Genomic DNA, 72,089 nt, shown 5'->3' on the forward strand with positions numbered 1-72,089 from the left:
TTAATTTGTGTCAAGTGATCTTTCCATAATCAGAAACTATAAAATCATTTTGGGAAAAAAAATCTACCAGGTAACAACTCTGAGAGTACTTTCACAAATACAAATCGTATTCTTGCTGTGTTATCAAGTTGCATCCTAAATGATAAATTCAATGTCTTTCATAGATAGCAAAAAGTCTTCCTACTCAGCAATTCTAGATGAGTTTATGAGGTCTGCAACCTCTGAAAATACTAATTTCAGAAGTCTGGCGCAGAAAAAAGGACTCCTGGTCTAACCTTGGAGAAATACCACAGGCCACAACTACTGATTTTTTTAACTCTTCTGATACATCACGTTAAAGAACAGGTTATTTCCAAAAATAGAGATGACATTTTCATGCATATTTTTGGTCTCGAGAAAAATAAGCTGTAACTCAGGAGACCAGAATTAAATTAGAAATTCCAAAAGCCTGCAAATGCAACTGGTCTTGGGCATGTATATAGGAAGAAAGTAGAGCAAGAGAAACAGTCTGATCTATCTATCAAATGCTATGAGACATGTTTGTAGCAATGCATGTGCCAGAGCTGTGTATCAGTCCATGAAAGGTGTGTATCCAAGGGAAATTGGATGCTTGGTCAGCCTCTGCATTGATGAAATATAAGAACAAGGCAGAAAATTATCTAAAGCTTTAGGATGAAAAAGAGAGGATGAGAAGAAAAGAGGAGTAAAGGTCCAGTCTCCTGAACCAAACTGTCTTGAGGTTTCTGGCATAAGAATTTTATTCAAGTTACTCAACTCCTTTGGACAGCAGCACAATATTCCAGAATTGATCCTGTCACTTACTATTCTGTCCTACAGACTCAAGGAGTTGAGAATCCTTTTCTATCCTCAATTTATATGATGACTATCCACCAAAAATGGATTTCCCTACACAGTTCCCTTGTTTCATTATTCACTTCTGTGAATCCTCCCCCTGACTCTTATTGGCTATTCCTGCTATTTCAAGTGCCAGGCTGCTGCTCTTGTTTTTACAGTACAGTTGAAGACATCAAGTGCTGTTGTGCCATAAGTTGTTTGTGACTGCTATAGTCAGTCACAGGCAGAAAGTTGCCACAAGACCAAGCTTCCTTACTAGGAGGCAAACAGAGCTTTTCACAAAAGTTGCTGGTAAGAGAAAGAAGGAAACACTCATCATGATAGGCCTCAAAGCACTGGGTGTGTAGCTAGGTAGAACTTTCAGGAGACAGAGAAATGTGGCACAAGGAATAAAATGAGACAAAACTCAACAGAATAAAATTGATTGGAAGAACAGATTTGAAAACTGTAAACATAAGAACTGCAGTTAGGCAGGAAAAATAGGGCTGTGACCAACCACTATTTGCAAAGAATTGACTTTCATGAAAGAGAAAAACAATATCTTCATTTATTTCTCCTTCTAAAGCCCTTCGACCTTAAATACTGACTTGAACTTTGAATTGTAGACAGAATATTGTTACTCACTACCTGACCCAACAAGTAAACACCACTCTAACAGCTACAAGAATTAAACTAACTATACAAAACCCTACAGTTTGGTAGAGAAGTAGATCCTGGTAGCTTCTACCTAAAGTTATAAAATTACCATGTTTGAAAAACTCAAGTCTTCTCTTACAACCATAATTCTGCTTTCTTCTCCAGTTATCTCCTGCACCAAAAATGACCATCTCTTAGATTAGCTCTGAGTGAAAGCATGAACCAAATTTTGGGGGACAAGAAAAGGGCACTTAGCTGAAGTTCTCTTTGATGAATATCAAAAGGCCTGTTGCATACATTGAAGAAATCTCAGCTCCTAGAAATAATAGGTATGTAAATTCTTTACAATGAAGACTTTTGTGCAACCTAAATATAGGGCTTACAAGCAGCTAGTCATCCATTCTCCTTTTAAAAACTGTCTCTGTATTCTATTTTTTCCCATTTCTTTATTTTCTGTAGTGTTGGTGTTGCCAGTCTCTCATTGAGCCATTGAGCTAGGATGTCCCTGACTTCCCTATTCTTTTCTCAGCTTGTAATTGTGAAATGAGTTACCTATTCACTAAGCAGAGAAGATTTCGTTCTCACAAATCCCATCTTTCTTTTTTCATGTCTTACATATTTGCACACATATTTTGGTAAAAAAAAATAAGACCTTGACATGAATTAATATGATTCTTTCAATTTTTAAGAAAACCTTCAGAGCTGAATCCTGTTCTAGTTTAGTTGAGAAGTTTCTGGTTACTTTATATAAGTGAATTTGTATCTTCTTTAATAAAACAATGTTAAAATCATATATTTCTGAAGTATTCCCATATGGTTGTTTCCACTGAGTTAAACAATATTGTCTGGTTCTGACCTAACCTTTTGTCCTCTTTAAAGACAGCACATTTAAGAGAAACAAGTAGAATAAACAAGATGCATGCTAAACATATTTTGTCTAATTTCCTCTGTCTCCACAGTAGCTATGCCAAAAGCCCAGGAAGTCCTTTTGGGTCTTTGAAATACCCACTCCTCAGGTAATCTATGCCAAGGATACACAGGGCCTCTGGGCCAGTCACGATGGGGTGTCTGTGCCATTCCTTCCCAGTCAGGCTCACTTCAGCTTCCAGTACAGTCAGCTGTTGGGATCCCCCTGTTACCCCAGAAATGGAGATGGATTCTACCCGTATGTATCTTGATGGCATTAAAGTACATTGTGCGCCGGTGTCCACTAAGGCCTTATATCTTTGTGGCTCTGATGTGCCAGACCACCAAATCCACACTGTCCAATAGACCCTATTGTCCCTCTCCTCTACCTGGTTAGAGGTAGGGCACCCCTAGTCCTGGTCATGGTACTCATTGTGCTCTTCTTGTAAGTATGACCTGGAGGTCCCTTCAAGAGAATCAGACGTATCATCATTCCTGTACCGTCTGGAGTCTTGCCCACGAGAGACTGGAGCAGCATTTATCCTTGAAGAGTTCCTTGTGGCACTTGTTCCTCTTTTCAGTTCACGTACCCGGGCTGCTAAGGAAGAGGTGGGTTTCCCATCCCACTTCCTCATATCTTCTCCATGCTCATGGAGGTAAAACCATAGATTACCACGTGGAGTGTACCCTCTGTCCTTAGCTGGGGGACACTGGCTCCTGATAGCAGAGACTCTTGTTTGTCCTGGCGCAATATGGAAGATCCCTTCCTTAATTTCTTCTCTTAGCTTCTGGTGTCACTCTTCAATCTTCTCTTCCAGGCTTCGGACATGTTCGGCCAGTTTGGTTTCCACAGATGAGACATGGGCTCGTAATGGGGCAGTGACAGTGTCTTCATAAATCTTGCGTTTACTAATCAACGCACCCACCTTGTCCTCTCCCTCCCTCCATTGCAGCGTTGCTAAGTAGCGGGAATACATTTCTGGTCCGAGTCATGCAGACTTTAACCACATCTGGGATGTGCACTGTATGCCATCTGGACTTTTAGGGAATCTTTCATCCTCTGAAAAGAATATCTCCAGGACAGCTAATTCTCTTAAGCACCGGATACCTTGTTCCATTGTGTTCCACTGTCCTTGCTGTACGTGGAGGTCCTCCTTACAAAGGAGTCCCTCACACTGGACAACAGTTGCCGCCAGAGGCTGAGAGTTTCCTGCCTCCTTCCAGTCCCCTGATCAATAACTACATCTCGAGACAGGGATCGCAGCTGTCTTGCTTCACTTCCATCTAGAATTGTATCGTTAGCTGCGGCATCCCAGATTCGGAGCAGCCAGGTCAGAATGGACTCATTCGCCTGTCGTGTGAACTCTCTCCGGAGCTCACGTAGCTCACCCAGGGATAGGGACCAAGTGATTATTTCTGGCTCTGTCTCCTCCGGTGGATGTGAAGGTCCTGCCTCTTCTTCATCATTTACTATGTGAAGTGATTTAGTCTTTGATTTCCTTTTCTGGACAGGAGCGACTGCTATTGGTTTGGGTTGTTCTGCTGGCTCCTCGATGGTTTGTGCGGACACAGTGCCAGTTGATTCATTTCTTTCTCCCTCTGACTCAGCTGTGGTTTGGGTGGACATGGTGCCTGTGGATTTGCTCCTTCTCTCCTCTCCCTGACAGTGCTGTACCATGTCAAGTAGTGTCCAGTAGGCAGTGGCCAGGGCCCAGCAGGTTGCTGTGAGCTGGCCATCTCTGGAGCTGCCAGAGCATTTTTCCTTCACCAGTCTTATCATGCTAACGGGATCCTGCAGTTGTTCAGGGGTGAATTTCCAGATCATTGGAGGAGAAAACTCCAAATACTGACCAATGTCCTCCCACTTCCCGTACCACTCAGCATTATCCACTCCCAGGGTAGGTGTCCAAACAACCTCCCTAGAAGGCCCTGTTCTGACCCTAAACATGGTGTAGACAGTACAGAGCAGACAGAGCAACACTAACAATAACATTATGCTGTCCTTAACATCAGAAGAGAACTCAATATTTTCAAAAACTGTTGTAGCAGGTCTGAAGGGGAAGAAGGAGGTGAGAGGCTGGAAACAACCATTCCTCCCTGTTCCCCCAAAGGGCTGGGTGCGATTTTTAATGAGGCCCCAGAGGTAGCAACAAACCAGGACAGGCAAACAAGACTGAATACACATTTACAATGAAACTCATTGCTTCTGATGTTATGATGACATAAACATAGTATACTAATAAAGCAATTTGGATCCCTCTCCCTGGTCTTAAAGAGAGCATCAAAACAGGCAGATAGTTCCCCATCTCTGGAAATATGAACAGGCTCAGATACAACATCCACGTGAATGCATCAAACAACATGGTGATCAGGGAGTTTCTGTATCTAAATAGACAAACGCTTAAAATGAAATTGTGATTCTGACTTCTCTCTCTGCCCCACGCTGGACACCAAAAATGTGCTGATTTAAAGGTAAACCAGCAGGGGAAATGGACTCAACTCAAAAGAGAGATTATAAGTCAGAATAACAATTTAATAAAATAATACAATAAGTACGATTATACAGACAAACAATTGGTTTTAACCCACAAAACCCAAATATATAACCCAGTACCCTGGGGCATGAACAGAGTGGTGTTCGTTGGGCCCCCTGAGTCCAAAGTAAAAGGAGAGGGGAAAACCTGTTGGTGAGAGTGCTGTTGCACTCTGGTCAAGAGTGATGGTTGCAGTCCGGTCGAGAGTGGTGGTTGAGAGCGGTGGTCTGCAGTCTTCCTCTGGATCCCACGAGTGGGGTTAAAAAAGTCCCAAGACTCCAACATTATATATCCTCCAGTTCAGGTAGGAATGCTCAGTACCTCCCTCAGGGTGGGGGAATTCCTCAACGGGCGTGAGGACAAAACCACCCTTCTATCTCGCAGGTCTCTTAACACCTAGTTTATAGCCTGAGGAGTCAGGTTGCTCTGGGCAGAGGGTGCATGGAATGCTATAGAATACACAGTTTTGGGTTACATCCATCCATTGATGAACTGGTCCCAGTTGTTCTAACTAGGACAGCTTCCTCTCAAGGTCCTTCACCAAAGTTGCCCTCCTTTGGACACTCTCTAACAGCTTGGTATCTTTCTTATATTGAGATACCCAAAATTGCACAAAATATTCAAGGTCGTTGATATTGCCAATACAAGATATCAATAATGATTCTGTGGGCTGTACACATAAGACCGACCATTTTATTTTCAGTTCTAAATAAAATGTGTGCTACCATAACATATAGAATTTATGTCAATTTACAGAATGAAGATACTGTACTCTCTACTGTTAACCACAATATGTAGTTTCACTGCTACTTTTTGAAAAATCATAACCATTCCTAATATAGTAAAAACGAGTAACTTATCCAGTCTCAATTTCCCTGTACATATTGACAACTTCATCCTCTGAGACTGAAGACATCCATTCAAATCCTTCTGGTACCACAGCTCCTAAGTTCTCTTAGGTAAAATAATTTAATTTTACCTACGAGATCTGTATTTTTAAGAAAAAACCTTAAAAAGCAAGATACAAATGTTGTGTCTGGGTTTTAAAAAATAAAAAGCAACACTTGTACCCTCCCATGTGATTGTAATTCTCTCCTCTGACCATCTAGGTAAGGATGTAGCTGTGTCCTCTGCACGTCAGCACACCAATCAACAGCAACTTCCAGGAACTGCAGTAATGCAAGTCTGTCCCAGAACAATGGGGGAGAAAGAAAATGAACATTGTACATCCTCTCTGAGTGCTGTGAAATACGAACATGCTATTACAAGTTCTCTACAGTATGTTATTTTTTCAAAGTTTGTTACAACTCAGTAATGAGGCAAGACTCTTAATCTCATCTTCAAAATCCCCAAAGATCATTTTGTTTTGTTTTCCCTTTAGTCTACCACAGCTTGTTTTGTTGGGATTCTATTGTTGTTGTTTTGTAGGTTATTTCAATCCTGTATGCGACTGTGTACATTGTCTCTTTTCCCCTCTCAAGATCATATTAGTATTTATTTTTATCAGCAAATAGTATCAGTTCCTTGTACTACAGAGTGAGCAAGCTAATACTTCAGTAAATTGTTGCTGCCTCCTGTTACATCTGTTCTTCTCTGTTCACTAATTGCCTGTCACAACCACTGAGCCATGGTGCCAGCCATGCTGCCACTTCCTCTTTGGTCAGCTTGTCGGCTCCTATTAATCTGAGCCCTGTTGCTTTTTCCACAGCCAATGTTTTTGCACTCTGAATATAATGAAAATCTATTACCTTGGTGTTATATGAAAGTGACAAAATTATAATTCAAAAGAGAAAAAAGTTAATGACTTTTTGTGTGAAAGTTGACAGTTTCCTACTGTAGCAGCAAATTATTTTCTTTGATACTGTTTCACTTTCAGGATTATATATAAAGGTTTACATATCTTTCCATCTGATGCAATATTATTAATATTATTATTTATTATTAATTCTTATTATTGCATTATATGGAAAGAAACTTCCAGAATGAAACTTTGTGAACATGAAAAAGCTAAATCTGAGCATAAGAAATAGTAAAATATAACAATTTTAAAATCAGGAGAATACTACTGATTTTTATACTGAATTTTGTCAGCTTTTTTCCCTTGGGAGGGAAAGCAGTTGGTTTGAAACTGATGTATTTTTACTAGACTTGATAATTTTTGCAAAACATTTGTATTCTCCAGTAGCCCGGAGTATAGAAATGAAAGATCACATCATAAAGGATACAGAATAACAGAACTGTAGAATCAAAGTCATTAAAATCAGAAGAGACTATTAAGATCATTGAGTCCAATCATCCAAATCAACCTCTAAACCATGTTTCATGCCACATCTAAATGTCTTTTAAATACCTCCAGGGATGGTGACTCAGTTGTTTCCCTGGGCCACCTCTTCTAATGCTTGAAAACTCTTTTCTGAAGAAACATCACTGCCCTAGTTCTGCAGGCCACACTATTTTTGATATAAGTCAGAATGCCACTGGCCTTCTTGGTTGCCTGGGCACAATGCTGGCTCATATTGAGCTGCTGTAGACCAGCACCCTCTGGTCCTTTTCCATCAGGCAGTTCTTCCCACAGCCTGCAGGGCTGCATGGGGTTATTGTGACACAAGTGCATTTTACCTTGTTGAACCTCATGCAGTTGGCCTCAGCCTATTGATCCAGCCTGTCCAGATCCATCTGCAGAGCCTTCCCACTCTCTAGCAGATCAATACTCCCGCCCAACTTGGTGTTATCTACAAACTGACTGAGAATGCTCTCAATCCCCTTGTCCAGATCATCGATAAAGATGTTATTAAACAGGACTGGCCCCAGTACTGAGCCCTGGGGAACGCCACTTGTGAGCAGCTGCCAGATGTATGTAAATCCAGGATTCCACCATCACTCTCATCCAGCCAATTTTTTACCCAGTGAACAGTGCACCTGTCCAATCCATGAGCATCCAGTTTCTCCAGGAGAATGCTGTCAGAAACAGTGTTAAAGGCTTTACCAAAGTCCAGGCAGACAACATCCACAGCCTTTCCCTCATCCACTAAGCGGGTCACCCTGTCACAGAAGGGGATCAGGTTGGACAAGCAGGACCTGCCTTTCATAAACCACTGTTGGCTGGGCCTGAGCCACTGGCTGATCTGTATGTGTTGGGTGATGGTACTCAAGATTATCTGCTCCATGACCTTCCCTGGCACTGAGTAAAGGCTGACAGGCCTGTAGTTCCCCTATCCTCCTTCCTGCCCTTCTTCTGTACAGACATCACGTTGGCAAGCCTTGAGTCAACTGGGACCTCCCCAGCTGGTCAGGACTGCTGGTAAATGATGGAAAGTGGCTCGGTGAGCAGCTCAGCCAGCTCCCTCAGCACCCTTGGGTGGATACCATCTGGCCCCATAGACTTGTGTGCGCAATTCACATACATACGCTCGCACATAAATATTATCTGTATATATATGCATATGTATACAGATATTTCCATGTAAATCAATTACAGTGATAGTAAGTGCCATACCAGATTTATCTTCAAAATCCATTATTGGTCTTGGTTTCTAGGCTACAGTAAGCTGAGAACACAAAGTTCTGGAAAAAGAGTTCAATAAGGCTCCTCTACACAGTTTTGTAAGCTCCCCTTCTTACTGTCTAGAAGAATATTTAATTGCACAAGGCAACACTGAGGATTTGTAGACAGGTATTTTAGGTTCTACAAGGTCTTATGAGCAGCAGAGAATCTACTTAGTTCATTAATGCCTTGTCCTGGGACTCTGAAAGTAAGAATTACCATGTATGCTCTCTGTTCTGTTGCAGAACTCTGTTTTTTCTTTTGCATATAAGAAGTCATGGCTCAGTGACACCCCTATTGTTTCACATACTGTATGAACACAGGAAAAAAAATGTTGTCTCCACTCAGTAATATTTACAGTCTAGTTTGACACATATGGCTAGATAATTATGTTCTATTTAGCTGGAAGGGTAGACACAAGGGAAAGATATGACTATCATGACAAAAAAATTATCTCAGTTCAAAAAGATCCTTGACTGCTGTCAAGTGTTTCATGGACACCATGGAGACTTTTCAAAGAAGGTTTTGTATTTTGCTATTGAAAAACTTAAAGCAGACAAACCCAAAAATATTAAAAAATTTTAAACTGTTAATGTTTATAGGAAGGTCCTTAAAAATATTTATGAAAAGTTATGAATTTCACCACAGTCAACCAATTAGACACGTGAGTTAACAGGTCAACAGTATTGGACAGCTTGTAGATAGTACTGAGAAAGGCTAGGGAGAGTCTTGAAAGAAGAGGAAATTAATTCTGAAAAAAAAGTAGGATACCTAAGAAGAAAATATGAGGGAGAATAGATTCCGGACAAGTTAATACAAGTGGATATAGAGAGCTACTTTACAGGGATCGAACAGATGAACAAAATTAGCACAGGGAAATATTTTACCAAGTATCCATGGTACTGTCTGTATGCATTTTCTTCCCCTCCAAACTCAAAGACAAATATGAGATATTTACCTGTGTTTTACACAAGACTGTGCTCACCGGAATAACTTCTGATTCTCAACAGAGTTCAACAAGATAAGTCATGCATATGGACCATTACCTTTGAGCAGCTCAAATGTAGCAGAGCAGCAGTGTATTCCCCCAGAATTGTTTGTCATGCAGTAAGTTTTTAACAAAATGTAGATATTATATGTCCCTCAAGGAAATGAGAGCTCAAGTTGACACATAAATTACAAGACTTGTAGATAGCGTGACGTTCTCACAGATAATTAAGAGTGGCTATAACAGATCTTCCTTTTATAGGATAAAATGAACTTTCAATTTTTTAAAGTATGCACAAGGGAAAAATAATAGAAATATCATTTCAGAATAATCAAAATAATTTTGCTACATGAATTTCTAAGTGTGACTTCATATGGGAATCAAAGTCCTAAAGCTTTGGGGCTAAGTGTATGCTCCCAGATAATAAAAAACTGAAGGACGCTTTTCCCAGGTGGGGAATTTTGGCTGTCTATGCTATCCAGAACTACCCATCCTTGCTGTGGTCTTGATGAATTAATGTGCTTCCAAAGAGTTCCTGGGTGCAGTTCAGGGGTTAGGGTGGATAAGAGACTTTTAACAGACCTGTTGGAGCTGAATATTATATTTACAGGCAGGTTTAAGTCTGTTTTGCCCTCGGTGCTGGAGAACAGCACAGAGCATCTTTAGTTTATTAGCAAGCATTTATTCTCAGAGGTCTAAAAGAGCAATGACAAGGCAAAGCCATCTTTCTATTCACCCCATTTCCCTGAGCTGTGCCCATGAACAGGAGGTGCTGGTACAACAGTTTTGGGATTCTTGGCTCTGGGGCAAATCCCATGGAGCCTATGAGAAGCCCTGGCCACACAATAATCTGCCTGACATTCAGGATGCTTTCTATCAAGACCTGGGGAGTTAGCCTGGATCATGGAGCTTCTTCTTTTAGGAATGAAATGATTTTATGATCTCTCTTTATTTGTTCAAAAATGAGAAACAAATATGTAAAAATTCTGCAGTTAGGAACCAAATACAAATAAGGTATTTTGTAGACTGGTGAACAGCTGACCAGTCATCATTCCGTTACTGACAAGGTTAGCATGGATTTTGATACGCTGCAACACTGAAGAAATAAAAAAGGAAGAAAAAGAAAGAAAGAGGAAACAAATCCAAACCCCACAGCATTTATACAACCCAAATACATCAAAAGTCAAAGACATCTGAAATATTTACATCTGTAAAATTATTTAGCTTCTGTTTGAACATCTTATACAAGGGGCAGGCTTATACTTTAAAAGGCAGGCTGAAAACAAGAGCATTTTTCAGAGACCTAGGAAGAAGTAAAGCTCATTATATAAGTAAATGAATTCTCAGGAAGAGAAGACTATGTGAATGAAAACATGATGATGTAGTAAAGAACAAGTTGCATGACATGACACTTCATTTCTGGAGGACCTGGGAGATCAATAACTTAGTCTGTGTAATATTATCCACATCTATTTAGAAAGTATGACCTGAAGAATGAGTCGATGTACATCACATTTTCTTTCAAGTAACTGGGATGTAATGGAAAATCTGTAGACAAGATCTTTGATTTTTTTCTCCAATAAAAAATGTGATATTATGATGAAATTTATCTGAAACATAACTTCAATGAAGTTATAGTTGTGCATGTCTGTGCATTTACTTATTTAAATTGGCATGTATATTCTTTTAAATCTTTCCTTCATTCTGCTTTGTAAGTTTAAAAAGAATTGCCTTATACAGGGACTACTTGATTATTTCGGTTACTGTGTTCCTGTGCATTTTGAAAAGTAGAATTCCCAAATATTGTCTTTCCTATTTCACTGGTTAAGCACTTAGATTGCCAGAGGGCTAGACTGAAATCGTTCAGGGCATGATGAGACTCTGGATTTCCGTGAGCTTTATCAGCCAGTCAGAATTCAGAGAATGCAGCCAATATATTAGAATGAAATGTCAATTACAACGGTCTTCAATGTTACAAGTTTCTGAGGATGACTGAGAAGTAAATGTATGATGGTTGGAGAAATTACTTTCTTTGTAGTTTAGCTGTAACACAAGCAGCCAGCAAAGGGAGAAATCTTATTTTCTGTTCAATTTATTTAAGGGTCTGCACATCTGTCCAAAGCTCAGACAACAAGATACGCTTCCTTAACCAGGCCAGGGTACCCAGCCAGTTCCTACAGTAACATCCCTTGCTACTGTTTTCAATAGGATGTCTTTCTGTGTAAGAATTACTTCTTCTAGTAAAAAGAGAACAATGTCTCTAAGAGTAATTTCTTTTGCACGAATGTCCTCCACAATATTTATTCTCCCATTGAATTAACATTATCTTGATAGAAATTGGATCTTTATTTTAATGAGATTTCTGCAAAGACAAGGTGTTAATCTGGAATGACCTTACTATGACATCTCTTAATTGTTGATGGCAGCAAATGAAATGTGAATGGACACAGAACAAATTGCTTCATTAACAATATAGTCTATACCTAAGGAACTGTAAGCCACATTTCCAATTCACAGATCATTTCATCTCATCATTTAACTCCCACAATGAGATTGCGTTGTTCATGTTAGCTAATAGTATACTTACTTGTCATATTATAAGGATATGCTGTTTAGCAGTTTATAGTAGATATTACTAATCATGTAAAATATTGTCTTCACTTCCAAATACAGAAAGATCAGCATATTTTAAAAATATGATGTGTCTAATCATATTTTAAAAATATGAAGTGACTTGAGAACACATCAGAAGGCCACATCAGCAACTGGATTTCCACTGAAAGATCCCTGTATTAGCCCGATAGCCTATTCAGAAGTCTACTTTTTTGGCAGTAGGGTATCACAGGTCTCATTGAAAAGTGAAAGTAAAAATAAAAGTATTGATGAGCAATGCAGTTATCAGATATAAACTGGTCTAAACATTGGAAAATAAGTAGCATTCAGTTTCAGAGTCTGATACTTCAATTGTTGTTGAAGTGTGAAAATTACAATGGTAAAGTTCTTCCTGGGAGATTTAGCAATTTTGGCAATTAAAGGAATTTATGAGCGTGTGGCACTGTGTAGCTTCATACAATTAATTTCCTTTTAAAGTAATTATTAAATGGCTTACCACAACCACAAAGGTAAGCACACAGAAAATAGGGAATGACAGAATCAAGCTCCATTTGCAGCTTCAGTTCAGCATCTTTGCACTTATAATAAGTTCTTAACTAAAATTATGTAGACAATGGTGACAAATCCAGAAAGTCTACTTAACTTTCATTTCAACTTCAAATCATATTTCCTTTTATTACTACTTTCTTTTCCATGCAGCATCCAGGCTGTGCACTGCATAAAGGAGATATGAAAACATAATGAGAATAATTAATAGATCATCAGCGTGATAGAAATACAAGGGCTGAAATCTCAGCTCTGGGGTAAAATATCTCTTAAAATAAAAGAAGATAATGGAAAAGGATGTTTAAAGAAAGAAAAACTACTTTTAAATAAGCAAATAATTCTGAATTTGAAAGTCAATAGGTTTCATTTTAAGTCTTTTAAATGATCAGTCTGGACCAAGAGCTTCTGATGGAAAGCACAGCTGATGAAGGTAAGTTATTCTTTGTGTGGATGAACTACCAGGAAATATGAGGTAGAGAAAAGGAAAGTCCAAGTATCTATGAAGTTGCTCAGTCATCCCATCTAAAACAGATACATGATGTCTTACAGTGAAGAATTCAGAATTACCAGCAAATCACAAGAATAATCTGCAACATCTACCTACTGCCCAGCCCTATTGCCCCAGTACCAAAGTCTGGTTTCAGCTGCTGTACTTCAGCCATGGATCAAGGTCTATGAGACTTGTGAGCTTACTCTGTACCTGAACATGCAGAAAATTCAACAGCAGGCTTCTTGATAGCACATTTCATCATCATGTACCACTTAGCTGTATATGAACCTGTGGCTTTTCAGAGTCTAATAATTTATTCCAAACTAAGCATAGAAGAAAAGCACTCTGATGAATGTAGTGCTCCTGCTCCTAAGCCCACAGGCATTAGAACACTTCAAAGAAGTAAATTATAATATTATTTTTTAAAAAAATATATTTTTCTTCTCTTAAATTTTTTTGCATTTGAAATGACTAAGCCATTTTTACTGAAGCATTAAAATAAAATAGCTACTCAAAATGTGAAAAAACTTATGCTAAAATTATTGGTATTTGGGGAAGTTATAATAGGCTTATAATGAAAATATTATACACCAAACTTTACCCACAATAATAGGTGTTATTTCTGCTCTCCAAGCTCAAGATAGGAAGCATCTTAGTATCTGAATAACCATTATGAGATCATTATTTTTTTAAGACAGTACGATGTAGCATGTAGAATAATTGAGTGTGCTCTCAGATTGGTGGTTTAGCCTGACTGTCACTCACTGTTCTCTTTGTACTCAGAGCTTCCTTTGAGATAAAACTAGGTATGGCTGAGGGATAGTTTGCTCTAGTTTGCAGGACTGCAGCTTGTTGTAATAAGGTAATTTAAATTTTGCATTGTTTCACACCCTCTAGAACAATTCCAGGTACCTTTCTAGCCTCAAACATGTCTATGTGCCCTCATACTGCATTTTGAGACATGAGGCATATGCTGTTACCTACTCTCCACAAAAACCTTATAAGCAAACTCTGACATCTCCATCTTTATGCATTTCAAAACAAAATGTTGTTAAAAACCTGATGGGCCATAGGGTCACAGAGCAGAGCTGGACCAGGTGATACATAACATTGATGTGTCCAGCCCTCTGGAGAGGAGGTTGCGCTGGGAGGTGACTCATCTTGCACCGTCTGGCCTGGGAGCTAACAAAATCGATCTCTGAAAAGAGATTTTAGTAGCACCATCATAGCCAGAACCAAGCCTGCATTGATTTAGAGAATGCACTGATGGCAAAAATACTAGTTTTTCATTTGGCCAGGCCTGTGTGCATTGATTCAGAAAATAAACATTTTAAAGTGTCTTTCATCCTTTAAAACAATGTTGTTAGTGAGATCAAAGGCAATATGACTAATAAAGTTTAGCAGGAAAAATGCAGATGAGTAATTACACAGAAATCTATACACCTCCATGCAATCTCATTTGAAAACACTGGAGAATTTTTTGCAATGGACATCCCTCTTTGTCTCTCTACTGGGGATAATAAACCTTGGAGATTAAATGAAGGAAAGAGGGAAATGAGCCATTTAGTTCTATTAACTATTCTAACCTGACATGTGTGGAATTATATGATAATTACTACTGAAAGGTAGAATATACCATTTGGATAGGGCAAAAATGGTCAGGCAATATCAAACTACTGTTCATTTCAAACTAGACTGTAATCTCTTAGCACTGCCAGTTTTAAGAATCTTACCAAGTCACTGAGGAAGCTGAATCAACAAAAATGAATTTGTGATTGATTAGGATTAAGTCATGATATTCCATTTTTTCAAAGACAGAGATATTGAGGTTATTTAAAGGTTATTAAATATATTCTTCTGTGTATATTTAAACATCACCTTAATCACATCAACGCTATTCAAGAACAGATGTTTTTACTATTGCTCAAGAAGATTTTGAAGTACAAGCTCTGTATTTAATGATCATTTAACATTGTGAAGGTGAAAACCCAAAAAGTTAAATCCAAAATGCCACTATTTGCATTTGATTATGTGTCCCATTTGTTACTGTTTACTGGTACTCAGTCTGCTAGTAAACACTGTAAACTCTAGATTTGTCATATAAATTCAAGCAACCAAAAATTTTAAACTTTAAAATTTTAAACTTGAGACATCATGCAAAATGCCTCAAGCAACTTGAATTAAAGAGGGTCTTCACACTGCAGAATGTCAGATTTTGGCCCTGTCTAAGTAGACAGCAGGTTGGTAAAGATGGTTTCAGATAATATCCCTACCTCTGTGCAAGTTATAAAATTCCTATGAAATATCACAGTGATCCTCAGGTACAATAAGGAATTAATAAAAATAAAAGTCAGAATTGAGTATGTAGAGGAGAAAATATCTCATAAATGAAAAATGACCCAGAACTTGTAGGCCTTGAGTCATTTCTCTAACAGCTGCAAAAATGTCAACAGCAGTAAAACGTAAAAAGCCAGCCCTGATTTAATTAATAGTACTCTGCTACACTGCAGAGGGAATTGTGCTAGCATACAGTCAAAGGACAGACACTGCCTTTAAAATTCAAATATGTGAACTGGAACTTTTCCTCAGCTTCAGCTTACTTGCTGCTACATACCCAAGTGAAGCTGGCCGGCTGGAGATCATTAATCCATGGTCTCTACGAATCTTTCATTTTCTCAGTGAATGGAGCACAGCATGCTGGAGCACATTCTACTCACAGCAAGAGTATCACAGAATCCAGTGACTCTGGAGGAATGATTGTTGATTATGCTAATTCTGCACTTACAGTATCAATTGAAAAACATCCGCACACCACTGCAGGTTGAGAGCTACTGTATGTGTGTCCTTGAGCTTTTTGTTTTCCAATAACTGATGCCTTCGGTTAATAATTTAGTCTGTCTTTAAAGCCACTTCTGAAAAATGGAAAGCAAATATATTGTCTGTGAAAGGAAAAAAAAATAGCACTGTGATTAAGATACCAAATGAGGACTCAGCAAATCTGGGTTAGATATTTAGATATTTATTTACAGAAGCCCTGACGGATCTGGGCAAACCAGTAGAAGAAGTATAAGAAAAGCACCTAACAGAGGCACGAGGAAAGTATCTTGTCTATTCAAGAGCAAACTGTCTGAGCAGAGAGGTTGTTGCAGGCATGGCACTCATATACCAGGCTGCCTATGACCTGATCACTTCCCACACATGCCATTTCTCAGTATCTTTGTATTCATGCTTATGAATGAATAAAGCATGCATTTCTTCTCTCTGAAGGATTTGCATTTCAAGGCTTGTTTGTGCTAAAACCCACTTATACAGGCCCTCAAATTATGCAACACTCAGTGTCAGGATGTTCAGAAACACCATAGACAAATAATGTCTGTGGAAATGTCCACAATAACAAAACTGGAAAATAAAAAGAGTAAACAGGAAGATGCAGTTGTATTATTTATCTAGAAAAGTTCAGTTACCTTTTAAATCATGAACTTGATACCTTGAACGTTACACAGAAGTAGTACTGAGAATCCACAAAATGTTAGCAAACCCAGTGAATAATATGTTTTATGTCTATTTAACTCTAGAAGAAAGTTGTCATAGGCTTAAAATAAAACTGAAGTATAGAATTAGGTGCTACATCAAGGACCACTTTCTACATCTAAAGCTTTCCCAGGCTCTTACTGTAAGAGGAAAAATTGATAGTGATTTCTCAGCTGGCAGATGAATTATATATTTTGCATCTGATTACAGTGTCAATAACTGGGACTGCACGTATGCCTGCTGTGATATTCTAGGAAAATGTTTTCACTGTAAGAGGTTCTGATTGAAGCTTCAACTATCACTGGGTATGGACATCTGCCTTATTCACCTCTAAGGAGACACATTATTGGCATGAAACTTCTTCAGTTTATTATCTTCTGGTGTTACTACTCAGGTACTTATTTCTTAGACTTTTGTCTTACTTTGCCAGAACTAGGGTTACCCTTTATATTACTAGATACAAAAGAATCTCTACAACTTTTAAAAGTTGATCTTTCTTGGGAGTTGATTTCTTCTGGAGCTGCTGTCTGCACCAAGTACATGATTAGCATAATACATAGGACACTCTGAAGTCAAAGAGCTCTGTTGAGGTGGAGGAGACCTTTCATGTCTTTCCACTTTTAAGAAAGAAAGAATTCAGCTATGTGACCACTGAATTTGTTTTTATGTTTCTGTTGCAGCTCACTTCCGCTGTTTGTGTTTTGACCACCTTTGTCCAACTCATGGAAAAATGGCTTCCACTTTTGTTTCATCTGAAAACTTGCTGAGGGTGCTCTCTACCCTATTGTCCAGGTCAATAAAGAAGATATTAAAGAATATTGGCACCAGTATCAACCTCTGTGGTACACTACTCCTGCCTGGCATCCAGACGGACTCCATTCCACTTTTTGAGCCCAAAAATTCAGCCGATTTGTACATCACTTTACTACCCATTTTTCTAGCCCATGCTTCATAAACTTGTCTATGAGGAGCTTATAGCAGACAGTCTCAAAAACTTTGTTAAAGTCAAGACAAGATTCGCTGTTCTCTCTCATCCGCTGAGCCACTCATCGCATCATGGAAGGCTATGAGTTTGGTGAGACATGTGTTCCTTTTCCTATTCAGCAGCTGTCCTGCATTTACCCAAATCTTTCTGGTTTTAGCCAATGATGTACCACCTGCATACTCTGGCCCTGAGACCAGTCTGTGGTTTGGCTTCATCCGTACCATCAAGCTCTCTTAGTCTTCAAAACAGGTGACCACAAAAGTAGGTGTGTATTCCAAGTGAGCCATTAGGATAACTCTAAAAATATGACTGAGAATTACTCTTGATGGCATTAGTAACACAAAGCAAAAGTGTAACGGAGAATATTCTAACAATGAATAACATATGAAAGGCTTCCAGTGCCTGGAAATATTTCCTGGTGTCATTTAATCTGTGCTTTAAGCATAGCTTTTGTAATTCAAGATGACAGAATATGTACCTCAGTGTACTACAATATAACACCAAGGTGACTTTCATGGGACTATATTGAGTTACAACATATGCAGATACAAGTCTACTAAACTTTTTTTTAAAAAATGAGGTGGTGTATTTATATATATACCTCTGACTACAGTTCCTGGTTGGGACACATTCTCTATTCTACAAGGTTTAATTCATGTCCCTTTTAACCTTTGGTAGGATGTTAATCGACATTCCACACCTATCCTAAGGCTGAGGTAAGGTTTCTTACCCTAGATTACACAATGTCATACTAACCACATAGTGTATTTGCTGCTGGTTTTAATTTTCCAGGCCTGTCCTGCTCTGAGGTTTGTATCAAGCTGTGTAAGATGACCAGCAGAAGACAAATAAGACACCTTCTTGCCCTTTCTACTATCAAGTGTTGAAATAAGACAGGTGCTTGCCTTCCCATTTGTGTTTGGACCTACCTATATTGGCAACGAACTCTTGGTAAAACATCACATAGCACTGATTCAATATTTGAACAGGTTTATATGAACCTGTGGCATTCAATACTGTGGTACAAGTACAAAAGAAAAAAAGGTCCTCTTGCTTTAAAAATCTTTCAAATGAAAACTGGAACAGTCAAGCTAATTGTTTCAGCATGTCTTACATGATGCCATCGAAAATTGAATGTTGCAGAGAGTGAGTGCATGTGCCGAGCTGGGCCTGGCATACCTTCAGACATTACATTTGCCCATAAGTCACCCACAGATCTACTTTAATTTCAGCTGCATCTCAGCTGAATCTCCTCAGCTTTGTGAACAAAAATGAGACTAATTCTCCCTGCATCCCCTGTGACAGTCTCACAGTACATCCAGAATGCATCCAGGCTGCATCAGCCAGTAACAGTGTGTGTTTTAGTATGAAATACAGACATGGCTCTCTACCCATGGAAGGCAAACTGGTACACTGCTGATGACTGTTTTTCTCCTGCACTGATGTGTATTCTGATAGGTGCTTACATTTTCTTAAAGACACTTGCTTATTTATGTAAACAGTGCATTATGATTCCCTGTAATCTTATTTTCAAATAGAATTCAGTGTATTTTACACATATTATGCTATATATTTAACATCTTAATATTGTAAATTTTTACAATAAGCTAATCCTGAAATTCTAGGACTTTATTCAAAATATGATGAGTTGTATTAGCTACGTGTTAAGGTTGGTTAGGTTAGAATTGGTAAAAAAAAAGCATTAGGAAGTTTGATTCTGTACAGTCCTTTACTCATAACCTACAGAACATTTTATTATTTTACTTCACACACCTATTATTTTCAATGTCTTTCAAGATAGCACATTAAAGGTCATTCCTGGATATAAAGTTATGACTGAGGAAAGAAGAGAGAGGAGTTATATTTTTTTCAACTGATGAGCAGACCAGGCTTAGGAAAAAAAAGATCAAGAATGATATCTTTGTCACTACTGCATATACGCAGGATGATTCAAACTATCCTGGAGTCAAGTGTCGCATTATAAGATAAATGCTTCCTAGATGCAATTCTGTGGCTTGGCAGTGACAGCACTCCTTCCTCACTTGCTGCTGTGTTATACAATCCTATTCCTTTCATTAAAGTTGTAGAAATAAAAATGGAAGATCATTTGTCCTTTAGTTATTGCATAGATATACATAGAACATACACTTAGATCTAAGTACTGCAGGGGTTTTATTTATGAGGATAGGTGCGGAGGAGAGAAAGTTCTTGCTTTTCAAATTTAGTGAGAACTAACAAAGCAAATCCTGCTCTCAGGAAAAGCCAAGGACTGTTCTTTCCATACTGTCCTGAGAAAATTGGTAGAGTAGGTGAAGGTAACACCCTCTCCATGGAGTAGCCATTTGAAAACATTATCTGTTTTAAAGCACTCTGTAGACAGATATTCCCATTAACTGTAACCATCTGTTTGTGAAGAGATCCAAAAGATATAATTATTCCTTCAACCTCTCCTGACGCTGAATATTTTCTCTTTTTCCCTCAGTCAAACAAATGTGTTACAGTTAAGCCATGGAAGCACTTCTCGACTCTTTATTATTGTTGCAAGCCCCAGCCATATCTCTGAGTGAAACCCATTTAGCCATCACTACCATATACTATTTCCACGAAAAAAGAGATATGGAGTGGACATGCCAACAGTGCAGATGAGTGCAGATGCAGGCAGAGCTAATGCTGTGGAATGTGTTTCTGCAGGTAAGTTCAGCATGATAAGAAAGCTTACCACCGTTTTCCACTTGCAGACTATTAATTATGTCTGCATTATAACAAATCACAACAAATGATAAATGTCTTGCCTGGTTACATGAATTAACTATGCACGGATGTGCTGTCATTGGGTAGATGGAACTGCAATGTTAAGATAAAGTCAGTGGTGACTCAATCCTGCCTTCTTTGTTACAAAAGTACTGGTTTTCTAAAACGTCCTTCTTAAAGGATCAGAATATCACATAACATCTCTAGAAATTAAAAATGTGAGAAAAGCTCTTTTAGAGCAAAATAACAGTGTGTAGTCTTGGAGGTACAATCCAAGATTATTATAGTTATTTCAAGTTATAAAATTACCTACAAACCTCAGCACTTCAGTGCTTTTTTTCACTTGAACTTTACAATCTAGCACCTTCAGTTAAAGAAAGAAATTTCATCAGCAGTGGTATGCTCTGCATGAAACACAAAATAAGAGGTATACTAGAAGCAATAAGTCTGTCCTCTAAAATTAGCATAGACAATAGTCTATGGGAGTCTCTTCTAGACCTACAGTCATAGCAGTTACATGTAGAATCTAAGCAATGTTTGATAGTTCTACCCTCTGCCAGTGTCATTGTAGTCTGGGGCCAATTGGAAAAGAAAGACACACAAAAAGTCTTCAGAAAAATTTGCAGATCCTTATATGACACCAACTATCATTCTCAAAGGGAGTTCTGCACTCAGAGTAGTGAAGCTATGTAAAATAATTAGCAAAGAGAGGGTGTTTTTTTTGGTTTTCCACTACAATATTCAGAACCCATTTTTTCTTTTGGGAGTTGGGAGTGTGTGTATAAAAGTTTCCAAAATATCCTGTCTGAAAGTAGTCTTCTGAAGTTTACTGTTTTCTATTTAAAAACGTTTCACACGCTTTTAATAAGCAGCACGTAATAGATATTCGTTGTCCTAATTAGTTGCACTCACATTTTATATAGGTGCACAAGAACTCCAGCTCCAGGAAAGGTTCTTCCTCACTAATGGATTAAAATGCTCTGCTATTGTATGACAGGGACACTGATATGCTTTCCTGTCCCAGCCCATCTACTGTGATTCCTTTGCTAGATGAAAGGATTTACCTTGGGTTATGTCTATTTACTCTGACAGGATACTAGGTGTGCTTGTGACAAAGCAGGAGAAGACTCCATTAACATTAGGAGACTCCATATAAACAAGCCTGAGTGACTCTAACTTTTCAGATAAAGAGTTAATATTCACCTAAGATATTCTGCCATGGGTATTAGTGTGTTTTTATGCAATCTGATGTTATCAGAAGGCAAAGGTATCTCTGTACCAATCAATGGAAACAGTACACATATTAATATTTCACTTTACTATTTTGTCTCCTAAATAATATCAAATATATTTCAGTTTCATTCTATCTGTCATGTTAAAAAATGCTGTCATGGATAAAAATTATTTGGCACTGTGAATCTTAATTTACTAGCATCAGCTCTGCAAGATATTTCTGTCAATGGACTGATTGAAATGACAGCAGGGCATTCACAGTTCTGCTTTATTTTTATATATAATTACTGTGTTTCTTTAAATCGTAAAATAAGAGCACTTCATTAATGAAACTCCTAATTCTCACATGCCTTTTTAAGAAGCACTTGCAACCATTCAGACAACACAGTTTACTAGAGAAATCCCATTAGAGAAAGACATGGGATGGGGTCAGTCATAGCATCTGACTGCTTCCAGTGCAGTAGTGGTAACTTTATCCTCACAACTCCTAATAATGCAGCAATTACCAGCTGCTCTGCAGGCTGCTATTGTGAAGACCTGTTAGCCACAGTCCTTGGGAATCACCTTGATGAAACTTCATGACTTTACTTTTTAAACTAACATTTGACTGGAAACTTTGGCAGGCATCTTTATAAAAACTAATTACATGTTCAGCCTTCATATGACCTGGCAGATTCAGAAAACCAATCTAAGAGCTCTAGATTTATTCTTTAGTGTGTTTTTAACCATCCTACATCCACAGTTAACCCTCTTAGAATGTTTACAAGCATTACAGTAGTTCATGGTCTCCACCCTTGCTGTGTTCTCCATAGACATCCAGCTTTACATCTGGACAAATAATCAGCTTGGGCAAATCATATAGCTCAGAGAAAGCCAACAGATTTGATTTTGATTTGGTTTAAACTGCCTGAAAGTCTGACTCTTAATTGCACTCTGAACTTAAGAAAGTCATTGATGTAGCTTGATATACTCTCCACAATATGGTTTATCTGTTCCCAGATGAATGGCATCCTCTCTGTGCTGCAACCAGAATACCCTACCCTCCTAAAAAATCATCCTAAACCCCCTGGCTTTCCACCGTAAGGGCTACTTCCTCATTTAATTGTAATTCACATGCAACTATTCAAGACCCTTTAGCAAACTGTACTGTGTGTATATTTGTTCTAACATTCTATCATCCTGAACTATATATCCAACTTTTCCCCCAGTGTATAATAGTACTGGAAAAATTAAATATTGATTTTCCCATATTACTTTAAATTATTTAGGGAAAAATGCATTTTTCTGAAATTATGGCTTTCAATATAGTGTAGTAGGTTTTATTCAGATTTATTATGTACCATGTTTTACAGTGTGAAAATACTGTGGACACTGAACAGTACAGTTTCAGTACAGCCTTTGCATTACTATGTGATCATGTAATAAGAACAGTCAGAAATAATCTGCTAATAAAATTGCATGACTTTCAATTACGGAATTATGTGGTTGGTTTTTTTCATTGAATTGTACCCTAAATTGAAAAATACTGCCATTAAAGACTTGGAACCTGAATGCCTTTACTTATTAATGGAATCTGTGTGACATAAGTTACTCAGTGTAATCCCACAATGGTCCTCTTTTCCTAGTGTGCTTCAGTTTTATTCAAAGAGTATGTCTTTCGATAAAAGGTCACTTCACTCTGAAGACCACCTACTCAATTTACCAGTCAGATTTTGGCTGATACTGAAAACAAGGACGGTCGTTAAAGTACTTATTGTGGAAAATTTATAATGTAGTCAGTCTGTCCAGCTTTGTTATGAGACCATCAAGGAATGAACAACCATATCAGATGGAAACAATTTTCAGTTACTTTTGATCTGGGGTTAAATTGGAAAGGGTGACCATGAAGAGCTGTTGATCTTCTTACCAAGCTCTCAGCAACACAGTTTTCAGTCCCATACTCTAGGACAAATTATCACCTATACTGCACTGAGGATTTGCATTCCCTAGGTTGTGTTAATATTTGGTAACCAGAGTATTTATTCATTATAAGAACAATATAGAAAAAAATACTGTCACTACTGCTCTTTGAAATAAGTCATATTAAATATGCAGATATATACAAATTAAATTACAAGGTAGAGCCTCAAATAACAAAAATCCCACCCTCAAACCTCCTCTAAATTCATACCATAAAACACAAATTTCATCTTAGGAAGTTGTAATGACTGTAAAGGATCCAAAAAGGTAAGTAATTTCCATAAGGTGTATATTCTATAAATTAATGCAGATCATGCCCTGTAAGGTATATGTATCACATTTATTTAATGATTTTTTTTCATATCCTTTCTTCCAATATTTTATAGGACTTTTAAAATGCATTACAAAGAATTAAGAGCAGGGTAATGGTGTGTGCTTAAAGCGCCACAAAGAAAAGAGGGGCTGTTAATTTGTAAGATATGGCTGTTCCCAAGACCTCCAGCTTTGAGAAAAAGAGTAGCTATAAAGGAAATCCTGATGGGGGAACTTTTTGGTTATCTGGTTCATTGGGTGCCCAGAGACAAAAATACATGCATTTAATACACAATATTTTGGTCATGGTTTTCTCAGTCCTTGTTGCTACAGCTCCTCCAGTTGCATAGGAAATGCAAATATTCACCGTTCTATAAAGTCTGAGGAAGCCTCAAAGTATAGTCACTGAAAGGTTCCCTCATGGTTCCACCCTTCATCTGCTGACATCACAAAAGAAGGGGAATATCTACAAAGCAGTTAATTTCTTGGACTTCCAGTACCCTGAGCACTGCTTTAGAAAAAAGGCTCCAGGATCAAGGCACAAAAGGAAAATTAACTTGCCATTAAGTGTTGGGAACTAGAAGAAAGGGTGAAGACGGTTGGATTTGTTTTTCATCATTGTTTAAGGAAAAAACCTAAGTGAATTACTTTTTTTTTTAGAATTCTGAGTGTGGGGTTTTTTTCAGTCAACAGTACAGTATTTCATGGAAGAAATTCAGAGATGACACAGTAAATAAAATGTTTCTAATTTTGTATGAGCAGAATACGCCAACAAATATTTGCTATCAGATTTTTTTTTTGGTTTTATAATATTTATTATTTTTCATGAGATTTTAAAAAAAAATTAAGAATTTTAATAATAATAAATAAAATAATAAGAACAGTCAACTTGAGATCTCCTGGCCAGAGTACTGCAATGTTCACAACAGAGCTTATTTATGTGTTAAACTTGAACAATGCATTGCAATATATGACAAATATCTTAACACATCAGTATAAATAATAATGAAGAGCAAAAGCAAGCAACTAGTCCATGGACAAAAAACATTCATAAGCTGAGGAAACCCTTCATACAAAGTGATTCTTTCCAAAAGAAAACTTCTGATTCAAAAGCTCGGAGAAATTTTTTAAAATTGTCACTTTCCTTTGCTGGATTGTGTGAAACCTTTGCAAAACAAACCACTTCTATTTCAAATCAATTTTGACCAACTAGAGTAGTTTAAAATCATAGGATGTATCTATGTACTTAAAATTTTTACAACAGTTTTAACACAAGCTTCAATGTGAAGGCTACTTTTAACAATGACTGAATGTGAGAGAGAATAATTTTGTTGGTTTTTTTTCTTTTTCATCAAAGGATAAAAATAAAGAAGATTTTACACCAAAAAGGAAAAAAAATGGGCAAAACTGACCCAATGTCAGGATTTTTGATTCACCTGAAATACTTCAAAATAGAAAAATAAAATCTTTCTATTTATTAAACTCAAAATTCAGTTATGGAAACACCATCATATATCCTTCACTGAGCTACAGAAGTAGCTAATGAATATTTTCATTCTTCACTCTCTGAATACGACTTTTGCTGCTAAGGTGAGACTGCAATGTTGTTGTGGGTAGGCACCCACTAAAGTCGCTCTGAGCTGGGAGAGGTTACACAGGCAAAACAGACTCAACGTGGCGTTAATACTAAAATTTATTACTAACAGAATAAGACCTAAAGAGTGAGAAATAAAACAGTTTTAAACACACTTTGCACCCACCCTCCTTCCTTCCGTGGTCTCCCTCCTCCCCCTGCAGCAGCACAGGGGGACAAGTCCACCCCTCGGCCAACAGGTCTTCCAAATCTGCTGTCCCATAGGTCACTCTTCCATGGGCTGCAGGGAGACAGCCTGCTTCACCGTGGTTACAGGAGAGGCCACAGTTCTGAGTCCTTCCCCTGCTCCGTGGGGTCCCTACCACAGGTAGCAGCCCTTGATGGACCTCTCCAACGTGGGTCCACCCCTCAGGCAGTAGTTCTTCCATATCTACTGTCTTGAGGGTCACTTCTCCATGGGGTGCAGGAGGGGGGTCTCTGCACCCCCATCGTCCTTCATAGGATGGAGTCCTTCACAGAGTGAGCTGTACCAATGCAGATCCCCCACAGGACCATGAGTCCTTCCCAGGAATAACCTGCTCTGGTGTGGATTTTCCCCTCCACAAACCACAAGTCTCTTGAAGGACTCTGCTTCATCCTGGGCCTTCCACGGGGGTAACAGCCTTCTTGCATGCATCCGTCTGCTCCAGCATGGACTCGGCCCCAGTCACCCCTTTGCAGGGGCCACCGCTCGGCTCGGCTGGCACTGCCAAGAGCAGCATGGGTGGCCTGGGAGGGCACTGTTGCCTGCTTTGAGCAGGGTGCTGAGAGGCCCGGGCCAGGCTGCCATTGCCCCCCCCACAGTGGGGGAGGTGGCCAGGCTGCCTGGGAGCTTCGGTCAGCTCTCCCCTGGATGGAATTTCTTCTGCACAACAAACTTGTTCTTAAATATGTTATCACAGAGGCGTAATTATTGGCTCTCTCTTGGCCAGCAGCAGGAAGTCCCTCCTGTAGCCAGCTATCATTGGTTTCATTGGGGGGTAAACTTCTAGCACCTTCTAACTGAAGCCACTCTCTGTAGCTGCCCCTGCTACCAAAAATCCAGCCACCTCAACCTACGACAAATGTATTGTCTGAACTCAGCCTGGGGTACTTTACAGAAGGGAAGCCAGCCCCTGAATATCTGGTATCTTTGCTTAACAGTTAGAGCTTCAAAACTTTTATGTCCCTACAATTTCCAACTCTCACCTCAATGAATTAACACTCAGAGGCAGGAGAGTGTAAATCTAAGTTAGGATTATCAGGATTACAAATCTACCTTCTGTGGAGATGAGGGTGCAATCCCTGACCACTGCTGAGGCTCCCCAGCCCTTAGAAGTGTAAATACCCTGGATAAGACTGTTCTGAAGCCACCTTCTCCAGAAGCACCATGTGTACTTTTAATCTGTGGATGCACTACTGTTAATGTGGTATAATACAATAGTTAAACATTTCTGTTACCTGCAATTTAATAAAACTTTTAACTATAATAAAATTAAGGAAATAAAGACATTTATCCAGACTAAAAAAATACACTAATACTAACTTTAGTGGTTTTTACCGGTCTGGTTAGTGGTTTTTACGAGGTCTGTGAGCCTTGAAAATGTAAATTTTACTGCAGACTAAAAGTCAAAACCACTTCCGTTGTTATGGTTAACACAGGAAAGTATAGGCTACTTATTTTTCCTGTGATCTATTCAAAAAGAGCCTAGACTAGCCAGACAAGACAGCAAATTCTGCATCAATGTTGACAGCGATGTCTACATACTCTGATATTCATACTGGCCTGATAGATTTCATAGGAGCTAATAAAGCCACGTCTTCAGGATTCAATTTGCAAATTATGTTATATTCAGCAATGACATTTTTCATCTTGATTTTTTTGTCTCTATCACCTCATATGCTGTTCCTTTTTCATCTTCAAGCACCTGTATTCAAAGTCAGGTTCTATTTCATGGACATGAATCCATGAATTCCAGTATTCATCCTTTTTAGGTTCTGTCATGCAGCAGCCTTTACATAGCAACAGTCAGGTAAGAAAAAAAGACATCTCTTTATAAAACATCTCTTATCCACAGCGGATATCTCCTGTGTCCAAAATGACAGATACATCAATGCCAGCATTTCAGACATTAGTATTCATAGGTAAATCTTGTACTTCCTACCAAGCTTAGGCTTCAGACAAAGTAAAAACAAGGTTTTACAGAAAGCAGCTAAGCCAACAACTCACATACAAAAGACAGAAAAGCATAAAAGTGTAGCAGTTTAGGAGGGACAGAAGCAGAAAAGGAGAAGCTTCTTTTTTTTTTTTTTTTTTTTCTTTTTTTTCTTTTTTTTTATGAAAACAAAAAAATACGCCTTCAGGAGGCTGAGGAACTCACAGCTGCAGTGAGTTTCCAGATATGCATGAGCACTGAATGAGCATGTATGCACTCATATGTAGCATGGCTAGAGCTTCCCACTGCAGAGTGAGTGTTTTAATACCAGCCAAGTGAGGCTGCCTAGGGTACACTAAGTGTAGCAATTGACATGAGTTTCAGTGAAAGCAAGCCCAGAGGAACACCCAAAAAATATATATAGTTTTAACTCTAGGGAGGTATGGTTGGTAGGAAGAAGTAATATCTTTTATTAAACCGGCTGATATGGTTGAAAAAGCAGGCATGCTTTCAGTCTCAGAGTCCCTTCATCAAGTCCCTACTGATCCTCCTAAAATTCGCAAATTTTTATCATCCACTCACATGAAAACTGTTGAAAAGAAATTTCTCAAACGTCAATGAAGCATTCTTTTTTCTTTTCACCATTTCTTTTTTTACTTTCACCATATTTGGGCTTGTGTTTTTAACTTTGAATGAAAGGAACTGATAAAGTAGACTTGGACAATGGGTATAATAAAAATATACTATAAGTGAATTGAATCATTGAAAAGCAAAATGTTTCAGTTTTGATTTTGGACCACATCAGAATTACATCTTAAACATACTGACCCAAAGCACACTGACTTGAAAAATTTTCATAAACATATATGGGAAATACATAGCTAAACTGGAGAATAAAACTAGAGCAGAAAAACACCTCATCTTTTTAATAGGTTTTTCCCGGGATTTATTATAAATCTTGGCAGCTTGTGCTGACAAAAAACTTGGGGCACCTATGCATAAATATATTCACACATCTCTCCCTACTCCAATCAGTATTCAGTTCTGCCTGGAAAGTAGTTGGCTTTAGCTCACACTGTAATCTTCGTATTAAAAAAAATACCCCAGCTGTAACACAATCCAGAAATGACCCATGTCTCAGAAGTGATGGTTTCAACAATAATTGAAATATGAAAAAGTCAGCATTTGAAGAAATAGTGAAGGTTTAACTTTTTTTTCTTACATCCAGGAATTTTAAGAAAAGTGCTTAGAAAATCAGTGAATCTTACTTTATTATTATTATTATTATTAAAAAACCCACATTAGCTAAAAGATTGTAAAGTTTTCAGGAAGTTTGTGGTGAACGAAGAGTGTAAAATTTAATAGTTTTTTTTCCTGTTTGTTTGTTGTCTAAATAAGACAAGTCACAGAACTGCAAACAAAGATGGAAAATTATTCTGAGATAGCTGTTGGGGGAACACCAGAATAAGCACACCAACTGTAGATAGTGGGTATGAATTCAGACAGACAGGTTGCATATCTGACGCTAAAGGTGTTTCTAGGGGCATAAATATCCAGATCAGTAAGCAAAATTCAGGAGATTTATTTTATACTGTTCAATTCAGAAAACATTTGACCTGGCTTCCATGGGAAGAGATGAAGATGATGCCAACTGGATAGGAGAAGGGTACTCTATGATTCAATGTATAGAAGATGTTAAGATACCCAGGTTTGGTCCAAGTCATTTGATACATCATGTAGACCTGACACATCTATGTGTCTCTATGACACTACTTGGTGACATGTAGAAATAACAGCTAAGCTTAGAGAAGCAGTGGTGTGCTTATCAATATTCTCTGCCCATAGCTGATTAGCCATTTCCTTATCAGAGTACTACCAACACTCTTCCACTCCCTAATCCAAAGACAACTTGAGAATGTCTGCATATTACTTTGTATGAGAACAGCCTAAGAGACAGATGATAAGCAACAGAGAGTTTAAACCAGATTATTATGAAAAAATCACTCATCCGATAGGTCTATTTTTCAAGACGTGGCTTGTATGTGTCTGTGTATGGAAGATTTGGGCAAGTACATGAAAACACAAAATCAGAGTTAGTCTTTGTGGGAGCAGGCAAATTCGTTAGTCTGAATGAACATAGAGAGTCTTATAGGAGGACTTTGTCCTGAAAAAGATTTCTCACAACAAGCTTTAGAGAAGTAAGGAACTTGCTTGCAGCAGGAAATAAAAAAAAAAAAAAAAAGCTGATAGAAAGAAAACAAAATGATTCAGTACGTAATGGCAACATTTTTTTCTTGTTTTGATGGAACACTTATCACCATCAGAGATGACAGTGAGGAGTGCTGTGGAAACTTTACAGGGACTTTGAAACCTTTCTTCTATTTATCCATCTGCTGAAGGCGAGACCATTTTGATAAAGATAGCTCAACGTAAACAAAGCAATTATTTTCTCCTAACTTTTAAAAAAAATGTTTCAGAGCTTTAAATAGAATATGAGGGGCATCTTATGACAATCACATATCTGAAAAATTTAAGAAGTCCAGAGCTATCTTCATCTATTTTGCTAGAAATCACTGTAACCACCTCAGAAGCAATCTTGTCTTACATTTATGTCATAATGGAGACAAAAATAACTTGTAACTTGGTCTGAAAGTCATTCAAAGAGATTATTTAGAATTATCATCCAACTTTATCTGCACTTTCAAAGATCTTTCTCTTTAGCCTACTGATAATAAATGTCATGTATCTTTCACAGTCATGTCAGAAAGAAAAAGCATCTCTGCAGCAGACTTAACATTCTTTCATCCCTTAAAAATGATAGACATCCACAGCAGGAGATTACAGTATCAATGACTGAAACGTTAATCCATCTAACTTTGAAAAAACTTCTTTTAACACCTGAAAAACCATTTTTGCAAAGAGCAAAGTCATCCATAGTTAACCTCTCATACTCCTAATAACCATGTGCTACTATTACCCACAGTTGTGTCAGGTACAGTTTTCCACATTTATTTGGTGACATAGGTAATACTGTTTAATAACTGTTGGAAATAATACGTTTTCAATTGTAAGCAGTGTGCCTGTCACCTAGCACCCATCACGTTAGTCACTTAAAGACAAAGATCCATCACAAATCAGTCATAGGATTCAAAAGCTGAAAGCTATTTCTGAAGAAGAATTGAAAGAAACAAAAGATGCTGCTTATCTATTGGTTCATTCTAGCTATGACTCCAGTACTAGCACAGAAGAAACACCAATAGACTAATCGGGGATAGGGCAGGAAAGACCAAAATTTACAGGTGACTGGGTTTAGAATGACTTTGCAAGCAGAGGAGCCTGAACTTACTGCCCACTCTCCAGGCTGCTTGATGTTTGCACTTCTCAGAATTGGTCCCTTGTACCCACAGAGCAAACCACGTATCAGCAAGTAGATGAGTACACAGCAATAACAACAAAGCATAGCCATTGCAAAGTAAGATGTGCAGGTATCCCCAGAAATTAAAAAGTTTATTTAGAAGGCCAGAACATGAGAAACTTACAAATACCTCACAGTGCTTATTGAAGCACCGGGCCTCAGGCGGAAAATGCAAGTTCCTGCCCTGTCTAGGGCCTCTTTATCCTCTCTGTTTCTCCCCCGCCTTCCCAAGCCCTCTGCACATGTCTATTAGGGTTATCTCTCTCCGGCATAGCAGAGAGAGAGATAACACACCTCTCTGCAACCCCTTCTGGACTGCAGAAGGGGAAAAAAAACATCTATCCCTCTTGAGAAGGCAGTCCCTCTTGCAGTCTTCCTAAGTGAAAATGAGTTTCTAGCTTTCCCTGAAAGCACAACTACTCCTACACCATCATCCACAGTCTTCTCACCAACAACTGCAAAGTGGAGACAGTGTATGCTGCTCATAGTCTGGTTACGGATGCAGCTTCTGTCTGCCTTGACGGAAAGTTGCTAAAAGAATATACATTGGTGACTAAAAGATACAATAAGTTGCAAAGTAGGAATGACACCAAGTTAGCTAGCTACTGCACAGTGCCAAAAGATTCAATGTTCATGACGATTTTACACTATCAGTAAATGAAGTACTCAAAACACTGTGCCTCTAAGCACAGGAAAAAGGATTTTCCTTTCAGTTTCTTAATCCTATGTATTATTTCCAGATTTTCTGATTAGATTTGATGATTCCAAGGTGTGGGGTTTTTTTCCTCCATAGTTTCCTTCCCCCAGGAACATCTTGCTTAGCAAATTGACGTAACTTTCCTGTTTTTATAATAGGTTGTTCTATAATCAAAGGTAACATATGATGAAGGCTTTGACGTTATTTCCTAGAATTTCAGAAACTATGTCTGCCCATCTCCGCCTCAGTTTGCATTTAAAGAAGTAAAAAACATCCAGCCTCACAGACACTCTGTAGTTTTTCTAAAAGACTGAATTGTCCCTTTCTGAGTAGTTGCCTATTACAGGCAGTTTTTTGCCCTCCATCTTCACTCAGTGACCTGATCTGTGTTTGGTACTGTGATTCTGCAACACTTCAACAAGCACCCAGGAATTACACTGGAAAATGCAATCCTCACCTTTCTGAAACACTGATGGCAGCTTATGTCTGACACTGCTCCTTACCCCAAGGTGTATCAGACCAGCCACAAAATTTTTGATTCAGTCATTCCTTGTTTCCCTTTAAAAATACCAGAAATTACATTTGACTTATCTGTAAGAAAAAGATATGTTCACACAGAGGTTGCCAGGAACACAAATTCCTTCTAAAGTGTGCCTTCTGTTCTAACTCTGTCTTGTTCTGGCAGCCAGTTGGAGGAAGTGAGATCCTCAAGGTCCATTTTACTGTTGTTCTTAGCATGGAAATTAACAGAAATAGTCCCAGTCCATGACTACAGTTTCTCCATGGTATAACACAATTAGCTGCTTATAGCAAATTCTGGCCAGATTTTTTTTTTTTTCAGTCTGGGTAGCTTCCTTGTGATATCACCTCTTTCCTTCTTGGTCTTGAAGATACGAGGAAAAATGGATGGTCAAAAAAAGGCAAGCTAAATTTAGATTTCTAAATAAGATTTGTAATATTGCTGAGTACTTTTAGTCTGTAAACGTCTTTGCTTTCTTCTTTCCTTTGCTGATGCATTTTAGATACTTAGCATTTTTTTATTAATATCCCTAGATTCTTATCTTCAGAGAGCCCTGCTCAGTGACACACACTGAATAGCATTTTTCCCTGCATTTCTCACAAGGAAGTTACTAGTAGTCCTTGCAGTTTAACTAGTACTCCTTGCACGATAGACTGCAGCATAACAACCAGCTACAGCTACTCAGCATGGAATCATAGAATCATGGGAAGATTTGGATTGGAAGGGACTTTTAAAGATCACCTTGTCCAAATCCCCTGCCATGGGCAGGTACATCATCCACTAAATCAAAGGGGTCAAAGCCCCACCCAATCTGGCCTCGAACACTTCCAGTGATGGGGTATCCAAAATTCCCCTGGGCAATCTGTGTCTCATTACTTCTATCTTAAAAAATGTCTTCCTTATTTCCAATCTAAATCTGCCCCAATTCAGTTTAAAGCCACTGTCCCCTGTCCTGTCACTACCAGCCTTGGTAAAAAAGTCTCTCTTCATCTTTCTTGAAAGACCTCTTTGTATATTGAAATGCCACAATAAGGTCTCCCTGGACACTCCTGTTCTCCAGACTGAACGTCCTCTCTCAGTCTGTCTTCTGATGATTTTTATGGCCCTTCTCTGGACTCACTCTAAGACATCCTATACTGCTAATCCCAGACTTGGATGCAGTACTCCAGGTGGGCATCTCAAGAGAGTGGAGTAATAAACATACTGCATAGACATACTGTCTGACTTCCAGATAGCAGGAATTGATCATGCCTATTATGTCCTTATCAATCAATGTTTAGTAATGTTGTGTGTATGCTAACATGCTGAGACCAAAACAAGAAATGCATTTCCTTTTTCAGGTGTATGCTTATCTGACACCTGTAAAGAATGATTCCAGTTATGACTTAATCTGGTTTTTCCTCTTTTCTGTAGTTGGACAAATGATTCACAGCTCTTTGCACATGATTAGATTTTAACAGATATGTCCAGCTCACAAAAATTTTGATGAATACTTTATATAAAGATATTTACCTGTGTGGTTGGCCACAGGCTATCTAATGAATTTGTAATTTCTGATATTTTCTCTTCATGAACATAAGTTTGTGAGTTTTGATTCAGCCTGCAAATAGCTGCGCAACAGTGAATAGGAAAGTAGGAGTACATGTCTCTTTCATAACCTGACTAGGAGTGAATATTTCATTCTCATGGCTCGATAAAATGAGTTTTTACTGCTGCCACCAATGCCTTCTTCAAAGAAGGGGAAATTCTTCTGAATTCAGAGAATAATATTTCCTTCTTTATGAGTGACCAAGATGCAGTGTACTCTTTGCAGAACAGAAACTGAATAACCTGAAGACCTATACTGAACATATAAAAGGGGGCAAGAGTGTGTGGTTTCCCTTTCATCTGCCTTTCACACTGAAATTCCAGTTAAGAAATACAAAACTCTTAAGAAACTATGGCACTAGAAAATCAGTAGAGTTGTGGGGTTTTTTTTAGAGTAGGGCAAAAATGTTGTTCATTGCTGAACATTTCAGTGTAATTAACTAACCTAATCCAGAATTACAGTTGACATAATTAAGTATCAACTGCTCTGGGGACTTAAAAAGCTACTTTACCTGTTATACAGATATTTATTAGCCTTTATACCATGGAAATCTATACAGAATTCTCTTTAATGCCTATATACTTTGTAAATATAAGGAAACAGAACATAGGAAATATACAGTTTGTTGGATAAGAACTGTATTTTCTTAGAAGGTAAAGGTAACCCTTGTTAGTAGTGGTTCACATAAAGCCTCATGCAATTATGCATTATCAGTGCCTAATGTTGGAAAAAATATACAAGTCAAATATTTATACATTTTCTGTTTCTTTTCTGCTAACTTTTTTGTTAGTTGTCAAGGGATGCATTGTATTAGTGTAAACAGAAGATAAATGGTTGCACAGCAAAGAATTTTTCACTTGATAGGTAAGAAACTTACTAACCTTTTAGGCCTTTAAATCATGTCAATCTAGATCATAGCCAGCATTGGTACCATAAAAGCAATACACAAACATAAAGTGAAAATTCCCGGAGAACTAAGTATATTCTCCGTATTTAGAGTAACATTTCATTTCCTTATGAACATTTCAGAGTCCATGCAAACATACATGCAGCAGAACTGAAAATACTGATCCTTCAAGATCAGCTACTGAAAAGACAGAATTTTCTTTCCTTAAGTAATGAGAGTTATTTAACATTTTGCTAACATTAAAGACTCATGTCTCCATGACAATATTTCAACAGTTAAATATTTAAACTTAATTGAAGAAGTAAGACTGTGAACAAGTTTGTGCAAATCTATTATTAACCAATATGATGTCTTAATTTTGTGTTTAGATGTTTTACTAATCACTAAAATATATTGTAATTGACAGACATTATCTTAGCGGGGTTTCATGCAAAACAATATTTATTACACATTGGAAATATTTCCCCACTGAGAATATTATGTTGTACTTGGGAATAATCTAGTACATTAACCCATAAATGAATTGAATGTGTTATCATTTTTACAATATGCTGTTTTCACCCAAAGATTTTTTTTTTAATAATAATGAAATAACAAATGGTTTGCAGTTCAACAGTATTATTAATTTATTACTTAGCTACCACAAATACATTTATTAGCAAGTAACCAACCAGTCATGCTCTATTTGTGGGAAAAGGCCTGGTCCAGTTCTACCAATATCTGAGACCGCTGTTTCAGACCTTTCGAGTGAAAAACACCTTTCAAAAAAAAAATAATAAAAACTGTTTCTTTTCTTATTGAGAGGTGACATGGATAGATTTATTACATCAAACCTAGATTTTCTTTCCTTCTCTCATCTTTCAAACAAGTCACAATCATTTTTACGTAATCAGAAAAGAAATTATTATGAACTTATTGTGGTAGTACCCATAATATAGGTAGCATCACAGATTTTGAATAATAGGTGAATAATTTGAACACTTTAAGGATTTATTCTTATGTGCTGAAAGGATCTAAAAAATAATCCATGTAAATTCTTTTGCATTTAAGTTTTCTAAACAGAGATTCACTTGAGGAAATCATGCAACATTTTATTTGCATTAAGTTGCTGAAATTAAAGATAAATGGGAGCAATTTCTGCTTACAAAACTAACAAGAGCTAAAGAGGACATTTACTTCAGTTCTGAGGAGAAAGAGCAGGCAGATGTTAACAGAAAGAACTATGCATTTTAAGTGCCTAATTACATCTGGAAATACCTATCACAATACTCTCTTCAAAATAAAAAAAAGGTAACTTTAACAGATAATATCCCAATTTACCCTGACTATCAAATGCACATATAAAACTGATCACTTTACAATAAAATTAAATACATTGAAAATCTTATCTTTATTTACTTAGAAAATGCTGCATGGCACTGCTCTCAACTTAAAACTTTGAGTGAGTTAAATCCTGGACTGAGACAACTGGGACCCAATTGATCAGTGTCGGAATATTCTTTGTCGGAATATGTAACTTCTAGAGATTCATATTATACCCAAAAGGATAACTATTCATCCCATTTAGTTTATCATTATCATTAAACTTTTTAGACTATAAGACTATTTTTTAAAAAAAATTTTCAGCTGTGGAAATAAAAGTTAACATTACACCTAGGAACTCATTCCTACTTAAAAAAATATTACATATTTCATTCTTATTCTTATTTCTATAGAAATTAACAACCTTATAATTAATTAATACTGCCTGACAATCTAAAACAGCTGCTCCATATAATTTGCATTACCTATACAGTCTAAGTTCTTATTAAACGTTTTTTAGTTAGGATCAGCATTTGCTCTTCCCTGGTCATGATGGTTAATACTTTCTATATCTGTTGTTGGCTCCCATGGACACCATTACTTGATTTGTGTGCAGTTGGTATAGTGGAGGAAGGACTGCAATATTTATTTACATGCTGGGTGATTTTTTCGCTTGTTTGGTTTTTGTTTTCTTTTTTGTTTTCTTTTTTTTTCCTTTAATGACTGTCAATAGTTCCCAAAGCCCAGGACAGCCAACTGAAAAAATGTTCTTTACAAATATAAACAAATGCTCAGAACATAGTCTTTGACCTTCAAGTCTGTGCTGGCGTCAAGACAAGTAGGTCTTGATGCAGCTTTTTTTAGAAGAGCAGAAGTGGTAACAGCAGGACCATTAGCATGAACAGACTGTAACAGGTCAGTTCTCTTGCCCTGTGAAGCCAACCCTTCTTCCACTCTAGTATTCAAGGGGTAGGCAATTTAAAATTTATGATGTCTGTAAGATCTTCTAAAATTACAATAAAATTGAAGGACCTCTATGTCAGGATATTTAGACAAATGTTAATACTTGGTGTTGAATTGTAGCTGAAAAACAGGAGCTTTTTGTGCTTCTATTTGAAATATTTTTGAAGGTATGGTCACAGTTTCGTCACATTTCGGCCAGGTTCTACTATGGAATATCATATTCTAAGATGTGTTTTTAATGAGTGAAAAGCCATCAATCCATACATCTGGATACACAGTGTAATTATATGAAAAGGAAGACTATTTTTCCTACAATGTTTCTTACTTTACTTATCAAAGTGTTTGAATTCAAAATTAAAGAGAAGATAGTGGAGGATTAATTTTCAACATATTTTTCTTTATTTACATTGTACTGATCTGTTGGTCTGAGAAAATAAGTAGAAACTGAGTGGAGTGACATAATTACTTATGAATGTTGATATAGATTCATATAAATCAGACATGTTACTTAATATTAGTAAAGCATTTGTTCTCACTAGACTCTCTTTACAGTAAACCAAATGCATATTTAGAGAGTAAAATATGGAAAAACAAGCTACTAAATTTGTAATAGTATTAATCTTTCTTGCTGATTATTCCAATTTAGAAAAGCTGAAACAGCAGCAGCAGCCCTTTCCTCCAAATCACATAAATATTTCTTTCTGTTTCAGGGATTTGCTTACAGCAGAGAAGACAGCAGTGTGTGAATCAGGGGAAGAGTAGGTGAGTGAAAGTGATATATACCCAGTCTCTACATCTCACCCTGCAGACTGAACTAGGAAAAGATAATAAACACCAGGACATTGTGTCTAGTAAGGATTGGTCCTGGTGAAAGCTACTGTGACACTTCAGACAGAACAGTTGCCATGGAGCAAACTGACTTCTTAGATGTTGCTATGAAGGAAACAGGATGTTTAGATGTCATTAAGTACTTAAGCAGCAATTTGAATACCTGTGTTGGTCACAGGCGAAGGAATCTCCATGAGGAGAAGTCATAGTTCATAATACACAACTGCTTCTCACGGTTCCATTAACATAAATGCTGTTTCCAGGATGATAGTTATTGATGAGCAATGTCTATTGGAAGCTTGACGAACAGGATTCTTATATCAGATTTTAAATTGTTCGTCCTTTAATTCTGTAGATTTTAACACTTCCTTCACCCAAAGAACTATATTTTCTTCATTGCAAAACAGACATGAAAGATATAACGCCAGAAAAAAAAAGAAAGACCTTCTAAAAGTTATAGTGGTGTTAGATTTTTTCTTTACCTTTAAATTGACACACCTAAATTATTTTCTTTTTTCCTGTCTTTATCTGTTTTTGCTTCTTCTTTCACTTTCTGCATAGTACAATACCTGCATAAATTAAACTGAAGTCCTTGACAGACTGCAGACACTAGCTAATTCCTTATTCAGCACATGATAAACATGCTTCTGGAAAGGTGTTCCAGAAGCTGTTAATGACATTTATTGAGATACATGTTTTATAAATGAAAGACTACTTATTCTTCTAAATCTACCATCAGTTATTTTTCAGTTTTCTAAATTTGTAACGGCGATGGATAATAACCAGGTGATTGGCCTCAGTATTTTAAAGACTGGAAAGACTTCCGATTTAGTTAATCATGGTATGTTTGAGAGATTACATTCTTACTCTAGATTGCTTCCAAACTGAATATGTGTTTAGGAAAAATGTGAGATTTTTTTTCCCTTGTTTAACTGGGAAACCAGTCCTCCCACATCTCAAATTCAACAGTTTACATGCAAACTAAGAGTATCAATGCATCCAGCAATGTCAAACAATGATCTGCTTGATACATTATAGCACTTATATATAGTTCTAAGTAAAAGAACCATAGGAAAGATAAGGATTCAGAAGTATATGGTGTATATTGTTCTACTAAATGCTTGTATACAGTCAAATAAATTATCCAGTTTCACTGTGTCTTCATTTGAACTGACCCTTTGCACTCTAAACAACTGGGGATCGAGAGGATCTGGGTCGAGAGGAAAGAAAGAGAATGGATTCTTAAAATTGAGCTGTAAATTAGTAGCATTTGCCTGTTTTTTGTATGTGTGCCTTCCTTTGCTTAGAAGAAGACATTGAGATAAAGAGAGAGGCTCAAACAGGAACGAAGATTTCATTACTGATGAGGGGTCCCACTATTTTGTTTCTCAGAAGATAAAGAGAAGCCTCTCAGTATAGGGCAGACTGATGAAGTCCTTTGCATAGCTAATGGAAAATGAACAGAACAACAAAAGAAACTGTTTTATGAAGAAACCTGTGAGATTACATTTACAAACTGCAGATAAGTAGCTTAAAGGCAAACATTCTTATTTACTTTGCACTTCACTTTTTATATATATAAAGCACTTTGGAAAGTTTGCTATACACTGCACTGTGCTACTGTCAGTGGTTGATTTGTGGTGCTGTATTGAGCCTGTTTTGCCTTTAGGGTATGAGTCCTCTGAAGCACTGTTTGAAATGTTTGACACAGTTCAGCTATTGTAAAATCATCATGTACAGGTAATAATAAAGTTATAATGAAATAATGTTCTGGTTTACTCCTAACTTTATGCTCTAGACTGACTCAATAAAAAATGTATTTTAGTCCACATTCAAGAGAAAAATACAGTAATACACACATTGAACATGTAGTAATACAAGATTACTTAGTCCTATTTCAGACTTTTCTTTGTTATTGAAATAGAATTTTAAGAGAGACTTTATTAAGAGTGTGATGTTAATATTTCCAATAAATCACCTAGATATAGTCAATTTACACTGAAGAAGTTCCAGAAATATAAATCAGAGCATTCTTGGCACTAGAAAAGTGTTTTTCTTGCCTAGATGAGTGGAGACCATAGGCTGTGATTTTTCATTACTTTCTGATGGTCCATTAGCAACTATTCTATCTATAACCAAGACATGTTGCAGTTCAAACCAAAATTATAGGTATAATGCACAAATCAAAGTAAGGTGCTTTGATCTATATTGCATCAGGGATCAAACTAGAGAAATATTATTGGCCTTTTGTCCCAGACAGATATGAGGAGCAGTGAGATGTGAAGAGATGGTCTAACACGGTCAAAACTTTATGAATTAAACTCATCTAGCAATTATCAGTTCTTTCTTCATATAACAGAGGCTATTATTTCCTTTTTATCCACCTCTCTGGGAATGACTGCTGTTAATCCCTCATGTTCCTCTCCCACCAGCCCTGCTTTAAACTTAGTGCCTTGCCCTCTGTTGTGGTTGCTTTTGCCCTCCTTACCATGACAACCCTCAGGGCCTAGACCAACACTGACCATAAGGCTTTACTAGAGATAACTACTTCAGGTGTCTGGGCTTCATCCCAGACCCTAGGCTCTGGTCAACAGAGAGAAACTCTCCCTGTTAAGTCATCTCTTAGGAGAACTGGAAGTGCCTTTTTTCTTTCTACTGTTGATGGCACCAAGGGTGACTGCACATAAGCACCTCAGCTTGAGTCATTGTGGGGAGGTGTGAGCCCAACACCAGAATCTGTACTGCAAGACAATAATGAGTACCTTTCTATAAGACTTTTTCTGGTTGTACCACAGACTATGAAGGCACTTAGAAAAAACACTCGCATACAAAACCAAAAACATGACCTTGCTATTCAGCTCATGACTCCATTTTCCTTCATGTCTCTTTCTTCCCCTTCCCCAACTCTTATCAGCCCGGAAGTGAAAAGAAAAACTTTTCGCAGTCCTGAAAATGGTATCAAATGCATTTGCCAAAGCAAAGTAAAATCAGACTTTTATTCAAGCCACAGGTAGAAGATACGGATGAAGAAAAGGGAGAAGATCATTTGGGGAAAGAAAGCCAACTACTGAATCTGTATATGCACTCTGGTGTCAGGTTGCAATGTCTCCTTCCTGGTGGTTTTGCCCTGTCTCAACTCCTGATCTTGGCTCACAGGAGAACAAATCTTGAGGTAGTAACATCTTCTTATATGTACAAGTCATGTTTTCCCATCTTTGACTTTGGAGGTGGTATATTCTTGTCCCTCCCTTTCTCTGCTTCATCCCATAATTATTCAGAAGTTACTGAATATTATGTGCATGTATATAACACACTTGTAGTAGACACACTACTGATTTGGGGGAGATATCAAAACATTTTCTCTTTCACCAGTTTGTTCTTCTCTGTTGCAATTCTATTCTCTGTGAGCTCTGTAACTAACATCATGAGCATCACTGTAAATTGCACTGTCATTCTAGTCATGTGATAAGTAATGTGACTAACCTTTGTCACATATAGTATAGTTTGTTCTCCTTTCTCCAGTTCTCCCAGGTACATCATATTAAAAAAATATATATTTTATAATATTCACAAACAATATTATTATGTATACATTGACTTCTTTGGCTGCTACAAGAAGATTTGCAAATTTATATGCTGTAATTTTATCCTAAATCTCCATTATGCATGTTGTAAAATTTAAAATAGCTTTCTAATCTGAAGCTTCACAACCTCATCTTAAATAAACCTTGTTAGGCACTAATAGACAAGAAATATTTTATGTGACATCAAGTCAGACAACTGTTTTCATATCATAATGCATACTGAGTAATATCTAGAGAGAGATTGTAAAATAGCATTTCATAGGGGAATATCAGTACCATGCTCAAAGTGTTTTGTTTCTTTCAGTATGAACTATTTAAGAAGGAAAAGACAAGTCCCAGAAATTAATTAAAATTCAATTCTCAGATTGCACTGGTTTTGAAGCCAATCTATCCATGTCTTAATTCATAGTGTATTGCGCTACATCTGTCTACTTAGGAGGACTAGGAAAACCTATAACCTGCCCTGCATTTCCCTAAGATGCAAAAAAGGAATGATTCACATGAGCAGACTTGTAAGAAGTCTGAAATTGAAGTCTGAAATTAAAATCTAAAGCAAAATCTGAAATGATGCATGGTATATTGATATATTGCCATAATTTCTCATAGGGATTGCTTTTGTCAGCCAAATGATATTGTGATACTCTGCTTCTTAGAGTCAGAACACCACTTTGCCATGAAGCAAAAATAACAAACCCCACAAAATTTCATTGCAAGGTCTGACATAAGGTGCTGTCAAATGTAGAGCTTAAAACTGTGACAATGGCAGCTGTTCCCTTTGGCAAAAAAACATCTGGGAAAACTATGCAGAATGAGATTTGTTATCTTTCTCACACAACATGATCTGAATGGAAGTATGCCCAAAATATTAGCCATGTGGATGAAAGAAGCTTCTAGAGCTGGTAACCAGTTTAAGTCTATATTGTATGCTCAGTCTGTTCTTGTTAAATGGAGAATGATGTCAAGCTAAGAAGAAAAAGCAATTTTCTTTGAGGAAAAATTCACATAGAAAAATTCTCATATCTCCTCAGAATTTATTGCAAATATACAAATGTGTTTCATAAGCCTGCCTAGTCCAAGGGCACCCTGACATAGGGAGCTTAGACAGTTCTCTGAAGGGACTCACTCATACAAGCAATCTGGTATCTACCAAAGAAACATTAACCAACATTAGGCTGTAAAAGTTAGAGGTTATTTTTTCAAAAGCAAGTACAGTCAAAGGCAGGAACACTGGAGAAGGGGTTCAGTGGCCTTACATTGCAGGAATGCCAGCTCAAAATGCACTTTAAAGTACAGTTTAGGTTTGAGTTTTACCCATAGCTATATTTTTTGAAACTTGAAGAGGACCTGAACAAAGTAAGGGCTAATCATGATTATGTATTCAACTAGGGACATAGTGCATTTCTTGTTTGAAAGAGTACTTTGAATTTGTGCACAAAATACTAGGCTCTTACATCCTCGAAATACCAGGCTCTTACCTCCTCAAAATACCTTTCACAATTTGTCTAAGAAAAAGTCATTTGGGTGTTTAGACATAAAAAACTGAAATTTCAGGATGCTCAAATTCAGAGATAGTCGTATAACCTTGGGAAAACACCACCAGAAGCCCTGTCCATAACATATATGTAATCTACTAGTTAGCTAGGCAGACTTTTCACAAGACAACAGGCTGTAAAAATTTCTGCTTGATTTTGCTATATGTGGAGAAAAAAATTTTCAGATGTGCCATTTTGGTCTGCATAGTCTGACTCTTTTTGATATACATGCACATTATATGATTGACATAATTATGCATGAAGCATGTAAACCGAAATGATGATAACCAAGAACATGAGTATTAATAAGCCCAACCTGAATGCAATTATACATAAACATATCAAATGAAAATGTAAAACATTTGCTATGAGTCTCATTGTCTGAATATGTTCTCTAATTTTTCATGTTTAAAATAAATTCTGTTGACTAGAATTGTTAAATGCATGAATATTAGCAATACCATATAAATTGTAATAATTAACAATTAAAATATTAACAATAAATATATCTGAGAAAAAGTAGAAGGACTAGGGATTTTTAACCTTGCAGCTCTCTTTATTACGATGACTGAACGCTCTGTCCCTGCCTGCTGTTTTACAAACAGGCTGTGGTCTGTAAACAGCTTTAAATAGTCAGAGCCAAATGATGCAGCAGTGCAAAGATCAAAGCAGTCCAACTCTCAATTATTCCATTTATGAAATACAAAGAGTTTTCCATATTAAAAATCCTTAGGCTGGTGGGAAAAAAAAAAACCTATAAGGAACATTTAACTGTCATTTATAAATCATCATACAGAACAATAATTGCGAAAAGACTGAAAAGTGGTCCCAATGTCACCAGTGTTTGTTTTGATCCTAAAACAAATGATCTTTAAAAAATCATGATAATTAGAAAAAAATCACATGATCCTTAAAAAATTAAATAGAAAATTATAAGCACCTGAAAAGTGGTTACTAATGTTTAAAACAAATCTACAAAAATAAATGTCAAGAAATAAATATATATTTGTTATCACTAATGAACCCTAGATTTGCTACAATTTTTTTAAAGGAAAAAAGAAAACAACAGACTAAACCAGGACAGTGCTATTGCAACAATTTAGTGCACTTTATACATAGAGTATGTATTATGCAGTGTATTCTCAACTAGATATATCCAGGATAGTCATATATAAAATTTGGAAAAGGAATGTTTTTAGAAACCCAAAGCTCTTTGAGTAATTTATCCTACATGGAAAACTTATTAGTTTCATTGATGTAGAAAGAGTGTGAAAACATGTTACATACACTGGCAGCTATATTCTGATAACATCTTTCATGGCAGTTATTATTAGTCTCCCTTGCAGAAGTCAACACAATTTGGAAAAATAAATAATGCACTTTGAATTAAGGTTATCAGAAATTAGTTTCCAAAAGTTACATCCAAAAGATATTGTCACTAAATGAAAAGTAAGTAATTTTTTGATCAGTCTTTAGAAAAGAATAGAGAGATACTCGCATACATATACCCAACTTGTTATGGAAAAAAAACAGATCCAGAAAAAAAAGCTGAAAATAAAAAAGCTGGAACTGTGTTTTATAGCTTAAGACATTCTCTATCATCAAACTGTCTAAACCATAAATTTTTCAACAGTCTTTTCTGGTGTTGTCACATGCTCTTCACAAATTATAACCAAACAATAACAGCAACAATTATTGGGAAATAATACTTCCCATAATACAAACCAATACCAGATTCTTCATTTTGATATTGCTTCTTTTTCTATGATCATGAAGTTCAAAACCAACCATGAGATAACTGATTCACAGCAAACCCAGGTCTATATAACTCTGGAGTACTGAGTAATCTCTGGTAATCAAGATCAATGAGAGAACAAGGTTAAAGGAAAGAAGAGATGCTTCAAATTAATACCCAGACTTAACTTTCACAAAATTTCTATTGACCATAAATTACATATAATCTGCCCTTCAACATGTACAACATTTATCTGAAGAATAAAAAGACTTGTCAACCTTAATAAACTGTCCCATGATCCCTTCCAATTTATTTCCACAATGCTGACTGTGTTTACTGCATTAAAAATCATTTCACATTAAAGACCATACCAGGAGAAAAGTTAGCAAGGACTTTGGCACAATGCAAATTACTAGGTCTGTAAGATATTTCTCAGATCTTTTACCCCGATAGTAGGCAAACTGAAATAAGTGGGAGGGAACAAATGGCTAGTTTTTTTTAATAAGGAAAGAAAGCTACCCTCTGAAATTATTAAAAAAAATAATTCAAATGTCACACTTTGACTTAGACCTCTGAGTGCTACATGGCTAAAACTGAGCAAAATACATCCAACAGAAGGTGAAATCACATGCCTAATGAGAGAATAAAATAGGTTGCACTTGGGAACAATCAAATTTTGGGAATTACATGTGCAAAAGAACTACCTCTCTTAAAAACTCATTCCATCTGTACAGATCTGATTTTTTAAAACTTTATTTTGAAGGATATTTCAAAGTGCCTGAAGTTCCCAAATGTAATCCATGTGCTGTAGATTTTAACTCCAACTTGGTAGTTAACAATTTCATGTGTTTACAATTTCATCAGGAACATTGCCAAAGCAGCCGACTTTGACAGTCTTTGCCTATAGAGGATTATAAGGAGCAGTGGTTTCCAAACATTCCTCCGGTATGAATTCTGCATCACCGGAAAAGTTAAGTCTTTGAACCTGTTCATTTGCTTTATTAGCTCAAGAGACTGTCTAAAATTAGATTAGGTAGAAGACTACCTATATAATGTATGTAATTGTCTTTAAATGCAATTTTCCATCTGGAAACAGGAAGATAATTTACTTCCTGGGCACCATCAAAATTTCTGTGGTCCAGCAGCAAAAATTTCACAAAATTATCAGTGGTAGATACATTACAAATCAAGACCTATGTGAATAGTACAAAGATGCTAATTTCAAGGGCAGAGTTGGCACACCTACAACTGAATTGCCCATTGAAACTTCTTGTTTCTCTCTCCTCACCATAGTGGAAAAATAGGGCAACCACCTTACAAAAGACCAGGGTTAAGTTCTGGAAGATAGTCATGTAACTCCAATTTTGAAATAAATATTTTGATTATTAAATTATTCTGTAATAAATTAAGAAGAGCTGTTTCTATCTGTAGAGAACTTTACAGTGTTTTCTCCTGAGAAATAAGGAAAATCAAGATCAAAAAAACCTCTGTATCTATCAAACAAGAGGCACCAGAACAGAGTGGAGAATAATTCTGAGTTCTAGTTGGATTTTTTAATAGCTAAAAGAAGCTTGCATAGTATTGAAAAATATTTATTGCACCATTAGTTTACACAAAATAACTTACTCTACAAAAAGTGCTTTCATAAAGAATTGTCACCAAGAGTTAGCAATCAAGGGCAAATGAAAGCGTATATTCAATGTGCTCACTAAAATATTTCAAAATTGCATTTATATCTCCAAATAGTCTGTCCAGAATATTATTTTTCATTCTGAGTAATCCATTAATTTCACATCAGCTGTGAAACAGAGATTCTCTTTGTTGCATTAAAACTATTCTAAAATATTATATCTCTTTAGGAGTCTTTCTACAACAACAACAAAAAAATTACACTGAGTTTTAATGTACTCTTACAAATTGATTTGCACTTTGCTATATTAACAGATAATCAGAACAAATGAAAAAAATGTAGTTTATGCCTACCTTCATCTTTGCAATTTGGTTAAAAGCATAGAATAATAATTGAGTTTTTACGGCACTTTCCTTGAGTTGATTTGCTAAATTTTGAACTTATATTCAAGTAAAACACTACTTGCATTTGCTAAGAAATACTTCACAGTGTGTCCTGGAATGTGAGACAACAGTGATTCAAGAAGTATGTCACTAACAGAAACCATTATTTTGACAGGATCCAACACAGCTGATGACGAATATATTACTTAGTCCACTCTACAGAATTTCCCCGCAGAGACAGGGGGACTATGTTGCCTCTTACTTTCCGTAAGAGTAGTGCCTTTGTATGTTTTGTTCACCATTTACACAATGTGCTCAGCATCACACAGCCCTTATATCTAATAGAGTTCCTTTAATGATTGTAATCAAATAATAATAAACAACAACCACCAGTAACATTAAATAAGGAGCAAAGTAAATAATGAATGAATAATAACATAAAAATAAATATTAATGAAGAAGAATAACAATAGATTATGGAGTATCACAAATTCAGATGTGACCTGAATAATTTTATCTTTGGACGTTCTGAAATATCAGAGTGCTGACTCTTATGAAAGTGGAGTTAGAGCTTTATTATTTTGAGGGAAAAAATGCAGTCCAAGCTTCCCCTTATATATTCAGGTAGGCATATGCCTGTGCTGCTGCACTGGTACATGTATACCTCACTCATTTAAGAGAAATCTATCTCAGTGTAGAGATGTTGCTGCACATGGGCTGGTATCATCCTGGTTTTTGCCTGGTATAAGAATTTTTAACTTCTGCACATATATATGAAATTGTTGTAATGTTCTTTAGCAGTGCAAACTAAAACCTCCAAACTCATGACTCTGTGTCCTTTAACTCAGTCTCCATAACACAAGGGATGAATCATTTGCCTTAACATAAGGGGCTATGGGTTAGATATTTAAACTCGGGATAATCACAGACACTTCTTTTTAATTATCATTACTTGAGGGAAAAAGACACCTCTGGAGAACATTCATTGCCATCTGAAAATACATATCTAAGATGAGAAAAACCAATGGACTTCCACTGATGATAGGAGTTTAAGTAAGTAGCTTAGATTTAACAACTAACTTGCAGACAGCTGAAACTGGAGGAGGTAAGTATTACCTCCCAAAAACAAGAGGTCCATGACACAAGACTAAATAGTTGCATTTTTCCAAATGAAAGTACTCTAAGCAGTAAATACATAATACCTAACTAACGAAAATGTTCACAGGTAGCTGTGCTCCCGAGCATACTTTATACATTACCCGTGTAGTAAGATGGAAAGCATAGGTGCCATGGAAGGTCTCAAGAGATTTGTTCTAGACAGGAAAATATATGGAGACACAAAGACCCTCCAAAGGCCTGCAGAGTCCCATTTTGGCACTGTTCATGGAAACATGTTTCTCCTCATGGAAGGCTTCATAAGGAGCCAAGGAATGAGATTGCTACATTAGGTAGACTGGATCCTCTCCCAGTAGTGTTTGGTAAAAACAGTTATTCTTCAGTTTCTTGTGTTCACCCTTTATTACACTACTGCAACATAAATATTGTTTTTATAGCTGAATTATCAACACCTTAAAATCCCTGTTTCAATAATGGGATTGGTGACAGCACCTCAATCATAATAGCGTAACAGTGCCATTATAATTATCATTATAGGAACAGATCTTACAGCAAGGCAGAGTGGTACACTCATTAATTCCCTTGCCTGATGCAGCCAGGAGTCAGATACAGCTCCAACTATAAAGGTCAGAAGTCGTATCAATCTGCTTCATAAATGTTGATTTTAGTAAGATGCAATGTCATGAGGGGATGGCAGAGAAAAGCTTCTGTGTTCATACAGTGACCCTGAAGCAAAAAACTGAAAATGTTAATAACCATTTAGATTAACTTTCTATAACTTTTTTTAGCATAATGATGATAAAAACCTTGAGAAAAATTCATACATTAACACCTGATTAGCAGATTTAGCTGTGGATTTGTTGCTGTTATTGCATTTAGAATGTTTGCTTGCAAGAGTAAAACAGTATAACCTTGTATACTGAAGCTTTCTATTACTTACATAATCAATTGTGTTTCAATATCCTAACATTTGATTACAATGTCAATATGCAAAGACCTTTTTTTTTACCTTCTCATCTTTAACTTGCAGTTCCCTTCTTGCTTCAGAAATTTAGGTTCTCTGAAAGCTTGAGTGTTTAAGCTAACTGTGAGACAACTCATAATTTGGACATCAATCAATGTTTAGTTTGCTGTTTATGTTAAGCAACATTTATATGACATGACAATATATTTTTTTTTTCCATAGGGTGGTAATGAATGATGAGATAGCCAAACACCACCATGATATAACATTATACTGTTTGAATAAAAATATACTTTGGAAAACCAGTGGACATTAAACACCAAACTTCCCCACACATTAATATATATTTTTCTTATCTTCTGTCTCTTTGCTTTGTCTAGAAGCCTTGAGTAACTGTAGTTAAATTTTGCTAGACCACCATTAAGTGACTAAAGTTCACACACTTGATTAACTTGAATGGTTGAAGTCGAAATCCAGCTGAAAACTCTCATAATTTTTGTAGTTATTTATTTATGTATGGAGGCTATTATACTTGGGAAAATCTTTCATCAATTATTCTTGTTTTTCCTGATCCAGTATGTTTACATCTGAAACTACATATACGGCAATTTATAAAACTAGTTCTAGATGCTGTGTCAGTGTTTTCTGTCAGCATCCCCTGTGTGCTCAAAAAGTTTTAAAGTTCAAATGCCTATAAATCCACAAATGCTGGCATGTTTCCTTGTTGGTTCAAGCTTATCTTTTGACAGAAAATGTTATGTATAAAAGTTTTCTCAGAAAATAATCCCACACACATACTGTACACAGATATGGGACTCAATCAGCACAAAGAAAAAAAAGACTACTTGAATTTTTTTTTTCTTTTAATATAATGTATTACTAGTAAAACAACTATTTCTTTCCTGCATGAAGCAATGCAATACCCCTGTCCTGCCTCCACCTGTGACCCTGTCCTGCACAATGAGTTCATTATGCACATTTCAAAATATGAAAACCCTTCAGGAGACGTTCTAGAGAGTAAAATACTTTGCTCTGTTCCTCTAGAACAGAACATGGATGAATTCACAGAAGGGTAACAAGCTGAGAGGTTGATTATTGCTGCCTGTCTTTCAATGGAAGCTGGATTAGAGGCAGTATAGATGGTTTTGGTCACTGACTTAAATGGCCTTTGAAGTTAATCATTGCTGGCTTGCAAGCCAGTACAACCCAAATGCTTGGATCAGCTCTTGGACAGGTAGTAGGCAGGCAATCAAGACACAGTGAAACATGAAGTAATGATCATTATAGAAAATGAATGGCGGAAAGAGAGAATATCCCTCATATGTAAATCTGATAATATCATTACATGATTGATATTGGGCAGTTTGCTTGTTTTCTTTTCTTTCAGACATGTCAGCACTGGCAATGAGAACCAAACAATAACAAATCAATCCTATTGTTCTCAAGTGTAATTAGGCACTGATATTTGGAAAAGACTGCTATCATGATTTCTAGAAATAACACTCTTCACTGTCATAATTTCAACACTTACTGCAAAAATCTCAAGGACCTTAGAATGCAAAGACTGTCTGTATATGTCAAATCATATCAGAAACACTGAGTACCCTGCAGATTAGAAAACATAACTATTTTTTTTTCTTTTAAACATAGGCAAAACCATTTTTTCTCCTTTCTTTCTGAGATTAAAATGCTTTGAACTAAAAACTAACAATAAAGAATTGTTGTGCACCCATCTCACAGGTATAAAACCTCCACCCACAATAGTAATGTTGCAGAGAAGCAGCATCATCATTAGGCAAGTATGTCCTTAAGTTTCAGGAATGAAGTCTAGAAAATTAAATTAGAGACAAGCTTTAACAGTAAAAAGATTCAGATTGAAGTCTCTCAAAACAATGGACAGGGATAATGGAGAGTCAAATCACTGTAATAATTCCTACTCCTGCCATAAGGAAAAGAACTGGGGAATGAGATGCTGGAAAGCAATGCTGTGGAAAGGGACCTGGGGGTCCTGGTCACTAGCAAGCTGAATATGAGTCAGCAGTGCCCTGGCACCCAGGAGGGCCAACTGTGTCCTAGGGGGTATCAGGCAAAGCATCATCAGCCGATCGAGGGAGGGGCTTGTCCCGCTCTGCTCTGCACTGGTGAAGCCACATCTTGAATTTTGTGTGCAGTTTTGGGCACCACAATGTAAGAAGATATTAAGCTCTTAGAGACCATCCAAAGGAGGGCAATGAAAATGGTGAAGAGCCTTGAGGGGAACCGGTATAAGGAGCAGCTGAGGTCACTTCGTCAGTTATCGATGGGGAGGCATGAACATAATGCTCACAGACCCTTAGGATCGGCAATATGTCAATTTATTATTTAAATCAGTTAACTTTTATACAGTTCAGTTTGCTCAGGGTACATGTTCATAATAAGATGATTGGATAGCTCAGTCTGTGCACGCGTCTCATGTCCCCAGTTCATTGGACCTGATGTTCTGTCCATGCGATCTGAAATCATCCTTGGTAGAAATCTCTTTCTAATTAATCTGCTTTTAGGGTTTTACTGAATTTGCAGGTGTTTCATTATCTTCAGTTTCTCAAGGTTTTCTTTCTATAAACATATTATGTTCTCAATCCTTATAATTAGACACACAGCTAACAAGTATAAGCATCACATATTTTCACACAGTCTATAAGTATAAACAATACAGTTTGTCACTTCCATGGCAAGCAAGGCCTACAGAGTGCAGGAAAATTGTTCAGAGAAATCTCTCTGTCCCGGCGACAGTTAGTTCAGCCTGGAGAAGAGGAGACTGAGGGGAGACCTCATTGCAGTTACAACTTCCTTGAGAACGGAAGAGGAGGGGCAGGCACTGATCTCTTCTGTCTGGTGACCAGTGACAAGACACAACGGAATGGCCTGAAGGTATGTCAGGGGAGGTTTAGGCTGGATATTAGAAAGAGGTTCTTCACCCAGAAGGTGGTTGGGCACTGGAACAGGCTCCCCAGCACCAAGTCTGCCAGAGTTCAAGAAGCATTTGGATGATACTCTCAGGCACATCGTATGACTCTTGGGGATGGCACTGTGCAGGACTAAGGGTTGGACTCTATGATCCTTGTGGGTTCTTTCCAACTAGGCATATTCTGTGATTTTGTAAATAATTCAGAAGTATTTCATGAGCGGAAAAAGTATGGTGCACTGGTTAAGAAAGAAAAAAAAAGCTGTGTGTTCTTTGGAAGGATTTATAGTTGAAACTTCTCCTTCCAGCATTAATATAAAAATTCTGAAATTGGGTACCAAAGGTCAATGTGCTAGTACTGGTTAGTACATAGAAAAATAGAAAAGTGACCTCTGAACACTAAATAACATCTCAGAAAAGAAAATGATGACTTACTACACAACCTTGTTTTTGTCATTTTTGATTAAATTAAATGGGTTGCTGAGATTCTTTCAGTAGCTTTAATAGTTGTACAATGAAATGATGTGGAAATTAAAACATCACTTTTTCCATTATAAGTGAAAAAATAAGAGATATGAAAGATTTATGACAGTATATGCAGACAACCTGTGTGTAGAAGTGGACTGTGGAGTGCTGTTCAACTATATTTTTTAAAAAAATCGATAATGTAGGCAGAAAACACTTAATAAATTTACCACTTCCAAGCAAAAAATTCAACCAGCTGTATATTTCTACAGCAAAACCCAGAATAATAATGATCCCTTGGTTATCCAGTAAAGTAATAAAACTTAAATTAGGTTTAACATTTCTGTATTTAATTATTCCAATTTTAGACATCACTCTTGGCATGGAAAAGGTAACTTTTGGAGAACAACAATTTTATGATGGCTCTTTACTTACATTAAAATACGCAAGACCCAGGAAATACAGAGATAGATTGCTGACCATGGTTTTAACTAGGTTCCATGAAGTTCGTAAAAAGAAAAAATATTAAGTTTTGCAAATATCTATTACACCTCAAATAAATTCATGATGTACATAAAGTTCTAGATCCTTAAGTGTCTGTAGCAATATGCACAGAAGGAAACACGTCAGGAAGGAAATGTTTATAGCTATGTAATACCCAACCTAGCTACATACTTACTTATCAAAAAATTACTTACTTTGCACCAATCGGAGCTTTTTAAGATTTATTGTTCATAAACACATTCTTCTGCTAACGCAGGTGTACCTCATGGGAGACAGCTTAAAGGATTGAGATCAGTAGTACCCTTTCTGTGCACATGCATGCCAAATCTTTGTATTTGGAGGGAAAGGTTTACAGGGGCTCCCACTGACCCCAGACAAAGAGCTATGCAAGGCCACAAGACAGGGATAGATACTGGCATAGCTATACTATGTAAATAAAGCCAGTGTGCCTGAAAGAACTCCTGTTACTCTAAGTACATTTTCTCTTTTGTCAACCAGCCATTTGTGCACATCCCAATTAGCAGAGCATTTCAATCCACTAGTGTAATATCAGAGTACCAAAAAAGCAAGCAAAGCACCATGGTGCTGAATGATACCCTTGAGGCGGCTGTTTCACAGAGAATTAGGTCATTATTGGAAATATGAATGTATGTTTACATCTGCTTTTGTCTACCATTACAGCATCTGCTGTTCCATCATGTATACAAGGACCAGTTTAAATACTTTTCTTTCAGATGAAAAACACAGTCAAAGCACTGAAAAAAGCCTTTTGCTCTTCTTTATCTCAGTTGTTAGGCAACTGGCACTCTAAGTATATTGAGGGACAGACTTAGGTGACTTTCCATGTTGTTGTTCTGAATTCTTCTGGGTCCATTCACTGAAAATGACAAAATTAAAGAAACTCAGTTTTGGCAAGGTCTGTGGACCCCCTTCTAAGCGTGAGAGAGGAGCAGCCTTCAGCTTGGTTTACCTCCATTGGTGAGAAGGATTGGTTCCAGATGAGTACCTCATGTGTTCTTCAAATAACAGTTTTCTGCAAAAGCTGTGGAAACCTGCAGGCTCTTCCCATCTCTTGTGTAGTTTCACTGACAGCAGTTAACATAGTTTGCAGTTGGAGCTTTGTAAACCCTTTATTTTTCCTTACCTTTTTGCCAAAGGCTGATCACAGCTGAGTTGCCAACATTTGGAACCAGTCTGCAGGTTTAGTCTCACTGCAGCCATCAGGTAGGTAAGACTAAAAGGTGAAGCATATCAAAGCTAAACTACTCCCCAGACATTTCCTTTCCTTAATTAATTTTTTTTCTTTTTTTTCCTCAAAACTCTCACTGTGCTTCCATTGCTTTCAGAGAGTAATATAGAGTTCTCTTGTGACTAATTTTGGCCCTATAAAATTTGCTCAATTACCACGAAGTGCCATATAGGAGAGGAAAATGTGTCTGTATTCAAAGGCATTTAGTTCCAATCCTACCAAAGTTCTATTTTTCATTTAGAAATGCTATCACTTCTCCATCAATTATATTGCTAGTTCTACATTTATAAAGCAAGAATTGGATAGACAGAAGAAAAAAAGTACAAAAACTCGACTTGCTGATCACATTAAGCAACCATATCTTCACTCCAATCCCCAGAAAATCCTCTTGCCATTGTCACTGTTATTCAAAGATAAATACAGGCTGTGGAATAGATGTGTTTTCTTCAAAGTGAGAATTTCAGTTGCCATTACTTTTCTTTGGATATATATAATTGAACACTTAGACCATTTAAAAAGCTTCAAAAAATATTTTCCACTAGTTTTCTTACAAGGCACTGAAGCACAATATGAGGCATTTGGAGCACACATTGCAGTAGACCGGTAGTGCACAATTAATTCACAGTCAGAAGGAAGCTTACTGCATAAGGACAACAGAATTTGGCTTGTTATGAACCAGATGGATAAAAAACATTTTTTTGATGGCTTTGTGACCAAGAAAGTAAGAAACAGAAAAAAACCTCTGAAAATCTTTCCAGTGATTAAAATAAATTACAAAAATAAATTGTCTTAAATCGTGGTGTTGTTGACTTTAAAAAGAGTTTCTATTTTAGCTCAAGGCAAATTCTACAGACTGATTACAAAAGAAATGAAAATAAGGTGCTGACACAATGTCAACTTAAGAGTAATAATTGTGCCGCTATAATAATCTGTTTAATTTTTGTTTATTGTAATTAAAATCTCGTGCACAGTAGACTTGCAATTTTCTTTTCTGTGGCAGCAAGGTTTCCTTTTATAGAACAGTTTGCCCAAAGCAACCAGCGATGTTACTACACAGACATTAATCAAAGGACCCTACAAAGCTACACCTGGTATCTTTGAGGTAAAATGTTTGCCAAAACACAAAACCCACATAAATCGACGCACAGTGGTTATGGTGGCATTATTATGCTTGAAAGCAGAAATTACATAATTTATTTTTAAGCATTTATTATATGAAGGAATATTCATGAGACAATATTATTCACTTAGTGACCAAAATACTTCTCATTGAGAAGAATGACAGCTAATTATAATTAAAAAGACTAATAATTTTCCCATATCCATTTTCCAGATGTTAATGTAAACTAGATTGACAACATAGATAGACATAACAAAGGAGTCTAAGAGAATTCATTTGCACCTGCTCAATACCAAAACATCACAGAGGTCAATAGAAAATTCAGAGTTAATTTTAGGATTTTGATAAGTTGAAATGACATCTGGCCTTGGTGGAACATTGAGGGTAAAATCAATGAAAATTTATACCACCAAAGAAGTCCAGATTAAAAAAAAAAAAAGAACCTTAAAGATAATTAATATCACTTTTACATAGTGCATCAGTAATGTTGAAGCTTAATGTGAAATAAACACTTGAGTCAAGTTAATCTGATGCTAAAATGATTGGGTAATTTATTACAGCTTAAGAAGGACGTTGCCACCAGAACAGGAAATAAAGGTTTTAAAACTTGGGTAATTATTTTCAATCAGAGCTGCTTTCAAGGTCAAATGTTTAATACTAGCCATTATTTTCTCTCTGCTAACTTTGGCAGGCATTTCACATGTCTCATCCATAAATAATTAAAGAAGTAACTGCTACATCAGCTTAACCTTTGGAGAAAAACTTGAGCGTGCAAGGTAAAGATTTTATTCAGGTTTTAGTTTCCCCAAAAGACAGCAATATACAGTTTATCTGGCCTAACAAATGCTGCCTATTGCTTTCTAATTCAACAATATAAACATTTCCTAATAAGCTTTTTCTGTGATTTATTTTTCCATTTGGACCACATTCAGCTACTTCAGCAAGTTGAGACAAATAACAAACATGAAAACTCTCTGTAAAAGCAATCTACTAATACAAAAAAAAATTGAAGTTAAGTTGATGGCAGCAAGGATGAAGTAATATTTGATGTGGTTTTTATTCTACTAATGTTGCAGCTATTTGAAATAAAGCAATAGTTGTGAAGAGAGTGGAGGTACTAGTTTTGTTTTCAATTTATTAGGTCTAGATCTAGTAATGCCTTTATATCTATGTAGTCATATATTTATATCAGATTATACCCCACAAACTGGAATGTTAGAGCAAAGAAGATAAAAAATAAGTGAGGGAAACAAATGGGTTATAATATACCTTGCTGTTAAATTCTGAAATGAACATTACTTTCTGAACATCAGCATCTTGCACTAATGTTGATGTCTTCTGTATTAATCATATTTGTTTTTTTCAGATCACAAATTAGATGAAGGTTCTATACAACTAAGTATATTCAATCCAATTCAGTAATTGTTGAAACACATGCTTAGCATTTTCTTTGAAGCAAAATAAGAGAAAATAGTATTATATGACATGTTTGTTCTAACAGTAATCAAACTTTTAAAATTTTCTGTCTTTTTTTTTTATGAGTCTACTTCTATTCAAATAAATGTACTTTTGTGGGGGTACAAGTAACTTGGGGATTTAGCCAAGGAATCAGTATTTTACAAGTGCTTAAATATAAGTTGATATTGATTTTTACATGTCACGATTTCAACACTAAGGAGTTATAAATTGAAAGGAACCATCGAGAATAGTAAGACAAGTCACTCATAAATCCGAAGAAGAAATAAAGCATGGTATTTAGATAAATGTATATAAAGTTTTAAGTGCTGGAGGGAAGTAGGATTCTCTTTGTCATCAGTGAAAATTTGTGGCATTTAAACTCAAAAGGACAAAATCTGTGAAAAAAAGCTACATCCCTTTAAAAAGTGCTTTTCAAAACTGCACAGTAGTATTTTTACTGAGGCCCTGAGTCAGCAAAACAAGTAAGCAATTGCCTAATTTAAGCTCATGTACTCCTTATTAAAATGTAAAAAAATTTAAGCTAAATCCCTTTCTCAGAAACACAGTCAACATTCTACTTACTCTATTTGCTTTTGATTATTCTAAAATTATGCAGATTTTTTTACTATGTCATTACAGGCACAAAACTGGACAACTAGTCAAAGTCTCTGTATTTACTTGAAACCTACGTTATTCCTCAATGTTTCTTAAGCTCAGCATTTCTCACTGAACAGTGATTAATGCATTTATGTGAGATTTGACTACACATAAAGCAACTGTATCACTGCCTACAACAACAAAAAAGAAGAGTGGAGAGGGTGTGTTTAATAAAAAATTCCAACCTCCACAAACTTCTTGCTTAATTGCCTTCTGCTAAAGGAAAGCAAAAAAAGTTGTTAAAATCTTTCTCTTGGCCCTGGTCAAAAAAGAACAATTTCACACTTACAGACATTCCAACAGACGTAATAGTTTCCCTACTGCACCATAGTAGTCAGTTATTATTAACTATTAAACCAATTACTGAGGATTGATTTTTTAAAAATTAACTTGTACACAGTACTCTAAAAGTAAATGCCCACAGGTTCACATTACAGCAACCATTGAGGAATATATGACGACATACCACTGCTTAGACTTACAGAAAGAACATCACATTAACATGGTTTCTGATGAATAATTCTGTAGGATGCATTACAATTCCAGTCTTCAGGATAGGGTCAAACACAGAACCTTATTTTCACATCTTTCCTCTCTGGAACATGATAAATTAGAAAGCAGCTTGCTTTGCCCCTGGGGAAAAAAAATCATGATTGGAGTTTTCCATATGTCACTCCTTACAAATGTTTTCTAAATTTTAAAAGAAGCCCTCAAATAAAACTGAAAGGTGTATTTTGAAAACAACATCTACAAGGATGTGGACTCCCTGGAGAAACTGACCCCACACGGAAGACCTGCAGTTTTTCTCCAAATCCCTTAGATTTGCTCTGTCACCTGAATGCATGCAAAACTTCCACTTTTCGAAACTGGCACAATACAAAGGAAAAATATACTAAAACACTAAATAGAATAATAGTTTATCTTGCTGTTGGGGAATTGATAGTCATAGATGAGTTATGTCTTTGCTATTTTTTGACAGCATCAGCCAGTCAAAGACTAAAAAAACAAATTAGACAATATGAACAGACCTTATCTATGCAGAAGATCCTGGATTTTGATGATAAAATGTCATGTCTCGGTACACCGAAAAGGCAAAGAAAAAGGTTTTATCATCAGCTCTTGAGCATACCTGTTCATTCTTCAGGCAAATTCAGTGCCTTGAAAATTAAGATCCCCAGGGGCTCTATTGTGATATATTTACAATGATCCATCAAAACAGAAGCTACCTGCTTCAGCTTGTAAATAAAGCAGCGCAAAACCTTTTCTATTTTTTCAGCTCTTCTGGTAAACCACAAGCTGCACAGCTGTAGACAGCTGGATGCCAGGGAGCACAGAATTCCATGTCCACAGGAGAAACCTACATCTTTATGTACTTGGATAGGTGATTCTCTTGGCCATGAATCTAGTTAATAATTTCAGTCGATTGATGGAGTGAGCTTGAATAGGAAGAGTGAACTCAGTGGTTTAACTTCTGAGTTAACATTAACTTCTAGAAAAACTTCTCTGCAAACAGATAAACCCTATTTACAGACCTGTCGTTAGTCCCACTCTGCAACGGCACCTTTCCAATTCCTCAGAAGGCAAATCATTTTGTCAATGCCTTCCAATTTCAAGCTTCTTTATTTTGTCTAATCCCAGATGTCATATCTTTCCAGAGCCATGGACGAGCAGAATATTTTTACATCATATTTTAGCAGATGGAATCCATTCCAGCCAAATTTATCACTGCCAGATGGCTGACCCTTATTTACTGATGAAAAGTTGCACACAGAGATAAACTTTAGTCAGTTAAAACATCCAAATTTTCTGCATGAAAATGGCTGGGTAGCTCTTCCCTCATCATATTCACCAGCACCAATGGATCATCACTCTCTAGCAATAAATCAATGGACCTTCACGTGAGATTGTAACATCTTATGAACTGAATCACAAGATTAGTCAGTAAAGGATTTAGGCCTTTGATGTTGCAATTCATAAGGAATATGTGAAATTATCCTTCAATGGCATTAATCCTGTATTAGAAATTAATCCATTTTTCAGTGTTTGCAGCATAAAAGCCCCATGTACAACAGGGCAGGTGTGCAACAGAGGGTCAAAGGGTTAGTAGGTGATATAGATACAAGTAATATATTACACACATTATTTTTTGACTATTTTATTAGTTGGAGAATAAGTTCTGAAACTAGAAAGCTTACCAGAAATGGAATTTTCAGTATCTGGGTAAAAATGAAAACCATCAGCATCTTACCAAAGGATTAAAAAAAAAAAGAAAAAAACTAATCTTGTCTACTGAATTTATAGGCTTTGATTTCATACTAGAGCCATTCTACACTATATTCTGTATTTTAACAGTTTAGTAGTCGCGTTCTGCTTTTGAAAATGGTGTTGAATGGTACATAGAAAGAGATTCAGAGTAGAAAGAAAAGATGCAACGGAGGACAGACTCCAGGAAAGAAGTAACCCTAAGCTGATGATTGGTAGATCTGAGTTAGATAGCAAACATTAACAAGAAATGTAAGTGATTCTGCAAACAATTTGTAAACACTGTGCTGTGTAAAGCAATGTTGCTTTACACTTCCCTGAAATGTTACTGACTGGAAAATAGCAAACCAATGAAAAAAAGTTGTCACACCAATGCAAGCCTTATTAGTCTCTCCATGTTTTGTCTGTAATAGAGTAGAATCTTCTTATAAAATTATTTTCCTGTCTGTGGACTACCATATACATCCTACCTCTCATCTTTCTCATTTCACATAAAGACATTTCTTAGAATCTCATACAGTAGCTAATGTAATTTTTTAAAAGCTCTGTTCCTCTCCCCAGCTAATGAGAGCAAATGCACACAGCATAACTACCTGTTTGCTGTAATTTTTCATGAATGCATTTTAAATGGCAACATAAATTTATCCTCCAGAATAAAACTGGAATACAGTGTTTCAATTCCCAGGTTTCTAAATTTATCTGTATATTAAAAAAAATTAAAATCTATAGGGGCCCCAAATCTTCATGCTTTCACAGTAAATCAGTAACTAACTAGATGCCTGGAAAATAAGAAACTCCCTCTGCAATCATATTTAATGGTACTCCACTTCTTTTCTTACACTTTTTTCTGGAACATCTGGCACTGGACAATCTGGCAAACTATGAACCAAATATTACACAAAAAGAACAGTAAGTGAAACATAGTAAAGCTTATAAGACCTTATTTGTTTCTAGCATCTTTATTATTTAGCCACTAGTTTAAAAGTAAATAATCTCTCACTTTGTTTTCTTTAGCTACATTTTAGCCATTCTTTCTTCTGTAAGATGCCAGATATGAGGAATCTACAGTAAAGGCAGCCATAAACTCCATATGAAGGCATGTTTTAGGCAATATATGACAGAAGAAGGTTGCTAATTATGGAAAATGTACTTTCTTTTTTTGCATCTCCCCTGCAAAGGTGAAATCCCAAGAGTATATGAGGGAACAGTTTAACCTATTCACTCCTGTCTGTTTCCCATGTTCCTTTCTCTGGTGTCTCTGCTTCTAATTCCTTCGAGTATCATGCAGATAAAATTTTACATCAGATTATGGGCACACAAGCTTTAAATTTAGGACATGTACAGGCAAAAGGTTAAGGTGATACTTTCAGATCTTTTTTTAAAGTTTTATATGCCGTTAAAAATATAGACCACACTAGAATTACAGATATTTCCTCTTACTGTACACATCCCCATACCAAATGCATGAAATGTACATGCATGTACCTTCATATAGAAAAATATCTCTCAAAGCAGCCCAGGAGGGAAGTTAGAACTATTTTACTGCAGTCTTAATTCAAGTTTTCTTTTCCTTTGCTTCTCCCCTGTCTATCCTCAAAGAGGTAACAAGCTTTGAACCTCATACAATGAACAGACTTCCATGATACATGTGCAGGAAGAATGCTATCATAGAAGCTTTTTACTGTTACATCATCAGTGGGCATTTCCTATCTCAAGCAGGTGTATCTACGCTATAGCTGCATCTGTATCTGCTTAGATGGAAATTTTTCAAGTGAAATAATAAAGAAATGCAGAATCGTAGCATTCAGCTATGTGAAAGGTAATGCTTTAATTATCAAAAAGACATATTTCAAACCTTTGTTTAAAATTAAAATGAATGTCTAGGACAGGATTAGACTATAAATAAACTATTTTCATTTCATTTTTAAGCAGAGCTACACAGAGCTAAGACATTCAATATTATTCAAAATGGAATGAAATGCAATATTCTCTTTTACTTGCTGTCTATGAAGAACCAAATTTTAAAATTCAAGTAATAACAATGAATCTTTTTTTATTAATGGTACCTGTAACTGTACCAAGAAATTCTACACCCAACTGGAGCTTAAATAAATTTAGACTTTCAATAAGGAAATGACTTCTACACATAGCAAATAATAGCAGCTTGTTCAAACATGAGCCTTAGGATAACTTATTTATTGAAAAAGTAGTTTAAGCCTGAGTTCCAATTTGATTGCTTATTTTATCAGATAGCTTTCTACTACAACACTTCAATGCCCTGTGGAATACATTTTCACAGTAAAAGATTGCTAGATTAACCTATGTTTAACACTCACACCTTTCAAAATGCAGATTTATCAAAATAAATGTTGCAATAGAATCCATTTACAAACTTTAGTAAACAAGTCATTCTGGATGGAGGAAAAGTACATGCAAAATCACAATGCTAAATTATAGTCTGCAAGGCTACCGATTATCAAATAAGATTCTGAAAATTGTAAATTGGCTTCACCCATTATTTTTACATTACAATAGTAAAGTGTGTGCCAAAGCTATATACAGCAGCACAGACTTGTGAAAATTTCTTCAGGCAAGCAGATCTACACATTTTTCTTCAGAACTTAACAAACACTTTTCCACAGGTTCTTTTCTCCTTCCTATTGAGAAACTTCAGTTTGCAAAATGTATCCTTCTAGCATAAAATACTTTCTTTAGCAAGTAGAAGGAGCTCTACAGCTCTTCTTTCTCGCTTTAAACTACTCTTGGGCTATATCTTTATTAAAAAGAGCATCACAGCATCAACTGATCTGTAGAGCAAAATATTAGTTCTGAGAATCAGTCACATTTTGTATGTTTTGGGGGCCTTTATTCCAAGCTCTGCTCTGGACCCATTAACTGACAACCATTCACATTTGGAGTACATTAAGGAGAGATCCTAGAGACTATCTTTTGATTTAATTTCATACAAAAAATAGCCATACAGAACTTTTTTAACATGTGAAATACAGCACAGATTGTGGGAATGACTGGGAAATCCACTTTAGAAGCAGACTAATCCGATCCAAACTAAAATTTGCAGGTATACCCTATAGCCACTTTGTCCTCATTCCTAAAATAATCATCTTTCAGGTTTATCAGAGCCATTTGTGATTTAAGATTCTGACTGCATTTGATCTTTCTCCTTCTGAGTTACCTATTTCAGTGTACTTTCTGCTCCAGTTCCCCCACCTAAAAATGCTAGATTAACTCCCTATTTCATTGATATTCATCTCACTAGAGTATAAAATGGTCCCAACATCCTTCCTCCGTTCCATGCTATGTTCATCATAGTCCACTCCAATTTAGGTGATGACCTCCCTGCTTTCTTAAGACAAAGTCCTTTTCTCAAGGGGCATTAAGCATTCTCTATTTCTGCAAACAACACTATTCTGAATGGCTATTCAAGATCTGAGGTCAAGACCAGTGTAGTAGCTTGCCATAGTAACTCACTATTTCCATATATGAAGTTCTTCAGGAAAAAAATATAAACTACACCATTTCTAACAAATTTTGGAGTTGTTCAATTTAATGAAAATGTCATGCTTGCTATAGGGTGCTACAGACCTCTTAAGAATGCATACAGAAGAGATATTTCACTACTGAATTCTAAAAAATTTTGAATTTCTACAGTTAACTACTATATTCCTGTTGAATATTATAGGTTAAATCCTTATCATGAAATTCCACTGTGGCCTTGCGTTCTAGGCAATCAAGCATAATGCCTAACATGTGTAAGTTTTGTGTTTATTGGCTTGAGAGAAACAGAACTGCTTATAGACATCTTTGTAATACCTTCTATGTTTTTCCTCCCAAAGGGAGGAAAACATTACTAAATTACAAAATTACTAAATTAGTGCTGAAAAAAATACATAACATGCATAAATTTTCTAGTCATCCACCATCTTCTGTTTCCCAATCTTCTTCTGAGCTGGTCAGACTCGCCCAGTCATTGCCAGTCACAGGCTTTTGCTAGTGGCTGCTGAGCTGCCTCTGCTTTTGCATCCTTATCCAGTGAGGTATTGTGCATTTAAGGCATGCTCAAATTTTTTAACATTAAATCTTCAGTACACATGGAAACAATCCTGTTGTGTGTGTTAGAGACCCTGCAGCATCTTTAAAGGATAGCAATGCAAAACTGTAAACTCCTTCCTCCTTAACAGAGGCAGCACTGCACTATCTGTATTGATACGATATGTATCACTATTCTGAACATCTACTCAGATTTATTAGCCTAGTATCAAAGTAGTTAAAAGTTACAACCATATCTGCCAACATTACAAAAAGATAATGTGAATGATTTTGTCACATGATTTCTTCAAAGGAGAAATACAAAGAGGTAAGAATAAGGATATTTCCTTCAAGAGCGTAAACACTGATTCACATTTCCAAAAGTAACATGTGCTAGGGAAAAATATAAAACTTGAAAAAAAACCAAGACCATGTACAAAAATAAATACTTCAGCATATTTTAGATCATGTATGTGATAAAGCTGCTTTCCTAGACAGACAAAGTGTGAAATTCTTGCCGAGGTTTTTAGTCTAAATAATTTCCGTGGGTCACCATTCAGCATGTAGCCTGGAGCATATCTTTAACTGAACTGCTTACCACATTCAACTACACAGAAAACATTTCCTCTTGTCCAGTATTTTCCCCTGATTAAGCAAAAGATAAAGAGGATTAGATACGTTTTCTTGGATCGGTTTTGTGGTTGTTCAACCTCTTTGCAGCTTGTGAACATTTTATAACATGTTTTTCAAACATTTCTTCCTTCATTATTCCACCTCTGATCGCCTTTGGGTCTCACTCTGTCCCTCCCCCTTTTTTTACCCCTTTAAAGAATGACAAAGCTTTGAAAGCACCTGAAGGCATTCTGGATGGTGTGTCTCATATTTTCTTCTGCTTGAGGGCAAAAGATTAAATAACCTTCCAAGTTACAATTCCCTTTCTATAAAAAAATAAAACAACAAAACCACCAACCTATTTTAAAAGAGTTCTCCTGAGAATATGCTATTTTTTCATATTCCTGACTTCTTCCCACGTAGTTTCTACTTGCCAGTTCATGCATGTATACTTGTAAGAACTCATTTTCATAATGGGGTGCTAGGGCACTAGCAATTTAAGAGAAAAAGTAGCACCACTTTTTCTTACAAAGGACACAACAATTTTATTGACTACAAAGAGACTTCCTCATTAAGAATACCAAATGTACAGAAGAGGTGCAAATTTCTCTGGACTGTGCTCCTGGAGACTGAAGATATGGGACCCAGCTCCAGCCCATCAGTCTTACAGCTGTGAGAGCACAACCTCATAGCCTGAATAACATTCTCTTTTCCTGGAAGCAAGGGCAGAGTTAACACTTGTGTACACAGACACACATTGAATGACCCCAACTTCTGGCTGAAACAGACAGTCAGAGACATAATTTCAGCAAAATAAGTAGACACAGGCTACAGACATAACTACAGATATACTACGCATACACTAGAAGCCTACTTGAATGCAGAGAACTCTTATTCTTTCTTCCTTTAGATACATAGCCTTCACCATGTATGTATAGTGTGTGTCTTGGGCAACTAGAACCTCTAATGGTCCAGTCTGTGCTCTTCTGTGGACATCTGATCTAAATTACAAAATGTTTGGATCAAGCTCAGATCTCTGACAAAACTGTTTCACCTTGTCAGTGTTTATGTGTGGTTCATACTCTTAATTCTATCCATTTTAGGCATTTCCATCACCCAGATTTTCTGCAGGTGTTCAAATGAAAGGTTTTGTGCCACGCAGTACTTCACACAGTGAAAGAGCTATACAAATAAAAGTTAAAAATATGCTCTTATTTTGTTTGGCCATGTTGTTGTCTATCTGAATTGGGTTTACTTAGGAGAGCTAATTGCTTTTATGCGTGGGAGCACATACGTACGTATGTATTTATAAAATTAAGTGATTAAAACAGTCTTCTCTCTCTTTGTCTTTTCTACCAACATACTACCTGTGTGCTCCCATGTGATCAGTGGTACAAATGAAAATGTTTCTCTGTGTCAATTCTCTGCTATTATACCTGAATTATAATGCTGTTGTGACCTTGTGCCTTGTCTCTACTGTACTAGGAGAAATATGTTGTGGGCAAGTCTCAGAATAAAGTCTAGAATCTTCCTGGAGATACTTTCTTATTGTCACGTTGATGGGAATACCGTCTGCAAGAAGAGCTGAGGTCCCCACAAACTTTTGGTGATCTCCCCAGGCCTGTGCCAGAATCCAGTTACACTCAGATGCTCTGACATTTCATTCCAATTCAAAACAAAAATTAAAAGTTGTAAAATCCTCATAAAAAGAGGGTTCAGGACTAATTACAGGATCATGAGCTGGGAGGACTGTCCAGCAGTCAGGGAGAACCCACAAATCCCAGCCACGCGCTGTCTACTCACCGTGCTGGTTGAGCGGGGCAGAAGCAGGACTGCTGCTTTCCAAGCAAGCTGCAATCTCCCAGCAAAATGGTTTTAGTGATGATTCAGCACTTTTGAACCACGAAAGGGTCTTGACTTAGCCTCAAACAAAAATCTTCTCCTTGATGAGACTATACATAGATTCAACAATTGTGCCTGTATACTGTGAACGGCTCTTGACCACAGTGAGAAGAAACCTGCAGCAACCGTTTCCCAGCACAAATACTCCATTATTTTCAAAGTTTTCAAACCTTGTCTCTCTGTATCTCAAGTGACAGAGTGTAGTCCACATTGGGTAGTTTCCATGTGTATTCCTATTGATACACAGACAGTTCAGACAATCCTGATGCACACTTTAGCCGCAGGAAATTTGGGTTCTGAAGTGAGGTTCACATCCATACGATTGTGTCAGAGTCTAATTTCTGTTTCAATAATTTATTTTAGCAGCCTCTTAAATGCCTGTGTTAGAGCTAGGGATTGAGAGGGCTTGGTGAATCTGTTGTTAAATATTTTTTTTTATCATCTATCTATCTATAGCTGAACCTGACTGTAAACAGTGAGATAGGAAACCACTCTACTCTCTTGCACATTGTGAGAAGGTATCACTGCCAGTCATCAAACATATGAAAAAAGCAGCTTTTGCAAATAAGACTTTTGGTCACACGAGCAGAACCCTTTCTGTTACTTGGCTGTACAGGAATAGCCAATCTTTAGCTTAGTTCCTTTATCTTCATTTCCACAAATAGCAGCCATTAAGCAAAAACTGAATTCAATCAGCTTGTCTCCAATGGGAGATAAAGTTGAAACCATCTGCTAGTTCTTAAAAGCAATGAGGCAAATTTTATTACAGAGTGATTTGGTTACTCATGCCCTTGTTTCAGCTGACACGTTGAAGCCTTTCTCTTCTAAGAAGTTTTGCCTAAGATCCAAAGTGAGATTTGAATACCCAATGTGTGGTTTATAAAGATCAGAAAAAAAAGGTGAATCTACCAGAAGTTGCTGTTCAAAAGTGGTATACCAGTCTTTTGAGTCAGGATTAAAATGAATGTTAGTCTCCACAAGAGTCTTCCAATTTATTTGTTTTCTTTAGGTCTTCTCCTGTTCTTGTTCCATTTTATTTGAATATAAATAGTATTGAAAATTAAAAATTAACATGAAAATTGTACATTATCTTTTGGGCTCATTTTTATTATAAAAACCACAGTACAGACAATATTGTGTATAACAGTATTTAGACATCTTCACTGCATACACCATAGTTAATTATATTTTAAATAAACCCACATATTAACGCTACCTCAAACACCCAGATATTGATACTGGCAACAGTAGGAATATCCTTGTTAACTCTGCATTTTCAAATAGTCTAAAGAAGTCTGGACTTCCTTATTCCAACATTAAATATATGGGCAGAACCATGTGCTCTCTGAAATCTCATAACAATCTTCATATTTCTTTGCAAATCACACCCCAAAGGGCTGGGTAAACTTGGACTTTTAGGGTAGCTATACAACACCTATGTATAGTGTATATACCATGATAAATACACTTTATGCTATGATAAACTATACAATACTTTCATTGCTCTTACGAAGATCAGATAATGAAAGCTCATCAAATTCGAATCATGCAAAAAAATCGCATTATCATTTCAATCGTCCTTCTGTAGCAGGCTAGAGAGACTGGAGCTGAAGTGGTGTAGCTACTTGAATGTCAAAAGGTCTGCAATTCTTTCTTATCATTAATGGGAAAAAACTCAAATTATTCTTCATAGACCTATTGCTCAAGACTGCAAGTTTTTAAGCAGTTTGCCAGTTGGTGGATGCATGGGCTAGAAGAGACTGGGAGGTTACAATTACATGAGCTATACTAAAAATAAAGGTTTGGGCATACAGTCCTTGAGCAAGAATTAAGCACACCTGAGGGAATTGGAAGCCTGAACGTACTGCAAGGACTTGAAAGCTGCAATCTTTTTTGGTTAAAAACCTCTGATATCAACTGAACAGTGAGCGTACTGCTGGTGCTTAAGCGGTTTCTGCTTATAACGAGATACTTCTTTCTCTCTTCTAGGATTTTCAGTGGTATATAAGGTTAAGCCTAAGATCAAACATGTCATTTGTTTCACCTACTATATATTCCCTGTCAATCTCATGGGAAAATAAAGAATGCTTTTGTAATAAACTCACTGAACACAACAGCTGTTCACTCTCTTTTCTGAGTGACACGATCCTGTTAGATCATGATCAGTTTTATTTTTCACAGTGACGCTACTGCGGTAGGAAGCATTTCTGTCTATTTGGAAATTCTATCCCAGTGGTACCAGTAAAGAAATAGATTTCAAAGTCATATCTGCTACCTCTATTGCAGTGCTATGACATTCAGATTTATGGGAAGTGTCTGGATTTCTACAACAGTAATTAGCTGGAAGTCTTATGGGGGGGCCTCCTTCTGATTTCTTTTCAAGACATACATGATATAAGTAATTAATGGGTTTGGTCAACTGCTCTTGAGAACAGATTTCTGAGTCTAAATCATTTAAATTTTACACCATACTATTTATTTTTTCTCCATCTTCACCAGTTCAGAAGTTAAAAATAATAAAAATCTACTGAGGAAAAAAAAATATATGTTTAACTCAAGCAGCTTCAGAAGTGATTGTGTAGTAATGGAACACTTCAATCATTTTTTTGGACCAAGTTAATATAAGGGAAATGCAGATGTATTTATTTGACTGAGTCAATTCTTACCGGGATTTTAAATAGAATAAAAATATCTATACAATTTAAAAAAAAAAATGAAAACTGCAGTTTTATTTACCAGAAGAGAATCTCTTCGGTAAACGTTTAAGTGATTTGGGGGGTGAGCTTAAAGAATTTTTAAAAAAAAAAAAAAGAGTCAGGTCCAAAATGAGCATCTCTGCGTCTCCGGTAATAAAAAATAAAACGCCTTCTGTTCTATAGAAGAAAATACAGATCCATTACACTGTTGGCAAAATGCTGAATATCTATAAAATATGGGAGGTAGAATACACTTGTAATGTAAATATGGATTAGCAGGGGTTCCACATTTTGTATTTTTATTGAGCAACTTTATATTTCCAATCAAAGCAGGTTGCTTGCAGCAGTCTTAATCTAGGAAAAAAAAAATTAAAAACTTACTTTTTCACTCAAGAAGACACCAACAGCTTTGTTTTGTTTTCCTTTTTTTAATTTTTTTTTATTTTATCAGGAGAATGGAGATAAATTAGGAGGCACACATGTAATGCTGGGTGAAAAAAAGAGATAAAAATAGTTTTAGTCACTCAAAACAATACAGTCGGAGGAACTTATTTTTATACAGAGCAAGAATTCAACACATGTGACCACTAGGAATACATAAACAGGTGAATATATACTTTAAGATTCTAGGTTAACATATTTTAGAAGACAAATTAATCACTCTACGCCAGGGGATGAATTAGGAGTTTAATAATCTCTTAGAAATTTCTGACTACATGGTGCATGTAGGGCACAAAGATGCCAATAATGTCTATGGAGCCAGAATTCTCTTCAGGTTTCAAGTTTAAATAAACCATTCTAGACATCTGTAGGAAAATAAGGCTTGAGTTGTTACAGAGCATTACATTAGTGTATCTGGCTGATGTTGCAGCAATATCAAATATCTTTCAAGAACTGCTTGTCTGGAATAGTTTTTCCTCCCTCACTAATGGAGAAAAAAAGAAATCAAAACTGAGCTAAAATACTTCATTGACTTCTGCAATCTTTCATTCTCATTGACAAATATTTGTCTTACATCATGTGCTGCTGTTAAAGGTTATGGATCATCTGTAAAGATGTGGACTGTAGCAAGAGACTAATGTTTCCCATTCTGCATTTGTGGTATAGTTTCTGTACATGAATGGATTCTAACTTCATGTTTTTTAACACCTAAGGATCTCTAAAATATTATGACTTGATTTTAACCAGTGTTTCCTCTACGTATTCTGAATGGTTTCAGACATTTCTTAACATGCATGTTACAAGTATTTTGTTTTTGAAAGGGAATTATGAGATCACAAATGAAGAGCAAATACATCTACGAAAAGTTGTGTCAAAGTATAGTGTTCACATTATACGCCTAACTATTTTAACAAAACAATACATTTCCACATTCCTTCCCTGCTTCTGAAGTTTATGTACTTATGCCATTTTTTCAATGCCATATTTTCAATCCCATTAATTCCTCAGTGCCCACAGAGTGGAGACTTAAGCTTCATTTAATACATCTATCAACCTACTAAATTCCAGTGTCACCCAAATTTTGTTTTAAAGCTACTTCAGGCGATGTTAAGAAAGATAAAAACAGAAATGGAACAAGCCTTGCTTCCACTTGGAGACCACACATGGACCCTCTGTCTGTGCCTATGATACTTTACCTGCCAAAAATTAAAGAAAACCAACCGAAGCTCCCAACCCCACAGGTTTTTGGGTTATCTCAGTAGCCTATAAGGAGTAAAAATAACACAGTCAGAACTTCAGGAGTTTTATATAATAAATAATAAATTTAAATATCTCTGAGGGACTCAAGTAGTCATGACAGAAACACCGAGTTATGGTTGTTTCAGCAGTAGCCTACATTAATGCCAATAGAAACTTGACTCATAAGATGAAGCAGCAATTTAAAAAAACCACCTAATTCTTTCAGATACAAAAATGTAGAATTAGTTGTGTCTGTCTCATTTGTGGAAGATGTTTGCAAAAGCCATCCCAAAGAAATGTCTTAAATTGTTACAACAATTTCTTTTCATCTTTCCTAATTATAAAAATCTAAAACCAGGAGATGGTAATTTTATTGTTACCATTCAGAATGAAATTTTGATCTAAATTTCTGAGACAGCACCAAACTATTCATTCTACAGGAAAGGAAATCTTTCCCCTTGCTGTCAAATAGCTGCCACAAAGGTGCTTTGCAGAGATGTTTGGACAAGCTTAAGGAAGCATCACTTAAATGCAGATTAAGGCTCAAAGACAAGATGTGGTGAGGTGAGCAAAATATTTTGAAGCAGTAGATCTTCTACCTTTGTTGGAATTATACACCTCTCAAGTGCTATTGTAACCAATTCTACAAGAAGAAGCTACCTATTGCCTTATTGGACAAGCAGGATTTCCCCTCTGAAAAATTGTATTTTTAAAATGTGACATAGTGGGAGCTACCTGAGATAGAGTAATTCTTAAAATTACTCCTTAACACCTATATCAGAAAAACATTATTCAATCCACTCTTCATTAAAATGTGGTAATGATATATGTAAAGAAACCCTAAAGCAGGTGTTTCCATATATTTAACTGCTGAGTAACTAAAAACTTACAACTTAATTTTCCAGAAATGATAATACTTTTTCTATAGTACACATTACTGCAACCGTCTATCCAATCTGAGTAACTTCAGGTAAGATTCATTATAAAGCTAAATCCAACCTGGTCACCTCAGGTCTTTCTGAAGACAGTGAATCAACAGATACCTCATTTGGTAACGAAGAAAATCCATCTCATTCTGAATCAGTCAGCTAAGATCCCTCCTCAGAGTGGTTCATTTGAACTACTTGTCTCCAAGTACCACACAGAAAGCCCACCATGATTTTTTCACATTTAAATCTATATCTAGATGCCTAAAAGGATAGCAGAAGCCATTAAGTAACTGAATAGATAAATCAGAAACTGTGCCTTCAGCTGACTAACATCTTCTGAATAGTACAGTTGAGAGTTGTGGTGGTTTGGGCTGAGCCTTCCTTGGTGACCAGTTTGTAACCAAGGAAGGATCCAGATTTACCCAGTATTCCCTACGATTTTTACATAAGCCAGACTATAAGAAGAAAGGAGGAGAGGCCTTTGCTCTCTTTCCTTCCGGCGGCTTGGAGGTGCAGGTTCCCTGCTGTTGAGTCTGCCGGGTTGGGGAGCGAGGCCTGGTAGGGTCTTGTCGACCTTGGGAGGCGGAGGTTGCCGGCGATCGTACCGGAGCGACTCTCGGTTGTCCCAAGGAGAGTGGTGGGATATTTCTTTGCTAACTCTTTAGTTACTAGGTCTCGGGCTACTGATTGGGGTATATATATATATATATATTTTATTTTGGTTTTGTTCCCTTTCCCTTCCCCCCTCC

This window comes from Chiroxiphia lanceolata, chromosome 2 (genome assembly GCF_009829145.1).
Source record: "Chiroxiphia lanceolata isolate bChiLan1 chromosome 2, bChiLan1.pri, whole genome shotgun sequence".
Taxonomy (NCBI): domain Eukaryota; kingdom Metazoa; phylum Chordata; class Aves; order Passeriformes; family Pipridae; genus Chiroxiphia; species Chiroxiphia lanceolata.